This window comes from Equus przewalskii, chromosome 1, assembly GCF_037783145.1.
Source record: "Equus przewalskii isolate Varuska chromosome 1, EquPr2, whole genome shotgun sequence".
Classification (NCBI taxonomy): Eukaryota; Metazoa; Chordata; class Mammalia; order Perissodactyla; family Equidae; genus Equus; species Equus przewalskii.
Window position 1 is genome coordinate 158,576,545 of NC_091831.1, and position 72,089 is coordinate 158,648,633.

The 72,089-nt window shown below is 39.4% G+C and overlaps 1 long non-coding RNA gene and 3 gene segments (V, D, J or C); all 4 read left to right on the top strand.

The window, feature by feature from the left end:
- Positions 1-8,570: 8,570 nt before the first annotated feature.
- On the top strand, positions 8,571-10,817 carry LOC103542138 (T cell receptor alpha variable 8-2-like). The segment is given in 2 exon segments: positions 8,571-8,683; positions 10,478-10,817. Coding segments are annotated over 2 exon segments (453 nt in total).
- A 20,188-nt stretch (positions 10,818-31,005) lies between these two features.
- LOC103542137 (T cell receptor alpha variable 18-like) lies at positions 31,006-33,362 on the top strand. The segment is given in 2 exon segments: positions 31,006-31,260; positions 31,392-33,362. Coding segments are annotated over 2 exon segments (534 nt in total).
- A 4,790-nt stretch (positions 33,363-38,152) lies between these two features.
- LOC103542139 (T cell receptor alpha variable 18-like) lies at positions 38,153-44,505 on the top strand. The segment is given in 2 exon segments: positions 38,153-38,273; positions 44,150-44,505. Coding segments are annotated over 2 exon segments (477 nt in total).
- Positions 44,506-55,936: 11,431 nt separating this feature from the next.
- Positions 55,937-56,700, top strand: LOC103542140 (uncharacterized). Its single transcript, XR_011539320.1, has 2 exons — positions 55,937-56,076; positions 56,493-56,700. It is a non-coding gene; the product is annotated as an uncharacterized lncRNA (long non-coding RNA).
- The last annotated feature ends 15,389 nt before the right edge of the window (positions 56,701-72,089 follow it).

The window sequence follows — 72,089 nt, forward strand, 5'->3', positions numbered from 1 at the left end:
CTTACTTTGTTCTTCTTTTTCTAGTTCCTTGAGGTGTAAAGAAAGGTTCTTTATTTGATATCTTTCTTTCTTCTTAATATAGATGTTTATCACTATAAATTTCTTTCTTAAAATTCCTTTTGCTGCATTCTATAAGTTTTGGTAGGTTACTTTTACATTTTTATTTGTGTCAAAAAATTATTTGATTTCTTCTTTGACTCATATGTTGTTCAGGAGTGTGTCATTTAATTTCCATATATTTGTCATTTTTCCAATTTTCCTCCTGTTATTGATTTCTAGTTTCATATCACTGTGATCAGAAAAGATACTTGCTATGTTTTCAATCTTTTAAAATTTGCTGGCTTATTTTGTGGCCTAACATATGATCTATCCTGGAGATGTTCCATGAGCATTTGAGAAGAATGTGTGTTCTTCTGCTGTTGGATGGACTATTTTATATATGCTAGATCCATTTGGTCTGTAGTGATGTTCAATTCTGCTATTTCCTTATTGTTTTTCTGTCTGGATGATCTGTTGATCATCGAAAGTGGGGTATTGAAGTTTCCTGCTATTATTGTATTGCTGTCTATTTCTCCTTTTAGATCTATTAATTATCTTTTATGTAATGAGGCTTTGATGTTGGTGCATATATATTTATAATTGTTTTGCCCTCTTGATGAATTGACCCCTTTATTATTATATTATAACTTTTTTGGTCTCTTTTGACTTAAAATCTATGTTATCTGATATAAGAATAGCCTATCCTGCCCTTAATGGTTTTCATTTGTGTAGAATATCTTTTTCCAACACTTAACTTTCTGCCTATGCATGTTCTCAAAGCTAAAATGAGTCTCTTGTAGTCAGTTTATAGGTGGATCTTGTTTTTTTAATCCATTCAGTCACTCTATGTTTTTTGGCTGGGAAATTTAGTCTATTTATATTTAAAGTAATGATTGATAGGTTAGGACTTATTGTTGTCATTTGGTTGTTTCCTGATGCTTTGTAGTCCCTTTGTTCCTTCATTCCTCTCTTACTGTCTTCCTTTGTGATTTGATTCTGTTTTGTAGTGATACGATTTCCTTCCTTTCTTTTTATATTTTGTCTATGTCCTACAGGTTTTTTACTTTGGTTTACCATGAGGCTTACATGAAACATCTTGTAGTTATAACAACCTTTTTAAAGCTGATACCAACTTAACTTTGTTTGCATATAACAAGTCTACACTTTTACTTCTCTCCTCTACATACTTTATGTTACTGGTGTCACTTTTACATCTTCTTATGTTGTATATCTATTAACAAAATCTTGCACTTATAGTTATTCATAATACTTTCATCTTTTAACTTTTACACTAGAATTAAAAGTGACTCATGCCTCACTATCACAGTATTCTGAATTCGACTATATACTTACCTTTACCAGCGACTATTATACTTTTTATGTTTTCATCTTGCTAATTAATGTCCTTTTGTTTCAGTTTGAAGAACTCTCTTTATCATTTATTGTAAGGCAGGTCTAGTGGTGATGAACTCTCTTGTCTTTTCTTTGGGAACGTCTTTATCTCTGCTTCGTTTCTGAAGGACAGCTTTGCTGGGTATAGCATTCTTGGTTGGCTGTTTTTCCCTTTCAGTATTTTGAATATATCATCTCACTCTCTCTTGGTCTGCAAGATTTCCGGAGTACTCTACTGATAGCTCTGTGGGTGCTCCCTTGCATGTAATGAGGGAGTAATGAGGGAGTAATCTATGCAATGAATAACTTCTCTTAATGCCTTCAAAATTCTCTCTGTCTTCAACTTTTGACAATTTGAATATAATGCCTCTCAGTGTACATCACTTTAAATTCAACCTACTTGGGATTCTTTGGGTTTCATGTATCTGGATGTCCATTTCCCTCTCCAGATTTGGGATGTTTTTCAGTCATGATTTCTTTAAGTAGGCTTTTGTTCCCTTTCTCTCTTTCTTCTCCTTCTAGGGCTCCCAAGATGCATACATTGGTTCGTAATATGAGGTCGCATAAGTCCTTGAGGCTTTCTTCACTCTTTTCTGTTCTTTTTTCTTTTGTTCCTCTGTCTGGATAATTTCAAATGACTTTTCTTCAAGTTCACTGATTATTCTGCTTAATCAAGTCTGATTTTGAACCTTTCTAGGGAATTTTTCAGTTCAGCATTGTATTCCTCAGCTTCACTATTTCTGTTTGGTCCCTATTTATTTCTTTTATGCCTTTGTTGAACTTCTCACTTTGTTCATGTATTGTTTTTCTGATTTTGTTTAGTTGTCTATCTGTGTTGTTTTGTAACTCATTGAGCTTCTTTAAGATGATCATTTTGAATTCTTTGTGAGTCAGTTCACAGATTTCCATTTCTTTCAGTTGATTCCTGGAGATTTATTTTCTTCCTTTGATCGTACCATATATTTTTTTGATCCTTTATGCTCCTTGCAGGTTTGCTTTGTTGGTTGAGGGTTTGAAGAATCAGGTACCTTTCTCAGTCTTAATGGTCTGGTTTTGAGTGGGAGAGACCTTCAATGGTTAGCAGTGATCAATATGAGACAAGATGGATACCAATCCCTAAGGAAGTACACTGAAAAGCTGGTCAAGATCCCCCTTGCTTCTGACTCTCTCTTTTGGAGGAAATACCTCAGTTCTGTGATTTTTCCTAATCTTGCAGAACAGTGCCAGCTATAATACCTCCTGCCCCTTTTCTTTGTTGCTAGCTGTCCCTGAGGACCAAGTCTATCAATCATTCTGGGCTAACTATGAGATGAAGTAGAAACTGGATCCATGGAGGGTGCTTTGAATTATTGGGGATAAAGCCCTCTTCACCTTCCTCCCTTCCTTACAGAGGTAAGACTTCAGTTCTGCACGTATCCCAAATCTTAAAGAGCAGTGATGGATGTAGAATGATGCTTTCCCTTTTCCTTCATTCTTAGTTGTGCCAAGGGATCAGGCTCTGTGGATTATTCAACACTTGGTCCAAGGCAAGATAGAAATCACTTCCACAAAGTGCACTCCGAAATGCTGGCAATAAGCCCCTCTTTGCTTCCTTCCCTCCCTGTGGAGGAAAAACCTTAGGTCTGCTCTTCTGCTGCTCATTGAGCAGCACTGACTATAAGGCAACACCCTCCCCTTTCCTTTGCTCCTTAATGTACCAAGAGATAGGGCTTTGCCTGTCCTTCAGTGCTCGGTATGAGATGAGATAGAAATCAGCTCCAGAGGGGGTGCCCTGAGAAGTTAGGAGCCCAGGTGCATACTCCAATTTCACTCCCTGAAACCTCCCACCACCTCCCACCCTGTGGGAGTAGTCACAGGCCTAGGTTATTTTCTTACTAGTGAGCTAAACTGATTTTGGAGGGACTGATGCAACTAAAGTGAAATTGCTCTTCTTACCTGTATAAATGTGACTGCTCTCAGTTTGTGTTCCTCTGGGGTTCTTTTACTTAGCTGGATTCTGAATTTCTGTTCAAGGTATTTGGTACCAATATTGTTGTTAAATCAGTGTTTCTATGGAGGAAAGACAGTTAGGACTTTCTACTCTGCCATCTTCCTAACAGTCTGCATCATATCTTTTAACTTTTTAAAAAATTGCCAGGTAAGTGCAACCACACCTATTTCCAAATAAGACAGCTGAGGCTCAACTGTCCTACCTAATATCACATACAGCTGATGAACATCAATGCAAAAATCCTAACAAAATACTAGCAAATCGAATACAACAATACATTAAAGAGATCATACATCATGATCATGTGCGTTTCATTCCAGGGATCCAGGGATGGTTTAACATCTGCAAATCTATCAACGTGATACACCACATTAACAAAATGAAGAATAAAATCACATGATCATTTCAATAGATGCATAGAAAGCATTTGACAAGATACAGCATCCATTTATGATAAAACCTCTGAATAAAATGGGTATAGAAGGAAAATACCTCAACATAATAAAGGCCATATATGACAAACCCACAGCAAATATCATTCTCAATGGAGAAAAACTGAAATCTATCCCTCTAAGAACAGGAATCAGACAACGATGCCCACTTTCACTGCTCTTGTTTAACATCGTATTGGAAGTCCTAGCCAGAGCAAGCAGGCAAGAAAAAGAAATAAAACAGATCCAAATTGGAAAAGAAGTTAAACTGTCACTCTTCGCAGATGGCATAGTTTTATATAGAGAAAAATCTGAAGAATCCACAAAAAAGCTGTTAGAAATAATAAGTGAATCAAGTCAAGTCACAGGATACAAAATCAACATACAAAAATCGGTTGCATTTCTATACACCAGCAATGAAATAGCAGAAAGAGAAATTAAGAATACAATCCCATTTACAATTGCAACAAAAAGAATAAAATACCTAGGAATAAACTTAACCAAAGAGGTGAAAGATCTGTACACTGAAAACTATAAAACATTATTGAAAGAAATAGAGGAAGACACAAAGAAATCGAAAGATATTCCGTGCTCTTGGCTTGGAAGAATTAACATCGTTAAAATGTCCATACTTCCTAGAGAAATCCATAGATTCAATGCAATCCCTATCAAAGTTCCAGCAGTTTTCACAGAAATAGAATAAGAATCCTAAAATTTATATCAAACAACAAAACAGCCAAAGGAATCTTGAGGAAAAAGACCAAAGCTGGAGGTATCATACTCCCTGATTTCAAAATATACTACAAAGCCATAGTAACCAAAACAGCATGGTACTGGCACAAAAAAAGACATGCAGATCAACAGAACAGAATCAAGATCCCAGAAATAAACCCACACATTTATGGACAGGTAATATTCGACAAGGGAGCCAAGGGCATACAATGGAGAAAGGAAAGTCTCTTGAATAAATGATGCTGGGAAAACTGGACAGCCACAAGCAAAAGAATGAAAGTAGACCATTCCCTTACACCATGCACAAAAAGCAACTCAAAATGGATTAAAGACTTGAATGTAAGACCCAAAACCATGAAACTTCTAGAAGAAAACATAGGAAGTACACTTTTTTTTTTTTTGAGGAAGATCAGCCCTGAGCTAACATCTGCTGCCAATCCTCCTCTTTTTGCTGATGAAGACTGGGCCTGAGCTAACATTTTTGTCCATCTTCCTCTACTTTATACATAGGACACCTGCCACAACATGGCTTGGTCGGCAGTGCCATGTCTACACCTGGGATCCAAACCAGCGGACCCCAGGCCACCAAAGCGGAACATGCGAACTAAACTGCTGTGCCACTGGGCCAGCCCCGGCAGTACACTCTGGACATCAGTCTTAGCAGCATATTTTCAGGTACCATGTCTGACCAGGCAAGGGAAACAGAAGAAAAAAATGGACAAATGGGACTACATCAAACTGAAAAGCTTCTGCACAGCAAAGGAAGCCGTCAACAAAACAAAAAGACAACCTAACAACTGGGAGAAGATATTTGCAAACCACATATCAGATAAGGGGTTAATATCCAAAATATACAAAGAACTCATACATCTCAACAACAAAAAACCAACAACCCAATTAAAAAATGGGCAAAAGATCTGAACAGAGATTTCTCCAAAGAAGATATATGGATGGCCAACAGGCACATGAAAAGATATTCGATATCATTAGCTATCAGGGAAGTGCAAATCAAAACTGCAATGAGATATCACCTCACTCTAGTCAGAATGACTATAGTTAACAAAACAGGAAACAACAAATGTTGGAGAGGGTGTGGAGAGAAGGGAACCATTGTACATTGCTGGTGGGCGTGCAAAGTGGTGCAGCCACTATGGAAAGCAGTATGGAGTATCCTCAGAAAATTAAGGATAGATCTACCATATGACCTAGCTATCCCACTACTGGGTATTTATCCAAAGAACTTGAAAACACAAATACACAAAGATACATGCACCCCTATGTTCATTGCAGCATTATTCACAATAGCCAAGGCATGCAAGCAACGTAGGTGCCCATCAAGGGACAAATGGATAAAGAAGATGTGGTATATATACATAATGGAATACTACTCAGCCATAAGAAATGAGGACATCCAGCCATTTGTGACAACATGTATGGTCCTTGAGGGTATTATGCTAAGTGAAATAAGTCAGAGGGAGAAAGTCAAATACCATATGATCTCACTCATAAGTAGAAGATAAAAACAATGACAAACAAACACAGAGCAACAGTGATTGAATTGGTAGTTACCATAGGGGAAGGGGGGAGGGGTATTAGGCACACAAGTGTGGTGATGGACTATAATTAGTTTTTGGGTGGTGAACATGATGTAATCTACACAGAATTTGAAATATATTACGATGTGCATTTGAAAGCCATATAATGTTATAATCCAATGTTACTGCAATAAAAAAAAATTGACTACTGTGGAAAATGAAGACCATTGAAATCACATGGAGAAGCAGACTGTGGTTTTTCTTTTTGACTGATGGCCATAATACTGTCCTTCACTCATCTGAAGGAGTTTCAAATATTCTTGAGACATCATTAAGAACAGGTTTTTTGGGTCGGCCCAGTGGCATAATTGTTAAGTTTGTGCGCTCTGCTTCAGTGGCTCAGTATCACGGATTTGGAGCCTGGGTGCAGACCTGCACACTGCTCATCAAGCTATGCTGTGGTGATGTCCCACTTACAAAATAGAGGAAGATTGGAATAAATATTAGCTCAGCGAAAATCTTCCTCAAGGAAAAACAGAAAGATTGGCAACAGATCTTAGCTCAGGTCCAATCTTCCTCATCAAAAAAAAAAAAAAAGAAGAAGAAGAAGAACAGAAGTTTTTGCAGGCAGGATAACTTTGATGCTATATGAATTCCATCATTTTTCTAGCACTGTTATGGCTTTAGATCTACCACCATATTAGATCTATTAACCCATTTATATTAATTTTCTTATCAATCTTAAAAAGGGGAGTACTTTTTATAAAGACTGTGCTTCATGTCCATATTTTTTTTGTTTTTTATTTTTTTGCTGAGGAAGAGTCGCCCTGAGCTAACATGGGTTGCCAGTCCTCCTCTATTTTGTATGTGGCTCACCTCCACAGCATGGGCACTGAAGAGTGGTGTAGGTTCGCACCCGGGAACTGAACCTGGGCCACCAAAGCAGAGTGTGCCTAACTTAACCATTAGGCAATTGGGCCATCGCCTCCACATTCTATTTTTAAGACTTTATATATGATTTTCATAAATTTTCTAACACTGTGGTGGTGTTATCTTACGTTGCTGTCACATCTCCTTTGGTTTTTACATTTCCTGAGAAATGCGTATGTGATTTCTGTTAAATGCCGTGCACTCCTAGAGACAGGGATTTCAATATTAGCATCTTCTCCTTCATTCTGTTTCCTACATAGTTGGTGGGAATGGGAAGGGCCTGGCTGGTCCATCTTTGATGGGGACTACCTGGTTTTTGTAAAGGGCCTGCTGCCTTGCTGATCTCCAGCCACCAGCTTGTGCAAGGACATGAGGCAGGTTATGGAACAAGGAGGAACAGTAGCTGTCTGTGCTTGTTTCTCTGTAGAGCCAATAGAGCTTCTTGCAGAGATAGCCCTCTGATGCATCTGGTTTGCTGGTTAAGGTAGGATGGAAATGCAGAGAGTGAGGCCAGATCCACAACTTTTGGAGATTAATCCCTAGATACTAGAGCTTTATATAAGAAAAGGGAATAAGGGGAATTAGACAAATGAACCGGTATATTGGATTTTACGTACAGTCTAGGTACTGAAGGCAAGTCCATTTTATTGCAATGATAATAATAATAATAATAATAATAATAATAATAATAAATAGCCTAGGTAAGCACTTTTTCAACGCAGATGTGTTATTGGTGCAAAATGAAGGGGAGAAACCAAATCTTCTCTAGTTGCTTTTTTTGACCTTGTTAAAAAGTATCACCCAGGTGGTGAGCTGTAAACATGTTTTCTCACTCAGATTTTAGGTCATTCTGTCTTGAAAGGATTCTTTTGAGTTAGAACAGATTTCTTTAAAAATTGGAGATGAAGAATGAGATAGGAGGTGTCTGGCCTGATGTGGAGAAGAGCTACATGATATGAAATGCTCCTTGAATCGTGAGACCCTCACACAGATGTCTAGAGTAGAGTACTTTATGACTGCTTTTTCACTGCAGAAAAGTGGTTCTTTGATATAAGTGCTTTTGCTCAGGTAAGAGTTGTCATTTGATGCAAAACACATATGCATCCCCTTCTCCCCACACATCTAGACTTTAACCACGTGCTTCTCAAATTTTTAATTTAACTAAAGTGGCAGATCTTTACTCTCACATATAAAAGAAAATGTATAGGCAGAGCCGAGAAGTAAATCAAAGCCAAGGGAGAACTGACTTCAAGCTGGTACAAGTCAACAGAACACTTAGAAAGGAGTGAATTATTTTGACCTTGTGAAAAGGACCCCGGTTGGCCAGATTCTCATTTCACCCAAGACTTCCCTCCTTAGTTAGCTATTTCAGTTTTAGGTTCCAGTGGTCTCTATGCAAAAATAAGTTGGGTGGGGAAATCCTCTCCCTCCAGAGCTTCATGTTACTATTAGACTATAGAGTGACTTCCCTTGCTGACAGGCCCCATCTCCCACCCACATGGGACTGCTGCTTGCTTAGCGATGTCGAGTGTCAGTCAACCTCCTCCCACGTCTTCTATACCCCTCTCACTTCTGGTTCCTCTCACTTCTGTTCTACCGGTTGCACTCCTTCCACCTTTATGGGGTTCATACAGGTTTACTTTACTTTTTCTCTCCTTCATTCCTTCAGGAATCACTTATTTAGATGTCACATTTTCCTTACCTTCATCATTCTGTTCAGGTTTCTCTGCAGACGCTCCTCCGTCAATGTTCTTAGTGTGAGGTCCCCATGATTTGGCAGACTATATCAGTCTTTTCTGACCATTGTCAACTCGAACAGGACTCTCACTTTCTCCACTTAAACACGTGGTGCCTGAGTTATTTTCTCATAGCCTTAACAAATATCAAACGTTCACCTGAAACCAAGGGATCTTCTTCACACTTTCTGCTTGACAAAAAAAATTATTGCCTTCATTAGTCTGCATTAATTAAATAATTAATGACACATGTTTCAGGCTGATTTTAAGTATGAGTCTCTGGTCTAATTTATTTTTTCCCTTTTAGAACCAAATAAAGGAATAATCTCTTTCCCCTACTCTGATGCTCAAATCCAGCAGCACAAGGCCGTATAAAACTCAGCTCAGCTGATGCAACTGATCTTATTATTTCTGCCTGATGAATGGCTTTAAAAAACAGTAAAGGGGCCGGCCCCGTGGCCGAGTGGTTAAGTTGCACGCTCTGCTTCAGGGGCCCAGGGTTTTGCCGGTTTGGATCCTGGGCACGGACATGGCACCGCTCATCAAGCCATGCTGAGGCAGCGTCCCACATGCCACAACTAGAAGGACCCACAACTAAAAATACACAACTATGTACCTGGGGGCTTTGGGGAGAGAAAGGAAAAATAAAATCTTTAAAAAAGAACAAAACAAAACTGCACAGAGGGTCTGGCTCTGTGGCCAAGTGGTTAAACTTCCGCATGCTCCACTTGGGCTGCCCCAGTTTGTGGGTTTGGATCCCAGGCACGGACCTCCTTCACTCATGAGCCACATTGTGGAGGCATCCCGTATACAACATAGAGGAAGACTGGCACAGATGCTAGCTCAGGGCTAATCTTCCTCAAGCAAAAAAAAAAAAAAAAAAAGAAAAAGAGGAAGATTGGTAATGGATGTTAACTCAGGGTGAATCCTCCTCACCAAAAAACAAAACAAAACAAAAAACAAACAAACATAGTATAGAGTCTCTTACTGGTATCCCAAAGTCTAGAATAGTCTTCTGTGACTAGTTTCTCAGTGAAGTAAATTACTCTTCTATTTCTACATGGCTCTCATCATCTCATATGTTCTAGGATTAATACCACATACTACAGAAGAAGACAGCAGCACAGATTCAGGAGGAAGAAACACATTCTGTTGAAGTTGTGATTATCACACCGTTGAAATGAGAAGGAAACACAGCTCTCTTGCATCTTGGTCCTGCCTCTGGTCTCCAGAGGGTGATGTTGCACAAATGTTTGCTTTTGTTGCAAATTATCACCATCCACTTAGCCCCTCCTCCACGCAGCTGGTTCATGTATCCTCACTGATGCCTGTGTAGATAGGAACCTGTGATGAGACTAAGATCCAAACTCATTAAGGGAAAGAGTCTTTGAGCAGTTTTTAAAACTTATCAAAGCAAAAGAATTGTGCAGCTCAACACCCCCATTCCTCCTAGCTCTGAAGGCTCAGTGACCTCAGCTGCTGTCCTACCTGCTCCTGCTCCGGAGCCTGCAGCGTTTCCACTGCTCAGCCATGCTCCTGCTGCTCATCCCAGTGCTGGAGATGGTTTTTTCCCTGAGTAAGTAACATTCCATTCCCTTTCCTCCTTTCAGGAAAGTAATCATGTTCTAACTGAAATCCAAATAGAGACTTCTTTTCGTCATAGCTATATCTGCCCTGCTTTTACTTATACAGCATTGATGTTTCAGGAGGGACCAGAGCCCAGTCAGTGACGCAGCCTGACGTCCACATCACTGTCTCTGAGGGAGCCCCTCTGGAGCTGAAGTGCAGGTATTCATCTTCTCTTCCATCGTCTCTCTTCTGGTACGTGCAATATCCCAACCAAGGACTCCAGCTTCTCCTGAAATACACGTCTGGAAACAGCCTTGTTTCAGGCATCAAAAGTTTTGAGGCTGAATTTAAGAAGAGTGACACCTCCTTCCACCTGAGGAAACCCTCAGCCCATTGGAGTGACTCAGCTGAGTACTTCTGTGTTCTGGTGACACACAGTGCCTGGGACTGCAGGGGGAGCTGAACACAAACATCCTGAGACACTGGAACTTTCTGTGACTCAAGACTTCAACCTGGGGAGTTTTCAAGAAGATCTCTTTTTCTATGAAGGCCAATAGCGCAGGGTGGGCTGAGCCCTGGGGAGAGCTTGTCTCCCAAATAGTTGCGTCAATATCAGTGCTGTGCCATGTTCAGATAGACTTTGTAGATGGAGGTCTTCTGATGAATTTCTCCAGGAGGGACCAGCCCCCCCAACTCCCCACCCCCACTTCCACACTGATGAAAGGACATCATAAAGTGTCAGAGTTCTGAAGTGAAAAAGGCAAGAGCACCTTTACAAAAAAAAATCATTTCTAGCATTCATTATGATAATTAGCACTGGCTCAGGTGTTGATCAATACATGGAAAACTGAAGTCCTTGGTTATAATGTTAGCTGACAAGCTGTGCTGCATATATTCTCAACTGGGGCAACCTGCACAGCATAGATTCTTAATTAGTGCAGTATGGATTCTCAGCCTAGGTTTAAAGCTTAACTTCTAGCACATATATAGTATCCCGCTGTGTGATACTGACCTATCTTAAAGTAAATTAGACATTATGATCCCTAGATTTCTAATCTTGTGAGAATTACACAAAACTGAAGAACAAATTGAATGTAATTCTTAACGCAGTGTTGAAAATCTAGAAGCCAACAAATTGTAATTGTTTTTTGAAACAGTTATTCCAGTGATTTCCAAATTAAAAATTTGAGGCCACTAACCCATAAAAATACATCAAACACAGTAGATTAAACTGCTGAAAAAACTCTAAGACGCTTTGTTTTTAGAAGTCACACTAATTGATGATATAATAAAATTACATACTCAACAAAATTTCCAGCCTTTCAAGCTTATTAACAAACATCATAGGAAAGCAGAGCAAAGTTTACAATATCAGATATTACGTTAGTTTTAACAGGGATGTCCAAGACCAGGGAGCATTTTTATTTCCTCTCAAACACTTGTACCAAAACGTCAACATATTTAAGATATTTTATATACTATATGTATATATATACTCCAAATTGTCATTTGTGATTTGATTCATATAATAAGATCAAAAAAACTGCCCTCCAAGGTATAAAAAGTTTACACATACAGAAATTAAGCCTTCCTTAATTCAACATTTCATAACTTCTAGAGGCAGAAATTATGAAGTGAATAATTTCCCTTCTTAAAAAAATTTAGAATTACCTAAATCAAATTTTTAAAAATGAGATAAGGTAGGACTCCCACATTATTATAAATGTGTTTCTAGAGCTATTAAAGCATGAATTTAAAAATAGCTTATAAGAATAGTTCTATGAATCAAACAAAAAGAGGATAGACAGTCTATATTCAAAGATAATCAGACTTGGCTCTTTCGTCTCTCATTGCATCAAAAACTCATCTGTTTTCACTTTTATTTCTTCGGCTGCTACTGAGTCCTTAGTTTCTAGATCTTGGAGTGCCATTTCTTTCCATTTTTCTTTTGTTCCCCTTTTCACTTTTGTCTAGAGTTTTTCTGACAGAAGACCAGTCCTTTTCATTATGCCTTTCATGGTCCTTTAATCTGCTTTGGTCACGTTTTCCAGGGACAGGACTCTTACAGTTCTCCTCTTGGGCTCCTCCTTCGCTTGTCCTTCCCCAGGACTCGCCTTCCTCTTGGGCATCTTGTTGAATGCGGTGCTAGCAGTGGTCGTGGTGCTGGCTGAAGGTAGCCGGTTGATGGGAACTCAATCAAACACTTTTAACTTTCTTGTCATTTTACTTTATTGTGTCTCCTAAGCAGCAGAGAACTGGATTTTAAAATCATTCAGACTCTCTATATCTTAATAGGAAAATTTAGCCTTTTTATATTTATATATACATGCGTTTATTGGTACATGTTTATATACTTATTTAACTTATCTTACTTGGAGTAATAGTCATTTTAGGCCAAAGTGCCAAAGACTCTGTGGCTTATAAACAACAGGAATTTTTTTCTCACAGTGCTGGAGGCTGGAATTCTGAGATCAGGGACCCAGCATGGTTGGGTTCTGATGCGAGCTCTCTTCTAGTTTACAGACTGCTCACTTCTAGTTGTATCCTTACATGGCAGAGAGGAGAGAGAGAAGCAAGCTTTCTTGTGTCTTTTATGGGGGCACCAATCCCCTAATACAGACCCCACCCTCATGACTTAATTTCTTCCTTAAGGCTCCACCTCCTAATATCATCAGATTGGGAGATTAGAATTTCAACGTATGATTTTGGGGGGACACATACATTCAGTCAATAGCAAAAAGTGACAACGTTTGACATTAGAGAGCATCCCCTTCTTGAAATACTTTATTTGTGTTTAGAGAACCAACAACACTTTCTTGATTCTCCTCCTATAGTGTCAGCTGCTCCTTCTCAGACTCTTTGCTGGCTTTTTCTTCATCTTTTTGGTCTCCAAACATCAAAATGCCTTGGTCTCCAAACATCAAAATGCTTCAGGAATTTATTCTTGAAACTCTTTACTCTCCACCAATATTTTATCCAAGCTAATTTCATCCAGTCTTTTAGCTTTAAAAAACATTTAAATACCGGGGCTGGCCCGTGGCATACCAGTTAAATTCACATGCTCCACTTTGATGGCCCCAGGGTTTGCTGGTTCAGATCCCGGGCTTGGATCTATGCGCCGCTTATCAAGCCATGCTGTGGCAGGCATCCCACGTATAAAGTAGAGGAAGATGGGCATGGATGTTAGCTCAGGGCCAATCTTTCTCAGCAAAAGGAGGAGGATTGGTGGCAGATGTTAGCCCAGGGCTAATTTCCCTCCCAATGAAAAAAAATTTAAATATCAAAATTTATATCTGAAACCAGATGGCTCCTCTAATTTCTGGACCCATATATTAAATGGTCTATTTGATGTCTCCTTCTTAATCATCTGAAGATGATCTCTTGATTTCGACTCCTTCAGCTTCTGAGCCCTCCTTACTTCACACCTGTTTCATGTGGACTCTTCCTCACTTAGGAAAAAGGCAACTCCATTTACCAGTTTCTCTAATCCCCTTGGCCAGAAACCTTGAAGACACCCTTGTCTTCTCAATTTTTCTCACACTCCTATTTGATCCATTAGGAAATCCAATCAGCTATTTCTTCAAAGTACACCTAGAACTGACCACTTTTCACAGCCTCCACTGACCCCACCCTGATCCAAGCCATCCTCCTCTCTTGCTTGATTGATAGCAATAACGCTCACTGATCTCTTTTCTTTCTTCCCTGCCCCTCTTCAGTCTGTTCTCCACATAGCAGAGTGATCTTTTGAAAACATAATTTGGATCATGTGGTTTCTGTGCTGAGAACTCTCCAGCTTCCCATCTCCCTGAGATAAAAACCAAATTCTTTACTACAACCTACAAGGCTGTACTCCATCTGGGTCCCTGCCACCTCTTTGACGTCTGCTGTTGTCTCCCTTCTTACTAAATCTCTGCAGGCTCATGCACTTGCTGTTGCTCTAACATGGCAATCATTTTCCTGCCCCAGGGTCTTTCCAGCTGCTCATTCCTCTCCCTGGAGTGCTTTGACCCCAGGTAACCACATTGTTTACTCTTTCACTTCGTTCTGGCCTCTGCTAAGGTGATATGCTCAAAACATTTATTGCAGCATTTGGCGGGGAGTTGTAATAGTGGACAAACAAAAGAAACACACAAAGTATTTTTCAGAGAATGGCTAATCAAGCTGTGATAAACCCATTCTAAAGAATATTATGAAGCAGATGTGTTAACGTTGGTAGGTCATTAGGACATATAATTGAGTACTGTAACTCAGTTGCAAACTGCTATGGATTTGGACATTGTAGTCAGGTAAAAATGTATATATATATTTTAAGAATGTATTTATATCTCCTTTAAAAATAACAAATTAATAATAAAGATTAGGCCATTATACTTCATATCCCCCAAGGTCTTTCTACATCTCTGTCCATTTCCTCCTCTTTTATTTTCATCTAAGAAGCATCTCTATTCCACTCCCAAGCTAATACGTCTATTTAATCTCTTGATAACATTTCTTTCTATCTTTTCTAAGAAAAAGACAAAATGATCGTGTTCTTATTAAATCTTTGCCTGACTGTCCTCTCTTATAAGAGATGCCTTCTTATTTCTGGGTTCATTTTGGGATGCCACTTCGTATATGAACGCCCACACACACACATGTTTATCTTTCCTATTATGCTGCAAAGTCTGTGAGTAGAGACCACGTTGTATTCATTTTTTAATTTCTTAAGACCTAGCACAAAATCTAGCTTATAGAAGACCTTCCGTAAATTGCTGTGGACTTATTTTGAAATAGCCTTGAGAAATCACATTCAACACTACAGATGCAATTTGATGAAATATTTTAAGATAAATGCCATTAAATGGCTTTAAGATATATGCCATTAAGTGGCATTTTGAAGAAGAAAGCATTTTACTTAAAAAAAAGAGATCCTGATCCAGACTGAGAGTTCTTTTGCTCCTGATAATCTGTGGACGGTCCTCAGGAGAGAATGGAATGAGGGCTCTGGGGTTCTGGTGAGGCTGATGAGTAGTTGGCCTGATGGTTTTAGACCACTGGGAGGCTCTCCAGGCTTTACTCTAAATGAGGAGCTTTTTTCTCAAGTTCTGAGATACTTGAGTCTTCAGAGAAAATTTGAATGAGGGTTAGCAGTAGTTAGGGGAGCCTCTGAACTGGTCATATGTTATAAGGACAGAGGGGACTCTCCATATGTTCATCTGCGAGAATGGTGTGCTGCTGGGTGTAACAGAGATGGTTCCCCAAGCAGAACTGAGTAGAACCAGGACCGTGGTAAAGCTGGGAGCTCCAGAAGAAAACATCTACATCCCCTATACACAGTTTTGATTTTCATGACTAAAAATTCTGAAATATGAGCCTTCACTCTCACTTCAAAATTATTCCAATGATTTCTACCGTCTATAATACCTCTTCTGAGACAAAAAAAAAAGAAAACAAAACAGGAAAAAAGAGATGAGGAGATGAAATGGGAGAAAAATAATAACATGCATAGAGAAAAAGGAGAAAAGAGAGAAAAGAAAAGAGCGATTAGGAGAAAGAAACTGGCCACAGTTACTTAAATTTTGGCCTGTATTCATAGTCTCAGAGCAGAACCAGCCAGGTGTACCTGCAAGGTGTTGGGGGAAGTGTTGGACAGGAGGAGAAGGGAGATGGAAACGAGGTCGTGTAGTCATTGGATACAAGTCTTATTTCTCTTTCCATCAACAAAAATCTTGTCAGAGACATTGTATTTGTTCATGATGACCGTAAGTCTGAAGTTTACAGAATTCTCCTAATTTGATTAAGTTGTATTTATTCTTTTAAGAGAATTAAATTAATAAACAGTGCTCTCAGTAGGGTATTCTTTCTTCATGAGAACTTTCTTGTAAATGAATTCTGGATCACTTTTCAAGCTATGTGTCCTGATTTTTGGCTAAGGAAATTTGGTCACTGACCCTGATAATTTCTTCAGGCTATACTTGACCTAGATGAAGCCCTTGCTTCTCTCTGAGGTATCCTTTCCTTTCTCTACTCTCCTCCTGACAGTCTGATTACTGGGGAACTTTAAGTGGAGGCAATCCTGTGAGGCCGAAAAGCCTAGACGTTTCTGTGCCTGTGGTCAGCAATGTCGCAGAAAGCAGGGCGCTGATATCAGCAGCAATGTCAGTACTCTGCTGAAAAACTAGAAAAATATCTCTTTGCTCTCTGATCTCTCTTTCCTCCTCTTCATTAAGGACAGATGGGACTCAGCCTGCCTGTGACTTTCTTCTCAGCTATTTGGGGGCTAGAGGAGAGGCTTCTCAACAGAATTAGTTTCCTTCTTACAGGTCCACTGATCTCTGCAGGCCAAGCTCCCTCCATGATCTGTGGTTTTCTGCTCTTCATCCTGGAGCTACCTGTTACCTGACCCCAGATTCATATATGAGCCCTGAATGGGTTCCCTCACTTGAGTTCTCTTGAGATAGCCTGGCTGGTCACCACAGAAACTCCTTGGCTAAGCACAGGGGATCAGGGACATTTTCAACCTACCGTCTTTTTAGAAGTGCCTTCTTCCTAGGCCAAATGATCATTCCTTTATTTATAGCTTGTTTTAAAAAAATACTTGTAAAATGAAAATTCTAAAGGGCCGCTTCCTGGTGTGGTAAAGTTCAGACTCCATGAAAATGGATGGAAAATAATTTGATCTGGTGATATTTAAACATTTCATTGACATGCCTGTAAGGAAGTTTAAATTTCTATAAAGTGTGATCTATTAATATTTTCCCTTATGCTTTCTGACTGCCATGCTTAGAAAATTTATGACTATTCTAAATTTTATAAAAAAAAGTTTGTCTTTTATTTTAAAACATTAAATTTTATTTCATTTGGAATTTATTTTGTAACGGATATTAAGGTAGGCATCCAAATTTATTTGTTAATTTCTAAGTAACTCTCCATTCATGAAGTCACATTTTATCGAATATACCATCTTTTCCTCATTTTTATTGTAATTAAATTTCCGTAAGTAATTTGTTTGTTTGGACTTTGTATTCTGTTCCATTGACCTCTCTAGCTGGACCTCTCTAATAACATACTTTTTCAATTACTAGAGCTTTACGCTGTGTCTCATTAACTGTAGAGGAAATGCCTCTTCATTCTCTTTGAGAGTTTCAAGGCTTTCTGAAGACTGAGGTTATCTGCAATATCAAATTTGGCCTTTAGAGGAAGATGCTACACAAATTGAACTCGGTAGAAAGTTAGAAAGCAACGAGCCCTTTGAGGAAGAGCTTTTGCTTTACCCACTGAGTAAACTCACTCACCGCTCTGTCAGAGTGTCCATGTGGTTGAATTGTTTCCAGAAAAGAGCCTCCTGTCTCCTCACAGCTCAGACATGAAGCCCATCCTCATCTCAGTGCTTGTGATGATGTTCACACTCAGTGAGTAAAGTCTCTTTTTATTCTCTTTCTGTGGTCTTCTGATTTAGAATCAGTTTAAAGAAATATTCTCCTCAGTCTGCAAGACTCACCTGATCCAGACTTGGTGTTACAGGAGGAGCACGAGCCCAGACAGTGACTCAGCCTGAGGACCACATCTCTGTCGTTGAAGGGGCCCCAGTGCAGGTGAAGTGCAGCTACTCATCTTCAGTGAGTCCTTATCTCTTCTGGTATGTCCAGTACCCCAATCAAGGTCCCCAGTTACTCCTGAAACACACCTCAGTAGAGAGCATCAAAGGTTTCACGGCCAACCTTAACAAGGGTGAGAAGTCCTTCTATCTGAAGAAACCATCAGCTCAAAAGGAAGACTCAGCCATGTATTACTGCGCTCTGAGTGACACAGTGACTGGGTTTACAAGGGAAGCAGAGCACAAACCCTTCGGGAGTTACAGAAAATATTTCTTTGTCAGTTCTCTATTTGGCCACAGTGGGGCATTCTTTCTCTAGAGACTGACACTGAGTTTACCTCTTAGATATAATATCATCAGTTATCTGTAAGCTATAGCTTAACCTTAAAAATTTCCAGGAACTTTTTCATAATCTACTCTGCCTAATAAGTTTTCAAAATAGTAAGCGTATTTGCTCTGTCTAGTAGTACCTGGAAAAAGCACTTTTGAAATAAAAACAATATAGCACAGCATAAAAAAATCTTTTTTTTGGCCCAGAAAAGACCCTGGAACTGTCCAGGTTTAAAGCGGTACAGTCCCACCTCTCTGACTCCTCTGCCACCCCATCCACCCCACATGTATTCACCACCACATACTTAAGCACATTTCCTTACAAGTACCACACTGTTTTGTGACATGTGATTGCTGATCTTTCTGCATCTAATGTCTTTCCTCTCATGCACGTCACGGACTCCTACTAACTCAGTCAAGGCACAATCAGAGAAAAAAGCAGTAATTTGAACAAGGAAAGTTTAATGTAAAGAATTATTAATTAATAGCAGAGAATCAATTACTATTTTAAATGAGTTAAAATAACTGTAAAGAACATAGGAATAACATATGTAAGGAGAAGCCCTTATCTCTAGGACTAAGCCAGAGTTCCAAAGTAAGTAGCACAATGTAATACATGCCCCCTTCTCCAGCAGCAGAGATTCTCCTGCTGAATCTATGATTCAGACCTCATGGAGGGGTGTGTGGCTGTAGCCTGCTGGATGGTGGAGAAGTTTGCTGATGTGTCAGAGAAAAAGGCTGCCAAGGGGGAAGACACACACCAGGGTTCCCACAGAATTTACAGGAAACTGGCAAAGGAGTGGGGCTGAACTTGTTTCGGGTGCTCACGAAATTTTCAAGAAACCACCTGTGAGCTGTCACTGAACTTTGCTGGGAGTAAGTGTCACTGGTGTCCCACAGGCTGGCCAAGCACTGCAGGAAAAAGAAGTGAGGAAAACATGCCAGAACCAGGAAGAGAGGCCCCTTCCTTCTGTAGTGTCCTTCCAGTTCCCTCTACTGACAAAGCTTAATATCATGCCAGCCAGCAAAGGAGAAATGTTTACAAGGTCCAGGTCCAGAATCACAAATAGGACAATGAAGGGGGGATTTGGAATTGAAAGGCAATCAATTGATAACTAGCGCCTCTCATCCTTCTGGTTATTGGTCTTTCAAATGGACCCCTCCACACACATTTGAACTTCCAAACAACCAGGAAATGACTCTACGTTTCCATCTAACAAGCTAAATCAGTCCTTTAAACAAGTGAAGAAGTTCTCATCCTTTCCCCCAAATACGGAACCTCCTAAAACATTATTCTTCCAACAGTCACTATGGAGTTCTGACTATATATTAATTACTTCTAAAATTCAGAGGAAATTCCACAGAATCTGCTGTTGTATACAGACTAAGTTGTAAAGTTAGTCTCCAGGAATTTGTATATAAAATAATTACGGTGAGGGAAGAGAAAAAGACAATGGCATATAATAAAGCATATACTCCATCTTGTAAGCCAGAACCCCGTCTTTTCATGGGATTGTCTTCTAACTAATGTCATAACTGAATCAATACTCCTTTCTACATTTCAACAGACGAGTCACTTTTGGGACATGGGTAAATGGTAAGACTAGGTAATTCCATGGTCTTGTGCTCACTGCTGTAATCCTTTGCTGTGAAAATAGTTCCTTCATCATAAGAAATGCTAAGGGGACTATCTTGATGAAGTTAGGCATTCTGTGAGTTCATGAAGATGATGCTGGCAGAAGCAATGAGGAAAAATCCGTAAGTAAGTATTTTTGTCTATTCCAGTGATGAAAAATTTCAGCCATCACCATTACCATGGAAGATGTCTAATGCAATCAACATGTCACCATGTGTTTGGGCAGTCCCTCTGGGGAATGACATCATATTAGGGGCTCAGCATTAGTCTCCGTGGTTAACAGACTAGGCATTTGGTGGTATCATTAGCTAAGTAAAACTTGATAAGGAGAAATCAGTTCTTTTGAGATCATGCATAATTTCTATTCCTGCTAACAAGGCCACTTTGTTTCTGGGATCATTGAGCAAGCATTGGGGTGTCTGGGGAAAGAAGTCGACACATCCATAGAGTATATCATCTTGTTCATCATCAAGATCTTCCACTGAAGTGGTTTTCCCTTTGTCAGTATTCACAAGGAGCGTAATTATCTTGATTGTCTGCGCCCATTCTTAGAGGCCCATCCAGATATATCTTCCCTAGATTTCCTTGTCACTAGTCTTCCAATCCTGTTCCTTCCAAGTCTCTTACCATCCAGCAAAACCATTAGCAACTGACTATGAATCAATGTAGATCAGTACTTGTGGTTGTCTCTCACTCTAGATAAAATGGACAACCAAAATGAACCACCTGATGTTTGGGGGGATTTTCCTTCCCCATTGTCCTTCGATGAGGTTATAACAGTGCTGGTTTTGTGTGGTACAAATCCATTTCAAAAGTAGGCCTGGGTTTTTTCTTCTTCAGTTCACTGATTGCAAGGAACTCGTCGGGAGGCTATAGGCATGTATTAAGGGAGAGTAGAAAATATCAGAAAAGTTGGTGACAAAGGAAGCTGAGGCGTTTACTCATGCCACTTACCTGCACCTTCTAGGTCTGCCTGAGCCCAGTCTCTCATATACCGTTTTCACTTGATGATATATTTCTGCTGGGTGTGACCAACATTGTGGGCAAGTAGGTCAGACAACACTTGGTTCATGATGGTAGTTCAAGCTGCATGGCCATCTGTTCTCTGTTAGATATTCAGACTTCACCAAGGTCAATCAGCAAGTCAGAAGCTGTTTCTCAAAAGGAGAATAGTTACTTGAAGAAAAGGGCATATATTCTCCCTAAACACTAGAGGACTAGGCTGTGATTCTCCTTTTGGTGTTTCCCAAAGTTTCCATCCTGTTTGCCATGGAAACTTCAAATACCTCTGTTGGATCTGCTGGATTATAAGACCAAAGTGGTAAAGTAGATTGCACTGAAGATTGAACCTACTGTACAGTTTCCTCTTCCAAATTTTGTGCCTCTTTTCCTGTGGCAGGTGGTATGTGGTACAGCCATATGTCTTTCACCTTAGAGGGGATTTCTCAACATTTTCTGGACCAGTGGACCCCTAGAAACTTCACTGAGGTGACAAGTCCTTGAATTGTTGTGGTGTTTATCATTCCATCTACTGATTGTTCAATTTCCAGCCCAAGTAGCTTCTTATATTTTAAGCATCTCATGACTTCTGGAGCTACACCTTCACCCTCCCTTTCTAACAACTGTACAATGGGGATTTATTTTCACCCTGGCACCTATCACAATGCATTAAAACTTTATCTTGCCTTCTCTTCCTGTTGTGCCAGAGGCTCCAGAGAAGAGATATGGTGTTCTCTCTGGTTTTTATCCAACCTTCTAACACAATTTTCAGCACACAATATGTACTTAGTAAAGGAATGCTAAATAAATTCATATAAAAATAAATATAAAAAGTAACAATTCTTTTTCTTGAGACAACCATCATGCTCAGTATACCGCAAACATGCTTTATGTTTACTCCCTATTTCATCACACAGAATGTTAAGAAGATAAATACACAAGGGTCAAGATTTAGTAAATTTTTTTTTACTTATTCATCAATGGCATTTTTAAGTAATTTTTTTTTCCTTTGCAAGTATGTGATGGTGATGGATACATACAATAACTACTAGAACATTTTGGTGTCATTGATTTTACTCGTGTCAAGATATTAGCAATTTCATTTGCACCATCAATGTCAACATCAACATAGTGAAAAACCCAAATAATATCTTAGCATTATTATTAAAATAGGTTTTACCTTGCAGACCACCTGAAATACTCTTGCAATCTTCTGGTGATCCACAGACACACATTTTGAGAAGTGCTGTTCTAGCATTTACTGTTTCAGTGGGAACTAACCTGATTCTCTCTCTGGTAGGTAATTTTCCTTTTCTTGGTCTATCTTAAAGCTTATAAGATTTTACCACTTACTTGGGATTAAAAAAATTGGGTGTCAAATTGAGAGAGCTGACTAAATGTCTGGTAGGATTGGAGGCAGGGACTTCACCAATACATAACTACGTCCTATTAACGTTTGTGAATCCAATATATAAAGAGCATAATTCTCAAAAGTTCGGATAGGAAGGAAAAAATACTGCTTCTCCAGATTATATCTTTTCAAAGGCTATATAAATGATAGGATTCTTGAATCTGTTTTAGTTTGAAAATTCTTTCTTTTTCTAGTCAGTATTAAATTTAAAAATCATTTCTCAAGCAGTACAAACCTTATAATTTACATCTTTCTATTACTATTAATTAATTAACACCGATTCCTATTAACATATAAAATATAAATTTATTCTTTGTTTTAGGTTGCTTTTAAAAGATGTTTAGTTTTCTTAATTTGCTTAAGTTTCCTCACAGACATTTAACTCTTGGTATTATGAGTAGAATCTTTCTTTTATATTATACTATTATAAGATTATTGTTAGGATATCATTTAATGGATATTTATGAACAATCTTATCCTTTCCCTTAACTTTAAAACAAATGACATTTATTTTTGACTATTGAGTATAACATTTGCTGATATATTTTGAATAGATATGCTTTATCTTGCAACAGGATTAGATATTTTATTTTTAATTAGTTGAGACTTTCTATCAGGAATATATTTTGAAGTTTACTATTTTTTGTTATCTTCAAGGTTATATGGATATTGTTTTTTTCAACTTGAAGAACTATGTTAATGGATATTCTAATGTTGAACCATCCTTGAATTCCTCTAATGCAGACTATTTGTTATAGGCATATTTTTTCACCCATTTCATTTTTGAATGATAAATGAATTCTCCTGGTTTAAAATTCAAAAGGCACAATGAAAAGTTTCCCTTTCACCCCACTTAGCTAACCTCACAGTTCTCCTCCCCAGGGAACAGTAATGTTTCTGGTTCTTTTTCTTCTTCTGGGTATACATTTTGCATATACAGCCAAATACATATAAATATTGAGAGAACTAGATTCTTGCTTGTAAGACGTGGACAAGTCCCTCAATTTCCCAGAGCCAGGGGACGTCTTTTAACTACTATTCTAAATTTCCTCACAAACCTTTCAGAGCTATCTGGCAAAGAACAGATTAAAACTTTAGCTTCTTAAATAGGTTCTTAAATATTCTTAAGTAACATAAATTCCTTACTCAAAAAGTTTTAATATTTCTTTGTTTCCTACTGACAAATTATCCATATTTATTCTGGCAGTCATCCAACCCAAGCCATTTTCTCGACTCATCTCCTAGCACTCTCTAACACATACATTGCTCCAGCCAACAATCTCTTTCTTTCTTCTTTGACCAAGGAAGAAATAACAGTTTCTTCATTTCTTTCCCTCTTCCCCATCTCTCACTCTATTTTATGCACAGGATATCTTAAAATCAAATTTTGAAAATGTTTATAAAATACCCTAGAGGATGTTTGCCATTCTTTTTGACTGCTCAGCATCAGGATCCATTTTCTTGTAACAACAGTAATTTTTGAGTCATTAGTAAATGTCAGCCCCTGTTCCAAGTAGCATTTTATTTTCTTGTCAATAACTTCAAAAAACTCTAAAAAGATAGTATTATTAATCATCATCCACATTTTACAGTCAAGAGACTATAGGCACAGAGGGCATAAATAACTACTGAATGAGTAGATCTAATCTCAGCTTTGATGGCCTGACTACTGTGGGGACTGGAATTGGCCACCCCAAGATATGTCTCTTCGGCATCAGGATTATTTGAGGCTGATTGCTTTTGATAAACTGGGACAGGGAAGGAGGCTCTGAGGAGTAGAACTTGCTTGCCCTTTGTTAGGAGACATTTACATTGTAAAGGAAATCTCTATCTGTAAAGGTGCCTCCCTCTCTGTACCAGGAAGAAGAAAGGAGATGACCTTGTCTCTAGAAACTCTTAATCAATGGGGAAGGCAAGGACTTAAATCTGCATTTGTTTATTGTGCTTGTCTGGTAACCTCCTGTAACTGACTTCTCTCCCCCTCCCAATGTTGGCATTTCTTTAAGGATTAAGCATCTTTCCTTAGGCTAGGAACTGATTGCTGCGCTCACCTGTGACCACACAGCTCAAGACAATAGACTTGCCTCCTGCTGTGTCCATCAAGCACTGTGCTGACAGGGCAATCTTGTGACTATTGTGGGAGGGACATTTCAATCATATGTGAATCACCCTGTTTGGGGGTATATAACCACTCTGTGCACCCCACTTCTTCGGTGCCCTTTCTTCCTTTGGGAAGAAAGGCCCCGGGCCATGGTCCTCATAAAGCTTTGTTTAATTTTCTCCTGCTATTCTGTCTCATGTGAATTTAATTTGTTCTCTGGCCAGACGAACCTAGGTAATGGAGAGGAAAGGTCTTCCTCCCCTGCACCACAAAGCTTCTTCTCCTGATTGCTACTGCCTCCTGCCAAAGAAACTGAAAATATCACGTACTCACTGTTATGGGATGAATTGTGTCCCCTCGAAGCTCATATATTGAAGCCCCAACCCCCAGTACCACAGAATGTGACAGTATTTTGGAGACAGGTCCTTGAAAGAGGTAATTAAGTTAAAATGGGGTCATTAGGGTGGACCCTAATCCAAGATGACTGGTGTCCTTATAAGAAGAGAAGATTAGGAAACAGACAACATACACACAGAGGGACGACCACGTGAAGACACAGCAAGGAGGTAGTCATCTGAAAACCACAGAGAGAGACCTAAAAAGAAACCAAACTGCTGACACCTTGATCTTGGACTTCTAGCCTCCAGAATTGTGAGAAAATAAATTTTTGTTGTTTAAGCCACTCAGTCTATGGCATTTTGTTTTGGCAGCCCTAGCAAACTAATACACTCATATATCCACTCTACTCTGCAGATAACTCATGTGGGCACATGAACTTTCTCAAACTTGGACTGAAGAGTTACTTATGAAGAAAAGGAAAGAGTGGTGGTAACTGCAACAAGATGCAGATTCTAGTTCCAGGAGAATAGGGGCAGCCGTTTTGCAGCTGTATAGTGTCCTGTACTAGCAACCTTGAAAGCACGACCTGCAGAGGCTGGAGCTTAGAAGAGAAGCCCATGGGACACTCAGAGGAACAGTTCTTCAGACTGATCTTTTATTTTGTTCCTGACTCATCAGCTTTTGAGTCCAGTTCTCGAACCCTATTGGAGATTCTGAGGCAAATCCAATATTAATTAACTTATTCCTTTTCTACTTAATTCAGCCATAGTCAGTATCTTTTGCTCACCAATAAGAACTCTGATTTATAAACAATCTAATTCCAGCATTAGGCAAATTCAACAAAAAAGGGAGCTCACAGATTCATTATCTGAGGTGATTGTAAGAAACCTAACAGTGCCTCTCAGAGGTATTCTAGAAACACTGGGCACAACATTCTTTCTTCCTTGAGTTCTTACCTGAATTAAACTGCATCTGTTTTTGCTTTAGGGTGGAACTGGAGTTCAATGAAAGCAGAGAATAGAGGAGCTTTGTAACATCTGAATCTGCTCTGTACACACTTCACATTTCAGAGCACATGCTATCAGCAGGATAATGCTGCCAGAAGCTGGCAGTGCCTCTCTCTCCTCAGACTCACTGGGTTTGAAATCAACATGTGTATATTGAAAGCAAAGGTTGAGCTCGAGTCTGATTGGCTAAGTAAGAAACCTGAGACTCTCTGGGATCCAGAGGGACTAGATAAATATATCTTGTAAAGAGAGCTAATTTTAGACTCAGGAATCTGGCTCGATTTCAGGCCCCAGAGCTCAGTCTTCTGTGATCCCAATAAGGAAGAAGAATGGAGAAACTCCTGGGAGTGTCTTTGGTGATCCTATGGCTTCAACTGGCCAATGAGTTGAGGCTCTTGGTGATGGGAACAGGGTGACCGAAGTTCAGAGCCCACAAGACTGAGGGACAAAGTCTCCTTGTTAACTTGGAAATGTACCAGAACATTATGGAAGGAAATGTAAACACTAGAGAGTGGAAATGCAATGACTGACACCTCATCTCTGACCTGTGTTTCTGTCTAGGGGTGAACAGCCAACAAGGAGAACAGAATCTTCAGGCCCTGAGCATCTCAGGGTGCTCAGAGGGTGAAAATGCCACCATGAACTGCAGTTATGAAACTAGTATGAACAGTTTACAGTGGTATAGACAAGATGCAGGTAGAGGACTTGCATGACTGATTTTAATACGTTGAAATGAAAGAGAGAAACCTGGTGGAAGACTACGAGTCACGCTTGACACCTCCAGCAAAAGCAGCTCCCTGTCCATCACGGCTTCCCAGGCTGCAGACTCTGATGCTTACTTCTGTGCTGTGGAGGCACAGCATTGACCAGGCACCTGCAGCCCCTACACAAACTCTGCCAGAGCTGCCTCTTAGGAGTCCCCACAGTGGGTAGAGGTGGTGGTTACATCTTCCCATGAAAGAGAGTCTACAAAGAGCTGGCACCATGAAAGGGAGGCCCTCTCAAATCGCGATTTTTTTGGAAGCACCTTGGACTAAGGTAAAAGGCATGAGATTCAGAATGGGAAACTGAAATGCCAGATTCACTTCTGCCAATCCTGGCTACATGACCTTAGGCACATCATCAGCGTAGCAGCTTTCGATTCCCTCACTTAAAATAAAGGAATTGGACCGATGAGCCCTAAAGACCTTCAAGCAAAGAAGAAAAAAGTAAACTCTGGACACTTGTGGAGAATGAAGAAGTACTTCTCAGTATTAGAGGTCTTGTCTGTCATGCGTGCAGTGCCCTCAAGACTTTAGTGGGTCCTCGAGATGCATGAGCTGACCCTTTCCTCTAATTCCTGTATAGGAAACAGTAGATTCATCAGGGCTTAGAGTTAGAAAAGATCTTAGGACTCTTTCAACCAAACTTTTCATTTTAAAGCTGAGGAGTGGATACGTTGTGTGTTGATGGGGACAAGGATCTGAATCTTAGGAGTCGGGGAGACAAATCTGATTCTGCCGTTTACTAGTTGTGTAATTTTCGAGACTCAATTTCTCCGTTAGTAAAGTGGGAACTTATAAGAACGTCATAATTTTTCCCCATCCCAGTAAGACATGTATGTTCTCCACTGCTAGGTCCTGAAGTATTGTTTTGTGAAAGTAGGTAATTTTATTATCAAAGGCATAATAATTTTCCATCCATTTATTCTTGCTCCTAGCAAGAAATATAAAGGCTGAATATAGTTTTTTAATGCAGTTTTGATACTACTGAAAATGTGTGTATGAAGAAAATGAGGGCATTTGTGTTTATCTGCGTGTTTGGTGAAAAAGATGGGGGAGGTAAGGGAGATGTTGTATATGGCCCTGTTTCCCAAATGCCAGACCTTCAACCAGCACCATCACCTGTATCAGAATTACCTAGAGCACCTTTGGAGATCTGATTACCAGGCTCTACCCCAGCTTATTCAATCAGTTTCTGATGAAATGATGAATTTGTGTTTTTAATGAACATCATCTCTATCAGTTAGAGATTGACTCAGCTTAAAGTTATAAAACTCAAGTAGTAGTATTTTTAACAGGGTAGGGTTTATTTTAATGTACATAAAAATGCTCTATCATATGTGACACTGTAATGCTAGCTTCACCATGTTGCATCTTTACAGTTCACTGTTGCTCATGCTTAAGATGTCACCCGTTTTTATACTTTTAAGAAACTGTTAGAGATCCGTCCACTTTATACGCCTTCTTGGCAGAAAGAAAGAGAAAGTCGAAAGGCAAGCAGGTCCATGCTGGCTGAGTCAGCATTTCCAGAAACTCCACCCAACAGCTTCTACTTAAGGTATTTTTTTTTTGATTCATAGTTACTAATTTTTGAAATGCCATATCCAATCTATCTCCCAGTCCTATTGAATTTGCCTCCTAAAAGTCTTCCAGAAGACATCACAACCCTCACAGTGCAATTCACCCCCACAATCGTAGTCAAAAGTCCACCTTAACCCCTTGCTCCCCTGCTCCCAGCACATTCGACACATCCCATCACTCCTCAATGTAGTGAGAGCGGTCTTGTCAGAGTGCAAATTTGAGCATGTCAATCACCTGGATCCCGATTTGTTCTTAGAATAAAGAAAAATTTCCTATTATAACCCAGAAAACCTTGTATAATTTAGGATCTTGCTACCTTTCCAAGTTCATTCTGTAATATGCTCCTAATCTCTTGCTCTCTCTCTTTCTCTTTGTCTTCAATAATTCTCATATTTTTTTTCTACTTCTTCTCCCCAAAGCCCCCCAGTACATAGTTTTGGGTCCTTCTAGTTGTGGTGTGGGGGACTCTGCCTCAGCGTGGCCTGACGAGTGGTGCCATGTCCAAGCCCAGGATCTGAACCAGCGAAACCCTGGGCCGCAGAAGCTGAGTGTGCAAACTTCACCACTCGGCCACGGGGCCTGCCCCATGATATTTGTTTCTTAAAAGCATCTTGTTCCTCCTTCATAGCCATTTTAGGAGATTTTCTTATTCTTTTTCCTTTTCCTAAAATTCTTTTTCCTCCCTTCAAAAGAAAAGAAACTAGTAAATGCCTGCTTATTCTTTTATATCTGCCCAAGTCAGTAGCTGAAGGAAGCTCAACGTGCACTTTTAGAATCATAGAGCTCTGCCTTTTCACACTTGCAGCTTTTCTTTTATTTCTTTGAGCATTTGATGAAAAGCTATTTCTACCACTACTCTGGGCTCCTTAATGACAGGGACCACCCTTGAATCCTCAGCACCAAAGTATCTTAGGCATTAAGATTATCAAATCTCCTTCTTTCTCCTTACTATCCATTAACTTATTTAATATATTTCCTTTGTTTTAAGCCCCTTAAAGAACTATGATAATATTGTAGTGAAAGAACAAACAAGAAAATGTGGCTGAGTTTCTACGATTGCAGTTCATGGACCTTTGGAGGTTTATGGGTAAATTTTGGGGGTAAAGCAGAGGTTGGCAAACTACAGTCCACATGTCAAAGCTGCCTACTACCTGTTTTTGTAAAGAAAGTTTTATTGGAAAACAGCCATGGTCATTTATTTACGCATTAACTATGGCTGCCTTATGTTATAGCAGCAGAGTGGAGTAGTTGCAAGAGAGACTTCAAAGCCTAAAATATTTACTATTTGGCCCATTGCAGAAAAATGTTTGCCAACTCATGGAGTATAGTAATTAAATGAGAATTCTTAGATTTGGAGTTTTCTGTTTGATGGCAACAAAATAAAATAATAAAGACATGTTTCTAATTATCTGCAGACCAACTTAAAATAGTCTGCTTAATTTTGATGCTTTTGTGTTCTTTATGTTATTTTTACCAAATTAAAGACAAATGAAACAATGGTACTCTACAAATAAAGATATCACAGTTGTTTAAATAGAGAAAAGTGTTCAGAAAATTTGGTTATGATATGGTACGTTGTACTACAGACAGGTCAAACCTAAAGAACCTAAATTCCCACAGTTACCGCCATGTTTCCATTGACAGGAGATGTATTACTCACATTCATTGTTTGAATGTATCAACTTGCAATTCAGTAGATGTAAGGGTAGCAGTCAATGCACAATATATATTTTTTTCAGAGTTGATTTTTTGGGTGCTTCATTAAATAATACAGTTGTATAATGGTGACTTAAATGGTATTTTTGGAAAGGAAAACTAAAAATGCTAGAAACTAATCACAATAATTCAGACAATAGTACATTAAGCTCCAAATTATTTCAATCAAGTGAGTTATTGGACTGCACACAGCTATAGCTTTCTTCTAATAAGCTTATACCAACTCTTTAGACTTCAGCAAAAGATAATCTCTCACATTAATATTTTAATTTGAATTTTACTGATTGTATATTTTGTATTTTTTGTTTGATTTGGTAATTATGTAAGACCTGTGAGCCTAAGAAGTTTATCCTTAACTTCATTTTTGTGTCTATTAAGGCACCATAATATTTTTTAAGCAGTCAGTATTAGAGTGTTCCCTTATATTACGATCTGTACCTTACTCAATTTTGAGAAACACTGAATGCGCCTGTTATCCAGGTCCTGGATCTGGCTCTAGAAGAAGCTGGTCACACCAGGGGTCTAGACATGTGCTCTCATAGAGACTACACTTCATAAAAGATAATTGTACCCACCAGACATGTCTACTCATTCATTTATTGACTCATTTTTCAGATTTTTTTGAGCATCTACTATAATCTAAGGGCCTGTATATTTTGAGAAATGGCTTACTGAGACCAATGAGATTAAGTCTCTGATCTCTGGAGCACCAAGTCCAGTTTGGAAAAGACACAACGATTCCAATATGATGCAGTGATGATAATGACAGACATGTGTACAAGGTATGGTGGGAAAAGAGACAGGCACATTCAGCCTGAAGTGATGGGTGAGTGCTTTCACAAGGGGGTGGCATGTAAATTGGTTCTTAAAGAATGACTAGAAGTTACCCAGGCAAAGGTAGGGGAGAGAAGAGAGGACATTCTAAGCAAAGGGGCTCATCCCCTGGTTCTAGAGGACCAGTGAGAGAATATGTCAAGAAGAGAACTCAGATCGTACTTTTTTACACTCTCATTCCACCCTAAAGTGCCAAAACTAGCTTAATACTCAGTGTGAACAGACATTAGATGCTGGAACCAGGAAGACACACGGGAGACACATTGCTCTGCACCTTTAAGAGGGTGACAGAAAAATTCGAAGATATGAAGCAGGCTGCAGGGACAGAGGAAGAACCACAAGAGGGCGCTGCCCCCCAGCGGGTGGTGTTTTCACACAAATTCATCTTCCACCTCCAAGCGCACCTCATTTTTACAGCCTGTGACATGATCTTGCAGAGAAGTTGACTTGCTTCACACAGGAGCCAAGATTTTCTAGAGGATCGACCAAAGGATCAAGAAAATAGAGGAACAGCCCTCTCAGCTTTGGTGTATTCCCAAACAAAACCTGCTGCTGTTTCTCCCCCAGCCATGCTGTCTGCCTCCTGCTCGGGACTTGTGATCTTGTTGATGTTGAGTAAGTAAAATTTACTCAAAATTTCTAAGGTGTTCTATTCCTTGGTTTTAGGATGACTTTTAATCCCTAACAAACTGGAGACTACCCTCTTACATTACCAATATAACAAAGCCTTTACTTTTTTTTTTTAGGAGGGACCAATGGAGACTCGGTGACCCAGACAGAAGGCCCTGTTATCCTGCCCGAGGGGGCACCTCTGACCCTGAACTGCACCTACCAGAGCAGCTATTCTTTTTCCCTTTTCTGGTATGTCCAGTATCAAAACAAAGAGCCTCAGCTCCTCCTGAAAAGCTCATCAGAAAACCAGGGGGCGGACAGCAGAGGTTTTCAGGCCACTCTTAATAGGAGTGACAGCTCCTTCCACCTGCAGAAAGCCTCAGTGCAGATGTCGGACTCGGCCGTGTACTACTGCGCTCTGAGAGACACAGTGAGGGGGATTCAGGGGGAGCTGAGCACAAACCCAGAGGGTGCAGGTGGGCCTGGCTGTGGCAGCCCTGGGAGGGGTGTTCCCTTCTCTCCAGTGTTCTGTTCTGGAGGCTTCCTCACAGTACTTCCAGCTCTGATGCCTCAGAGCCAAGGAGCCTTGGAATTCTTGGATGAGTCTGCAGAGAGGAATTAGGGGAGGGACAGTGTAAAGAGGAACCTAAACCCTGTTCTCCAGAAACGCCTCTGTTTTCAGTGCAGCCTCTTTCCCCAAGATGGTGTACAATTCCTGGGAAGTGACGTTAACTCTGCTCCATGACAGTTCAGTTGGTATGTACTAAAATATTTCACAACCTATTCATGAAAATTCTCAGGGCTTGTAGTTCATGGACTAATGTGTGACCTTGAAGCTCGTCCATTGCTTTTACAGTTCAGGCCAGGATCCTGTGTCTTGCTGAGTTTCACCTGCAGAAACTCCATCTCCAGTGACTGAAACCCTTATCCTCTCTTCCCTTGAATTTTCCTTCCCTAGAGGTCTCTCTAGAAACACTGCTGCCTGAGTAAGTTCTATGAGGAGAGCTTCCTGAGATTTTCCTTATGTCGAGGGCACTGGTTTCAGAACAGCCCAGTCAGTAACAGCTGCGTTCATTGCGTGTCTTGCTCGCACTGTGCTGACACACCTCCATGCTTCTTCCTGTCATCACAGCAGCTCTTTACTGTGACACTAAATAATGATCTGGATTCTGGACTTGAGGATCTGTGCTATGAGGAATTCTGGATTCTGGACATGAGAAGACTATGTAACTTAATATATTATTTTATCATTACATTTATGCCTGTGATCCTTCTGAAGTGTGTCAAATTCAGTGGCCAAGAAAACACTCAGGTGTCTGTTTATAAGACAGAAGGATATTCATGGACTCTTGTTCACTGGGACCCCAAATGGCTAAAATAATCTCAAGTTTCTCCACACCAGAGAAACACAAAGTAGAGAAATGTTCACCTTTCACTAACCCCTGAGGGGATGTAGCTCACTAAGAGAAACTTTTCTGGACATTCTGGAATTCTGTGAGCCTCGTTTGTCCTTTTTCCATCTTTCATGATGCTGTGGGATTGACAGGTGCAAACATGGGTTTTGCAGGGTCTGGTGCTTCTTCGATTTCTGAGGCTCTCTTTAAGAAAAAGAAAAGAAAATTACAAATACAAGTTTCTGGGACCCAGGATGATAAGAGGGCCTAAAATATAAGCCTGATTTGCTTTAAGGTAAATCTGACTCTGGGATCCCACAGAGATCATCGTCCTCCGTAAGACTGAAATACTAGGATAGTCTGCGTTTGTCCCGACCTCTCCACCCACCAGTCCTCCTTTATACTCTAGCACTAGATCTATTATTGCGTAGTTTGAGCTCTATTTTTTTTAAAAAGCAGCTTTATTGAGATTTGCATATCATAAACTTAATCCGCTTAAGTGTAAAATGCAGTGATTTTTAGTATGTTCAGAGTTGTGCAATCATCGCCAATATCTAATTCCAGATCACCACCCACAAAAACCCTGCACCCGTTAGGGTCACTCCCCTTCCCCTTTTCCCCCAGCTGCTGGCAACCACTAATCTACTTTCTGTCTCTATGGATTTGTCTATTCTGCACATTTCATATAAATAGAATCATGTAGTAAATGGCCTTCTGTGTCTGGTTTATTTCATATAGCATAATCTTTTCAGGGTATATCCATGTATCAGTACTTCACTGCTTTTCATGACCACATAATAGTGCATTGGATGAAAATCCCTTATTTTCTTTATCCATTCATCAGTTGATGGGCATTTTGGTTGTTTCCGCTTTGGGGCAATCATGAATAAAGCTGCTATGAGTGTTCATGTACAGGACATCTGTTATTTTAAACTCTAACATATTTTGAGTTAGAAGTTTCTGTTAGTTTTGTTTTGCTTTGTTTGGTACCAACATTTCTTTATGGATATAAAATGAGCTAATATATGAGAAAATACCCTTTAAAAATAATGATTTGTGTCAAAGTGAGATACTATTCCTCAAGCAAAAAGAGGAAGATTGGCAACAGATGTTAGCTAGGGGCAATCTTCCTCACCAATAAATAAATAAATAAATAAAACAAAAAAGGGCAACAAGAAAACCTATTAATCTTGTGTTGGTTTTATTGAGGTGGGAAAATTATCTAGCTATCTTCAAACCGAATAGGTGATTATATTGATGAATTATTAAGTCTTCAGAATCATTCATACATTTCTACACTCATTATCATGTAGAATGCTTTAACTTACTGTAATAAGAATGACATTGATTTTTCTCAAAAATAGTATCATTACTCAATGAAGTAGAATGAACTGTTTACCTTAGATTTCTTTCCATAATCATACTAATGACCACTTGCACAACAGAATAGATGTGAAACGTTCCTCAAACTATCTCTCTCTGGCTTCTCTCTTTTTGTGACGTCATTGTGGTTTTTTGCAAAGCATCTAAATGTGTTACTCTTACTTACAAGCTACCTACAGAGGGAGACGTTTAAAGGGGGAATTACCCTGACTTATCAAGTCTCTTGCCTTCCCTTTCCCCTCCAGCATCCAGGGCCAGGATAACAGCTGCCACAGCAACCAGTATCCATCTGGCCTTGAACAGCATCCATTTCCTGTCCAAACGTTTATGCTTTTTACAGATATTACAACAGTTGTTCAAGAACAAAGATTTTTATTTTTCGCTCCACACACATTTTTAAAACCTCTGAGTTAGTTGTCAACATTTAAAAATCAGACATCCCGTTGAAAACTGGATTTCTAGTTTCTCTATAAAAATTGGAAGATCTCAGAACACAAGATCCTCTGGGATAGAGGTCAAAAGTTTTGTGTGAATACATAATGACTTTGATGCAGCCTCATTTTATTTTTAAAATCTATGCAAATTTGCTGTTCACAATATAAATTAATCTAAAAGTAAAATTTTAAGTTAGTTATAATATGTAAGCTAATCCACAAGACAAACAAATCTGAATGAACAGCTCATTTAACTATGCCTATTTTCTCCCTGTGATATCATATACCAGGGGGAGTATCCTGGTCTGACAAACTCCAGTCTAGTTTATTCATTAATTCAAAAGATATGTAGTTTCTATGGTAAGCGTTGGGGAAACATTAGTTATCAAGACAGACGTGATCTCTGCCTTTATGGAGGTCATATTCCAGTGGGCTTTAGTGGTATCCAGTATAGAACAGCAGGCAGAAAGAGCATTACACTGCAACTTTAGAGTTTATTACACAAACAACCTGTATGACCTAAAGCTAGGTGTCACCTCCTCTGAATCTCTGTTTCTTCATCTGTAAAATGTACAGGTTTAATTAGGAAGTTGCTGTTGAATAGATCTTTCCAAAATTGTACTAGCTTCACAGAAGCACTCAGTCCACTGTCCTTTCTGAGTTTCTAACACTTACTAGGTACTCCCCTTTATTCAGGAAGGCACTTTTAGTTGTTATAGAAATTACCATGGTTCTCATACATTGCATGATAATGTCATGGTGATGACAAAGAGCCAGAGGGAGCAGCAGAGAGGTGAGTGACTTGGGAAGTCACCTACTTTCAACACACAGGAGCTACTGTTCTATGCAGCTGGGCAGGAGAGGGAAAGGGCGGGAGGAAAGGAAGAGAGAGGAGAGAACAGGTGCCAACTCATAAGTAAAATAGCTTTTATTTGAATTTGATGTTATAGTTTCTTTCACAAGATATTAGGCACACTTCCTCTCCTCAGCTTGGCAGAATCAGGAAATGTAGAAGATGTCCGTTTGGCAAGTGTGAGGTCTCACTGAACTTTGACCAGCTGGCTGGACCTCCAGAGGACGCAGCTGCTCCTGCGAAGTCCTAAGGCAGGTTGAGAGACAGATTTTCTAGTCACAGGGTCTCCAAACATCTCCGTAAAACGAAGACCATTCACCTGGCCCTAGAGAAACTAAGAACATTGTAACTGAGTGAGGTTCTTTCAAAGTCAGAGAGTTCCATCTACAGCGGGGTTGCAAATGCAAAGACTCATAGGTGCCAAGAACAGAATGAGAATGAGTGTGGTTGTCCAAGTGTTTAAAAAAGGGTAGAAGCCCTAATTAGCACTGGGCCTCAGGATCAGAGGGATGAAAGAAAGCGATGTAAAATACAGGCATCTCCCAAGACGAGTGGGAGTCCTGAAAGTTTATTCAAAGACTGAAGTTTGTCCCTGAGTCCCACCCGAGTCAGGCTGCAAGCTTATTAAATATGGACAGGCTGATGCACAGAAGCTGTAATACAGGGAGCCTCTGCCTGGGGGGCTGTGGAGGTTAAGCTGTCACAGCTGACAGGACAGCTGAGGACTATCCCAGCCCCGGAATAAGGTGATGATTGCAGCCATCAGGCTCCAGCCCCTGCAGTGTCTCAATCCTTCTCCCTCTTCAGGTTTCTCTGAAATTCGTCACCCTCATACCCCGCACTGCAGAGCCTCTGATCTCACACAAGATATCTCTGCTGCAAAGTTGTTCCAGTATCCCCCGGGCTAGAATTTGACTTAAAACAAACAAAGCGAAGTAGTAAAAATTTAAAAATAAAAAAAGCATAAACAAAAAGCTACTGCTCACTCAATGAGCTGTCCAGTTTCCTGAATCACTTAGATTACACGACTTCTATTTTGGACTCAATCCCGTGTTTTTTTAAAGGAGGAATGATAATAGATATTAGGTCCCTGTTACATGTGATACAGATAAGCTCTGAATTCACCCCTTTTCCTGCTTCACTTGACTAGATGTAGCTGTTGCCTTCTGCCTGGCTCCTGGTGCCACCTGTCCACTACCTACATCCTCTGCTGTGTTTGCCCTCACGCCTGTCTCCTTCTGGACGATGGGACACACGCTCAACAGCTTAGTGCCCCTCACAATGTCATCTCTAAAAACCCTTCCACTGGATTTCATAACTAAAGTTTCCTTTTCTTTGAAAAGAATAAAACTGCCCATCAGAGTCAGATGTCCTTGGGAGGGAACAGTATGATGCGAAATATGTACTCTCCTCGGAAGTAGGTGGAATTCCTATGCTTCACACCATCACTGATCCGTAATTTCTGGTCTTCTTCAGCATTTCCAGAGAGAACCAGGATTAGCTGGGCCTGAAATAGTAAATCAATGAATTGAGCTCCCTACAGAAGTGAAAATTGTCTTTGTTTCTTATTTACTAGATTTAAAAAGATACCGCCCTCTACAACCAATCATCAATTTACAGAAAGTACAAACGACAGAGGAACACATTAAACTGATCCAAAGTATACAATGCGCAAAATCCATAGCATGGGAAAGCTCTACAGGAAAAACTTGGTTTTTTCAAAATAAACTACAAAGAATAAGATGGAGTAAACTAAAAGAGGCCTAAAAACATATCACCCAATTACAATGTTTGGTCCTTAGGTGGATTCTGAATGAAACAAACTAAACTAATTGGCATTTGAACACAGGTTGGCTACTTGATTGTATTAAAGAATTATTGTTAATTTTAAGTGCCATTATGACACTGTGGCTGTGTTTTAAAAAATCAGAATTTAGAGATATATGCTAAAATAGTCAAGGGCAAAATAACATGATGTCTGGGATTCTTTTTTAAAACATAGAGTGAGGAAATGCAAGTGGTGGTATAAATGAAAGAAGATTGGCCATGAACTGATAATTGATGAAACTGAGTGAGGAGTACGTGAGGCTTCATTGTTACATAGAGTTTTCATTTTGTATTTTTTTTTTGAGTAAATTTAGTGCTGAGCTCACATCCGTGTCCATCTTCCTCTATTTTATATGTGGGATGCCTGCCACAGCATGGCTTGACAAGTGGTGCACAGGTCCGCACCTGGGAACCGAACCAGCGAACCCCAGGCTACTGAAGTGGAACATGCGAGCTTAACCACTGTGCCACCAGGCCGGCCCCCATAGTGTATACTTTTCTATACATTTGAAGTTATCCTTAACAAGACTAAAAGTTGAAATTGACTAGATTCAAATCCTGTCATCTCTGTTGCAGCATGACTTTTGATGTATGCTTTAACATATCTGTGCTTCAGTTTCTTCATGTTTAAAATGGTGATAATAGAGCTTACCTCATGGATTTGAGTTGGGAATTGAACGAAACCATGTGTATATATTTATCACATTAAATTGGGGCCAGCCTGGTGGCACAGTGGTTGAGTTCGCGTGCTCTGCTTCAGCAGCCCAGGGTTCGTGGGTTCGGATCTGGGACATGGACCTACCTACCACTCATCAAGCCATGCTGTGGTGGTGTCCCACATACAAAGTGGAGGAGGATTAGCACAGATGTTAGCTCAAGCCAATCTGCCTCATAAAAGGAAAAACAAATTATATATAAACACACACACACGTATGTATATATATGTAATAAAATTTTAGTACGGGTACATAGCATGGAATCTTGACGTAGTAAGTACATTCACGATGACGGTTATTAATATAAAGGGCAGGGCTGCTTCTAGAGCCTACATCAAGTTTTCAATCATGTGCTCTTTTTATAACACCAAGCTGCTCCTTGACATGTTTTTCAAGAAGAGAACCAAAGGTCTGAAAAGGCAGGGATTTCTTGACATTGCTTGAAAAGTCACCCCAAAAAGGAGTCTGGATGCTCTCTGATAAATACCCACCTCACAGCTGCTCTTCCACCACACCCACCCTCCTGACAAGCCCACATCCTGACAGAGAAGCAGCAGACGACTGATGTTTAATGGAAAAATGCTGTTCTCAGGGGCAGGCAGGGCCACTTTAATTCCCCTGGCTAGATCATTTAAGGTTTATTTCCTCATGTTTGCTGACAGGCGAAAGAAGAAATGCTCTAGGACATGGCCAGTATTCACACCAGGCTTCAAAGTGATTTGGTTTCAGCCTTGCACACTGTTGAAATAAATATCCATCAAAGTTCCACATGTCAAGATAAAAGCTAACAAACAAATGGCATTTCCAACCCCACCCCCCCAACCCCGGAGCAAATACACAACTAATAGATAAGTTGGGAGACACTAAATTTCAATGTGTTATGGAGGGTTTTCTCCCTCTTATTTTAAGAGTATATAAACACTGTTTAGATGTATCTGAAATATGACTGATTGATGAATTAATTTTACCTGAGTTTAGGCAATTATTGGCAGAGAGGATGTTCTTATACTGTATCCAGTTTAAATGCAAGCTGTCTTGGGAGTGGAGTGAGCTTTCTAACCTGCTCCAAGAAACTAGGAGGAAGTATCATCTACTCCCACAGCAGGAGACATCCCCTCACTCCTCTGCTTATTAACAGGAATATGGGCGCCATGTGTCTGGTCACTGATCTGCATCTCTGCTAAAATCATTCCCATTGCAGAATATCCTCTCTCCATCTCTGCAGGCTAAAATCCTGTCTACACCTCTTGCAGCTATACTTTCTGGAAGGAAAATGGGAGCACAGCTGGTAAGAAAAGATACCTGTTTTGCTGATGGGTAGACTGGGACATGTGGCCTAGACACTGAATCACTGTCATTTCATAATTTATATGCACAATTATTAAAATGTAGAGTGGTCCTGGAGAATATATAGCCACCATCCTTATCTTACAGGGCCTAGCCATTCTGACCCAAATATACAATGGATGTAATCTCTCCTCCTCTAAACTGCCCAGTCACTCCTTAACCCTTCTTGGCACTTATCACTTGAAACTTTGTATTGTGGTTCTGAAAAGTCATATCTACAACTACACCATGAACAGAATGGCTAAAACAAAGAAGACAGATAACACCAAGTGTTTATAAGAACATGGAGCAACAGGAACTCTTGTATACTGCTGGAGGCAATGTGAACTGGCACAACTTTGGAAATCATTTGGAAATAGCCACTCAAGCTGAGCATAAGCATATCCTGTGATCCAGCAGTTATGCCTCTAGATATATATTCAACAAAAAATGTGACATATGTTCATACATGAAACATGTACATGAATAAGAACATATTTTCTGTCAGTAATTGAATACCATAAAGCTGGAAAACAGCCCAGATGTTCATCAGCAATTTCAAAGATAAATAAATGATGAAAGCCGAAAACTACACAGCAATGAAAAATGGATAAACTTGCTATATGCTTCATGTGGAATGAATACCACAAATATTACTGAGTGAGAGATGTCAGACACAAAGGAAGTTAAACAGCGGGCAAAACTAATCTGTGAAGTTATAAGTCAGGAGAGAAGAGATGGTGGTTGTCTTTATGGGGAGATAGTGACTGGGAGATAGCACAGGGAGGCTTCTGGGATGTTAGTAATGCTCTGTTTCTCAATCTGGGTGCCAATAGCATGGGTGATTCACTTTGTGAGAATTCACCCAGCTCTATACTTAAGTTTTGTGCACTTTTCTGATTGTATATTACACTTAAATAAAGTTTAAGAAATTATACTTTATCTACCCCATTAACTAAATATTCAGTCGTTTTCATATCCCCACTGCTCCTCATGCTGTGCCTTTGTTTAACAGATGCTTAATAAATGTTTGCTCAATAAAGTACTTGGCTATTTTTGATACGTATTTGCAAAGATGCTGTGCTCCGAGTTCCAAGAACCCGACATGTTACTAGGTAGGCTTGACCTTCCCTCTGTTGCTTGCTGGTGACTGCCCTAAGTTCCGACCCTCAGTGTCTCACATCTGGATTTCTGTAACAGTATTTTAACCGGCCTCCATCCTACCAGGGTCTCCTCCCCATAATCTATCTTATATCCCGCAGAATGATTTATTCTCTTAAAAAACACAGCATCAATCACATCAGTCCACTGTTTAACAAGCTTCAGTGACCGTCCTTTGCCTGTAATAATAACGTTAAAGTTCTTGGTGTGGCTCTCAGTGGCTCTATAATTTTGTGTTGACCTTTCTGCTTCACCAGATTGAGTCTGACTCTAGAATGAGGCTGGGAAACACTCGCTGTCCTCCACAAACAGCCCTGCCGACGGCCCTTTGCTCCCATCATAGCCTCTATCTCAATGCTTGACCTCATTCATCCTCCCAATCCTAGAGACTGTCTCAGATCATTCCTGCCTCAAGAAGGATTTCCTGATCACTACAGCCACAGCCAGCTCTCCCTTCTTATGAAAACCTCTGCCACCAATTTACTGTCTCTGATGAATTACCTCATATTTTTTAATATTTCAGTCGTACCATCTAATTTTGCAATGCACTTTTATAAGCATTATCTCATTTGCTCCTCATAGTAATGTTGTGAGCAAGAAAAGGTACAGAGAATTAATCTCTCTTTATAGATTAAAAAAACTAAGTTTCAGAGAGGTGAAGTGACCTGAACCAGTGTACTCAGCCAAGGGTGGAGCCCATTCTCATCCAGGCTCTCCATATCCAATTACCTGCCTGTGAGCTCATGCCTTATCACTCCAAAAAGATTATACGTGTTTTGAAATGTGCTTACACTTTCGCGTCCCTCATAGCACCGGACTTATGCGATTCTGCAGAGTTGAGTCATTTTATTTCACCATCGTCCCTACTCAGCTCACGGACTGACAAAGGCACGCTGCTGCTGGATGGGACCTCTGTAGCAAAGCTGAGTGGTTGGAAGAAGCACATCACTGCAGCTCCAGAATATTTAGCTTTGGGGAGAAGGAAAGAGGGTAGAGCCCTTCCAAGGCCACGGCAGCTTTCATTTTACCCCCATGTCCTAGGCTCTAAATTGAAAAAAAGGTCAAAGGAGGCCAGCAGAGGTAGTGGCAATGGACTTCAAGAATCACAATTTAATCAAGTTTCAAATCAATCAATTCCAGAGACTACTCCTCAAATAATTCAACTTTTAGGCAAAGTGGAGAACTTTTTGATTTTGAAACTCAGCTTTATAAAATTTAAGATATTTTAATATGAAACAATTTTATTTATTCCAAAAGCTAGACGATACTAGATCTTTCTGGAAGCTAGACAGAAAACTATTGTGATGAAGTGAGGCGAAGACAGAAGCACCAGGTGTGTGTTGGGGCATCCAAACCTGAAGGTCGATGCTGCCTTCTTCCCTGGCCTTCTGGACTCCTGCACACCGAGTGTCAGAACCTGGGCATTGGAGCTTAAACATCTTGACAGACAGGCCTGAGATAGGGTGAAGGAGATGGAAGAACAAAAATACATCTAAACACTGGAAATAAGATATTCAAATAGGTTTTATTCACTTTGTAGTAAATGCATCAGCTGTCTGTTTCCAGTCTGGCCCCTCATCCGCATGCCTGGGGCTGGACTAGCAGGAGTGTGGGAAGCAATAGGATTTGTCTTACTGATCTGCTCCTCACTCGGCTGAAAGAAATTTGAGATAGGAATCACGTCTGGATTTGGTTTATGTGTTTTTTACAGAGCTTTACACATTGTAGACAACTCTTCAAGTTTCCAGAATGAATGCTTGAGCTTAGGGATTCCTGAGCATGCACGATGGTTTAGGAGCAGCTAGGCGATCTTCTTAGCCAGAGAATCTTGCCAGCGTGACAATCTACTCAACACCCTAATTTTAGTCAGAGTTAAAATAATTTTAATTGGTGAGAAAATCTATTTAGGTGCATATTTATTATTTGTAGAAGATGATTCTTCTTTTCAACTGACATGGTCACAGCCATTGTTATTATGTTGACAGCACAGCCCCTGAGAGTCTGTGTAAGAAAATATCACAGCTGTCTGCACTCACAAAGTCCCAATGCTTTGAAATGGTTTGTGAAAGTAGGGAACAATGTTTCGACTGCTTACTATTATACAATCAAATCTTATATAAAGTAAACTCAATCCTAGAGAAATAACAAGCTATGAAAATGACTCTTTAATATCTTCTGAGGGGTTTACTTCAGTAGCACAAATAATTACAAAGGAAACTGGACAAACAACTCAACAGACCCTGAGCAAACAGTACTTTTAAATGAGATTCCTGAATTCCCTAATAAAACAAATAAACAGGAGACAGATTAATGCCATGTTCATGCCTCTGGAATGAAGAGAGCCTGACTGATAACATTAAACATCTAAACTTGACTTTCTAAAAAAAAATACTTAGTTGGATTAAAAAAGGATATGACAAGAAGTAAAAAGATAGTGTTTCAAGAATCAAGTTACCTAAGTAAGGTTACCTCATAAGGCTAAAGGTATAAGGCTGCTGTCATCCAAGTGTGGTCCAGGGACACTGGGGGACCCTTTCTGGGCACCTGGGACACCAAACTCAGTGAGTTTCATCTCGTGAGTTAAGCCAAGATTCAAAGTGACACCGCTGTAGTTTTCTCTCTCTCTCACTGTACACATCCCTCCTCTCTGGTGCACTGGTCCACAAACTCTAGATGCTTCACAATCCCCAATGTCCTCCTCTGTCTCATCAACACAGTGAGACAGCTGGGCTATTTTTGGCAAATCCTCCCTGCACTGGTGCCTAGAAACTACCTCCAGGAAGCGAGCTGGGGCAATGTTAGGGCTCAACCACTTACTTTCCTTGGCTCTGTGCTATCCGTAGCCCAGTGTCCAAAAATTGTTGTTTCATTTTGTCCAGTTTTCTACTTGGAAGGTCAGCTCTGCCTTAGTCAGTGAAACAGAAGTCATAGTAATTTATTTTTATTGTGTTTTACAAATGTGTCAGTTCATGACGGTTGGAAAAAACCCTGCTCATTCAACTGCAGATGATTTGAGGAGAACTACATTAGATAATGATTCCTCTCTGAGATGGCATGTTGATTGAGTGAATGAACAGAACAGATTCAGGTAAGGAACTGGAGGAGAGTGGGGAGGACTTTCTGGGCAGAGGGATCCTTCTCTGACCCATGGGAACCATGGGGACACATGGAAGAATGAGACCTAGATTATTTATTTCACTTAAAAGCTGGGGTTATTTGGGAAGCTATAGATCTCTGTACCATGCAGAGAATGATGGAAGTAATAATTGAATAGTTTCCCAAGCATAGTTGTGAAACTATAAAGCAATTGTTTAGTGCTTTCTTGCCAGAGTCCCACCCCATTCTTCTGTATCTATCTATCAAGGAATTGTAGAAGGAATAGGGTCAGAAATGGTTGAGGTGCAATTTTCATTATGACCAGCAGAGGGCGGTGCTTCCTTCAGATGTCATTACATATTTTTTCAGGTGGTGGTTTGACTCCCCTACCTATGTAGTCACAAGACAGACTACTGCTGTGCAGAAAGGGGCTCTTAGTTTATGAGTGAGGAGTTTCTACAAGATCTCACTGGAGACTAGTTAGATTTGGTGAACTCCAGGGAGCAAGGATCATTTTCTTCTGACAACATGGTTTCTGCCACCTGCTTAGTTCTTGTGATTTTAATATTCAGTAAGTAACATTTTATCCTAAATATTAATGATTTTTCATTTTCCTATAATCACCAATAACTTTTAGTTTTCTTCTCTAGCTGAAAACGCTCCTCAAGTGCATTTCTAACGTAATAAACTAATTATTTTTAGGAGGCACCAAGGGAGACTCAGTGAACCAGACAGAAGGCCCAGTCACTCTCTCAGAGGGGGCACCTGTGATCCTGAACTGCACCTACCAGACTACTTATTCAGCTTCTTTCCTTTTCTGGTATGTCCAGTACCTCAATAAATCTCCTCAACTCCTCCTGAAGAGCTCAACAGGAAACCAGAGGACAGAGCCTCAAGGCTTTCAGGCCAATCATGTTAAGAGTGACAGCTCCTTCCACCTGCGGAAACCCTCAGTGCAGATGTCAGACTCGGCCGTGTACTACTGCGCTGTGAGAGACACAGTGAGGGGGACTGCAGGGGGAGCTGAACACAAACCCAGAGGGCGCAGGTGGGGCTGAAGGTAAGCTTCCCTAGGAGAGAGGGTTATATCATCTCCCTAGGCAGTGTAGAGTTTATTTAGAGTTTCCTTGGAAAAATGAACCAAACTCAGGTCTAAATCCTAGAAACCTAGGTGGGTGGGAATTGCTCTGCAGATAGGATACGGTGGATGTCAGTGTTAAAGGGAACCCCAGCTTTGATCCCCAGAAGTGCCCATGCTCAGCCAGAAAGCCTCCTTTCTTCCCCAGACTACAAAACCTCTCATAGGAAACATTTCCAGGAAAACCTTGCCATGGAATTAATATCTACCAATGTATGTTAAATATTTAAAAGCCCCAGTAATCTTGTACTTTTCATGCAAATGTTCATGAACCAAATAAGGGACATAGAATCTGGTCTTTAGCATCCTGCAAAAGTCTCTGCAACTAAGCTGGGCTTTGCCTCTCTCTGGCTCAGTCCCTGCAGCAGAAAGTTCAACCCAACTCCCCATGGAAACGTCACTCCATAGAGCTGCCCAGGAAACACTGCTATGGTGGGACACTTGGGACAAGGCACTGAGGGACGTCCCCTCCTCCCGTCTACATTACACATTTGGTGAGAGGTAGCCCAGGCAGGAAAGGCTGTGTCCAGGGAATCCTCACTCTGCATATTCAGTCTCCTTTGCTGTCATCCAGATCTTTAAATCCCAAGGATGTGTTGCAGTCAGTCCCTTGAGTTTGGGCTTTAGGTTCTCTGATAATTCATCTGAAAGGAGGCCAGGAATTTGACCCATCTCAGCCCTTTAAACTAAAAGATTTCAATATTCTTACATATTTCTCTGTAAAACTGTAAAAAAAAAAAAGAAAGATCTGTATGCAAAGACCATGGATGCCTCTCACAGGAATGACCCAGGTCAGTTTATAGAGTAGGAGATATAAAGACTATAAAGAATAGGAAGGTATCTTAGTCAGCTTGGCCTGCCATTGAAAGATACCACAGACTGGGCGGCTTAAACAACAGAAATTTGTCTTCTCAATTCTGGAGCCCAGAAGTCCAAGGTCTAAGTACCAGCAAAGCTGATTTCTGGTGAGTCTCTCTCCACGACTGGAAGATGGCTGCCTGCTTGCAATGTCCCCACATGGCCTTTCCTCTGTATGCAAGTGCAGAGAGAGAGAGAGATCTCTAGTATCTCTTTCTCTTCTTATAAGGACACCAGTCCTATTGGATGAGGGCCCCTCCCTTATGTTCTCACTTAACTTTACTACCTCCTTAAAGGCTCTATCTCCATAGTAACATTGGAGGTTAGGGCTTCAGCATATGAATTTTAGGGAGATACAATTCAATCCCTAAGAGGAAGATACACGCTGTCTATTATTAACTAGGGAGCCAAGTGGATAATGTAATCTCATTTTTCTGGATTCCAAATTGGAGCTATAATAGTACTACACAGGAAAACAAGGATGTCTCATCTGAACATTGGTCAAACTTCAAACCCTAGAATAATTTCAAATCCTAGAATAAACTCTCAATTCTAGTAAGAAACAATGGAGAGTTCTCTTGAATTCTTTTTACTGACCTTATGACTTCAGCTGAGCTGTAATTTGAGGAGCTCATGGAGACAGGAGCAAGGATACCCAGGGTTTATTCCCCACTTGCCTCCTCCTCCTCTGTTAGTTATTCTTGGTTTGCCTTTCTGCCCAAAGCTGTGCTTCCTCCCGTCTGTCTTGTTCTATGCCCTGGTAGTCCTATCCCTGTGAACCGCATCATCCGGGCTTTCTTGATATTTGGCATCCTACTTTGTTGAGCCACTGCATAAGAATTGGTAAAAGATCTGTGGGTGGGAAGAGAGAAAGATCAAGTATTTTTCTTTTGCCCCTTGCTTGCTTGGATGTAGTGGTTCTGACACTAGCTGCCTCTCTCCCTGGTATGGACTAAATATTGGCGTCCCTCAAAATTAATATGTTGGAGTGTTAACTGCCAGTGTAATGGTGTTGGAGGTAGGATCTTTGGGAGGTAATTAGGTTTAGATGAGGTCATGACGGAGGGGCCCCATGATGGGATTACTGTGCTTATTTTTTTAAAGAGTTTATTTAGAGCAGTGTGATCCCAAGTGTGATAAATACAAAGACCCCACCCAGGACATCACAATAAAAATTCTGAAAAAAATTGAATAAAGATCAGACCTTAAAAGTTGTCAGAAGAAAAAGACAGACACATTACATGCATGTAGGAACAATAATACAAATGATAACCAACATTTTACCAAAAACAATGGAAATCAGAAGACAGTGAGATGACATTTAGAGAGCTGAAAGAAAAAAAAATTGACCATCTAGAATTCTATGGCCAGGAAAAATATCCTTTACAAATAAATGCAAAATAAATGTTTTTTCAGAGAGACGAAAGCAAAGATCGCTTCTCTCCAGCTGACTTGAGTATAAGAAATGCTGAAAGAAGGTTGTTATATTATGAGGAAGCACTATTACATGGAAATTCAAATTCACAAGAAGAAGCAAATATCAGAAAGGGTAGATATCTGGGTAAATTTAAAAAAATTTATTGGTAATTTTTATATCTTCATTTACTTTAAAAAGCTATTGTCTCTTTGAATCAAAATAAAAACAATCTGTTGTTGGTGTTTATAGCATATTCAGATATAACAAGAATGTATTTCCTCCATCAGGGGAAATAATGTTATTTGAAAATAGACTAGGATAAATTAAAGATGCATATTTAAATCTCAAAAGCTACTACTCTGCTAAAAATAGCACAAAACAGACAGACAATATCTTTGGGACCTCAGAGCAGGCAGAGATGTCTTTGGCATCGTACAAAATACACTAACTGTAAAAGAAAGATGATGAGTAGGACACGAGCAAAAGTAAAAATTTCTGCTTAACAAAAGACAATATGAATAAAATCAGTAAACAATCTAAAGCTTGGAAAAAAATATTCCAGAAAGATGTATCTGGAGAAGGATTATTTCCAGAGTATATAAAGAATTCTCATAAATCAACAAAAAAAGATAACTGAAAAATAAAACACTTCAATAGGATGACTAATAAGTACATACAGTGCGCTCAACATCATTAGTCACTAGGGAGATGCAGATTAAATCCACATTCAGATGCTATTCACTACCATGAGAAGGACTATAATCAAACCATCAGATAACCTCAAATATTGGGAGATATGTGAAGCAACTGAACGTTTCATGAACCGCTGGTGGGAATGTAAAATGATACGGTCACTTTGGAGAGTTTCTATGGCCCAGCAAGGCCACTGATAAGTATTTACTGAAGAGAAGTGAAAACAGACCACAAATGGCCCAAACAAAAATGCATGTAGCAGCCTTATTCATATTTGCCACAAAGTGGAAACAACTCAAATGTCTATCAACAGGAGAATGTGCACACAATTCTGGTGTGTGAGGAACATTTCTCAGTGATACAGAGGAGTGAACCACTGACTGATACACACAACAGCAGGATGGGGCTCTAAAAACTTATGTTGAGCAACAGAAGCCAGACCCTCCTGCCAAACACTAATGATTCCATTTATATGCAATTCAAGAAAGGAAAAAAACTAAACTATGGTTCAAAGTAAAAAAGGTGGTTTCCTCTGTGAAGGAGAGTTTGACTGGAGAGGGCACAAGGGGACTTTCTGGGGTGAAGGAAATGTCCTCTATTTTGTTGGAGTGGTGATTACACAGGTATATACAGTTCTCAAACACATTGAAATGAACATATAGGAAGTGTGCATTTTATTATAAGTGAAATATATGTCAATAAAAAAGGAACCAAAATAAAATAAAATAACCTACACATGGAGAAACGTGCACCTGCATAATTGGAGAGCTAGATGAATTGTCACAAAGTGGAAGAACCCAGGTAACCAGCATCCATATTGAGAAACAAGACATGACCCACGTGCCGGGCCACTCCTGTCTTGACTACCCTAAGTAACCACTATCCTGACATCAACTGCACAGATTAGTTTCCTCTGTTTTTGTACTTTATGCAAATAGAATCATTTAGCGTGTTCTCCTGTATCTGGCTTCTTTTACACAATCTTACCTTTGTGAGATTATTCATATTATTATGTGTAGCTGTAGATCCTTATTCTGAGAGCTGTATGGTATTCCATTTTCTTTGATAATTTCATTTGTATGTATTCAGCCTCTCAGAGCATATTAATGTCTATCCAATCTTTGTTGATTCTGAGTCTCCGGCAGTTGTCAGAGGGGTTGGGAGTCGACTGTAATCACAGCAGACACAGCTGTTCTGTAACAATTAGAAAAGCACAAACAAATTTCTGCAACAACTACAGAAAGCTGGACAAATTAATTTTCTCTGTGTGTATTTTATCTGATTTTGGTTCACTTTTTTATTGAGGTATAATCTTTTTTCTACCGTGAAATGCACAGATCTTACAAGTTCAGTTCAGTGTGCCTTGAGAATTATGTACTTCCACATAAAACAATATATACAACATTTCCTTCACCCCAGAGTTCTTCTTGTGCTTCTTTTCAATCAAATCCTTCCTCCTGGAGACAAACACTTTCTGATGTTTTTATCACTAGTGGAATCATCTTGAACTTTTAAAAAATTCTGTTTTCTCATAATGTAACATGGGTGTTAGATGTCACTAAATATGTTTGTTTATGGAAGAGAAAATAAACAGATGATTGAAAGCAGCAGTCAATTTAGTCACAATGATAAATCAGCACATTGATGCTGTGCAAATCAGACATCAGCTTCCCTGCTGCTGAGACATAAGGCTATTGAGGTCCTGCTCCCAGTGAAAGCCTTTGAGCCACAGCTGCTGCAGCAGTGTGATGAAGAGGCACTTGCAATTTTTGAACGGCCACGTTTTTGATATAAGAAAAGAATGCGTGATCTCGCTAGTTTGTACTCATCTTGACTATAGGGTGCAATATTGGGAAGCAAGATTTTTTCTAGCGTAGACTTACTATTGATTGCTGTTAGTCATGTGCAGCTGGACAAATTTTGTCAATCAGGAGCCTTGCTGTGATAACATTAAGCAGACGAAGAACTTTATCCAATGTAAATTTCCCCAGAAACCAATGCCTTGGAGTGTAGGAAGAAAAATTAGGATGATCAAGAGTGAACAGTTTTGTCTTCCCGTCTGGAAGAAAAATCTGTGAGCATACTTCACTTCAGATTTTGGCTGGAGACAAAAAACCATACACCATCCAAAAACGTGGATGACTATTTGTTCTCAGAAGTCACCACAATCATAATAAATTGTGTGTCTTATGAAACTTACAAGTCCTTCCTCGATGCATTGGCTGAACATGACAAATGGTTGCATTGTTAATGCCCTGCAATTCAATTTAGCTCGTACACAGGTCCAGATGTAATTACTGTTAATTAAAGTACAAAATGACTAAATAGGCAGGTTAGAATCTCCAACCATGTCAACAACGGTATGACACAGCCAAACTAATGTAGCAAATTACATTTCCTGTGTTGGCGAAGAACCATCAGTAATTGTGCACGTGCCCTGTCAGTGACAAGCCAGGCATCTAGACCTGAATTTGAAACAGAAGTCAGCACATTTCACTCAGAGGAGACCTTCTGAAATGCTGCTCCCTGGTCTGCTGAGAGTAGTCATAGCCTCAATCTGCCTTGGTAAGGCTGGTGAGGATGGCCACAAACATGACTCAGAGAGGGTAGAGGAAGGTTATCATAAGGAAAATGTTCTCTCTCCTGAGAACAGACAGAGAACATGTCTAAAAGTGTCATTCATGAAAAGATCTTTATCTTCAATTCTTTATCTTGAAGTAGATCATTTGAAAAAGATTAAAAACAAACATTTTATTGTTTATTACATTAAAGTGGAAGACCCAAAACTGAAATGGCTTCCCCATTCCAACTTGTACTCCCAAAGTTGATGCTGGTCATATTGCACCCCAAATCTGGCCTGATGTTGAAAACGGGGCTTTAGGAAGCTTCACTGGAAGGATTAGGACCTCCCAGAGACTGAAGCTGGGTCTGTGCTCTTTCTTGTTTGTATTTTTGGTTTCCAGAAGCCCTCCTTATGTCCCCTTCTGGTCACTACCTGCCGTTTGAAGGAAACCACAATCCCATAGATTAGTTTTGCCTGCTTTTGGACTTTATATAAACAGAATAATGTAGTTTGGAGTTTTTCTACCTGGATTTTTCTCTTAATATTCTATTTCTAAGATTCATCCATGTTGTATACAGTTCACTTTGTTTATTCTCACCAGTGAATGAATATACCACAGTTTACTTAGCCATCTACTTAAATAATATTTGGATTTTTCTAGTCTTTGGCTTCTGTTTCTACAGATTTTCCTCATATGGCATTATTTCCAGGTTTGGTAATAAGAGTCCTATAAAGCTAAGAGTGGTAGTGAGTAGGGGGGTGGTCCAGGCTGAAAGAAAATCATAGTTAATTCAGCTCTGAGTTCCCGTATTTTTCCTTTCCATCATCCTAGTTTCTGGGCACAAATGACATGACCTTTGTCCAGGAGGTGTTCTCCAGACACTAGATACTGCCCTTGTGGACAAGAAACTATCTGTTGCCATTTGTCATTACCATTGCCATGACTTGCTCTGCTTCTTTGTACATATATTTTTTTCAAGTCTCATGACCTAGTTGGTTTACTTAGCTTTGGGGTAGACATTCTTACCATTGGGAGTCCTAGCCTAAGACTTAGGGAAAATGAGCCTGTTTTTCTAATTTCCTGACTCTGGTTCCAAGGGAGGAAATATTTCAATTGAGAATCCTTTAAAGCTCCCAGATTCTTAACCCTTAAGAAAACTTAAGAAAATATTACCCTCAATATTTGTAATATTGGTCTTTTCAAAATCCCCCCCATGATAGCGACGTCAGGGCTCTGCCCCTGGGACAGTAGGAAGAAGCATCACTACATTCTGGGGAGAACTGGGCTTTTGGGCCTTAGAACTGTGGCTGTAACTGTGAAAAGAGGTAAATAGCATGCAATTTTAGCATAAAGCAATAACAAAAAGAGGGATTTTTCATTATTGGGACAATTTGTAGAGAATATTCTTTTCTTGAGGAAACACATGTTCAATTATCAGGAAAGAAGTTATAGACAAGGAAGAAAAATATCACATTCAGTTCAGTTTGATGACTGAAAGATGAATGGGCATTTTTCTCAGAGAATTTTAAAGTTCAAAGGAATGTGACTGTGAGGAAAGATTACAGTTATCCTTGATCATAAGATAGATGTAACCACTTTCCATATCTATTCTAGAAAACATTGCCCTGTAATACATGATAGGGGATTTCAGAGGCTGATGAGTTGAGAAGGGTTTAGTTTGGGTCCTATATTTTTAAATTTGTGTTTTAAGTGCAGAAATAATAGTAAGTATAAAACAGGAAAATTTGCAGGGTGAAAGCGTACAATTTTTCACTCCTCTATGAGAACTCCTCAATCTACATTTTGTTAATCCTGCTTTGAGCTGGCTACTTGATCACAGCAAATAAGTAAAGCTTAAGACAAAGATAAGGACACATTCTTCTTAAAATTTTTTTAAAAATAGAAACATTATAAAAAACTAATTCAAAGTGAATCATGGACTTAAAAGTAGAGCATAAAACTATGAAACTTTTAGAAAGAAAAGTAGGAGAAATTCTTCGGGACCTGGGGCTAGGTGAAGAGTTCTTAGATTTGATGCCAAAAGATCTCTCACGCACATGCACACGCACACACACACACACTGGACTTCATAAAAATGGAAATTTTTCCTCTGCAAAAGACCCCGTTAAGAAAATGAAAAGAAAAGCTATAGACTTGGAGTAAATACTTGCAAACCATGTATCTGACACAAGACTTGTATCTAGAATATATAAAGAACTCTCAAAACCCAATGGTAAAAACAGCAAAAATCTAGAAACAACCCATATGTCCTTCAGTGGATGACTGGTTAAGCAAACTATGATACATGCATACCATGGAATGCTGCTCAGAGATAAAAAGAACAAACAGGTTGGATACACACAATAACTTGGATAGATCTGATGCTTTTATTACTCATGCTGAGTGAAAAAAAAATCTCAAAAGGCTACTACAATATAATTCCACTTATGTGACATCATTGATATAACAAAATTGTAAGAATGAGAACAGATTAGTGATTGTTGGGTGTTGATGGAGGAGGGAATGGGTGTGGCTACAAGGGGGTAGCATGAGGAAGCCTTGTGGTCATGAAACAGTTGTGCATCTTGATTGTGGCAGTGAATTTATACATAAGATATGTATGAACACATGAGTCTGTACATATGTAAAATTGCACAGAACTACACACACACAGTGCTTGTAAAACTGTGGAAATCTAAATAGACTTTGTGGGTTGTACCAATGTCAGTTTCCTGCTTTAGATACCACTAGAGGAGTCCGGGCGAAGAGACATTGGGACCTCCCTGTACATTTTTTTTAAACTTCCATGATTCTATAGTTATTTCAAATTAAAAATATTTTTAAAAATTAAACAAAATTCTTGTAAAACTCCCAACTGTGAGGCATCTCCTTTGGCTTTGTTACACATCACATAAAGCCCCTTGGTTCTTTCAGTTCCTTCCTTGCAAAGACTCCATGCACTACTCTTGTAGTTAACATTTTCACCTTCTTTCTGAGATGTACATATTCAGAAGGAGAGAAAAAGTGCCTTTTAAATATGACTTGTAAGAGTCAGAATGTGCTAAGTGTAGCTAGAATAAATCAAATCAGTGAATGATGCCTTTTATACAAGTTAGTGTAATACATTTCAGGTCACTGAGAAATTATCCAATTCTCAAAGAAAAAGCCAAAGAAAACGATGGTTGTTTCTGTTCTTAGAACAATAAACTCTGTGTGGCTTCTCTTCTCTTGTTATCGAGTGGGGAGGGGATGGAGTGACGTCAAAGCAGTGCCTCTGAGAGCCGATGCTCTTTTTCTGGGCTGCAGCTAATGGGTAGCAGAACGTGATATTTGGAAAAGTCCAAAGAGAATTTATATAAATGGTGGTTAATTTAACAAGATAAACACATGTTCAATGACAAAATCCAATGGTGTGTCATAGAATCAGAAAAATTAAGCAATGCTAGTTTGCCATAGATATCTTGTCCTAGTGTTGCTAATTCCAATATTCTTAGAAAAACGGCTTGAGATTTAAGTCAGGATATTATTAATCTTAATTTTCATGAAATAACTACTCCCTAAATGCAATAGCTCTTATTTTTGTAGTAAAGTGATAATATCTAAAATTTTTGAAATTTTTACATATTTATTTGAAACTAGACATGCTGATTCTAAAATTCAAGTGAAGACTAAATATGCAGAAAATCACAGTTTTGAGACAAAAATAATAGGGGTGGGGTGGAGACAAGCTCTATCATACATTAAATAGTATTATAAAACTGGAATAATTAAAAATAGCTACTACTAGCAAATGTATAACTAGATAGACTGATGAAGAGAGAAGAAAGAAAGGGAAACTAACTACATACAGAAAATTATTATACTACAAAATTGACACAAATCAGGGAAAACAATAGATTATTCGTCAGACCATGTGGGGGCAATTGACTAGCCACTTAAAAACATCGACCCCTTACCTTACTTCTTAGATCAAAATAATTCCAAATGGTAGGCTTAAAATATTAAATTTTAAACATAATAGATACTTTCAGGATTTTTAAAAAATAATCTTGTTGCGAGTCAGGGCTTTCTAAGCAAGGAGCAAACTTCAGAAGGCAGAATAAAAGTTAATATATTTGAATAAACAATAAATAAGAATATGTAAAAGCAAACATTTCTACATTGCAAAAACTCCATCAAAAAGCCAAAATCAAATGCCAAAATGGAATACAAAGATGTAAAAATAGGAAAAATGTAACTTTAATATATAAAGAATTTTTTAAACCAATGAGATTAATTCTCCAAAAGAAAATTGCATTAATAACCTAATAGCTAATACTAATTGAGTGTTTGCTATATTCTAGACATTATTCTACATTTTATCTATCTGTCTATCTAGCAATCTATGTCAATACATATTTCCAATGATCCTCACAGCAATTCTGTAAGATGTGTACTATTCTTTCTCCATTATTTAGTTCAGGAAACCAAGTCCCAGAGAGAGTCACTGAGCAGCTTGTTCAGAATCTCATCGCAAATAAACTTTGGAGCTGCAGTTTCGTCCCAGTCATTTTGCCTCCAAAGCTAACACTTAAACAGAATTTTGAAGAGACTTTTCAAAGAAAGACATGCAGTAGATTTAAAACATTTTTTAAATCTCAACTTTACTAAGAGAAATAAAAAGTAGTTCTCCGAATTAACATTTTTCACTTATTAAGTTAAGAAAGATGAAAAAGTTTGACTATGTAATATGTTGGCAAGGTAGTGGAGAAACACACTGACACATTGTAAATGTGTAAATTGCTTGTTTAGAGGCATTTGGCCATACTTATTAAAGGAAAAATGCATGGATCCTATGTTGCAGTTTTGTACTTTCAATAATTTTTATGTCCATGTTGACAAACATGTTTGCATGAAGATATTCATTTCAGCATAATCTGTGCTGATAAAAGATTGGAAATAACCTAAAATTGCAAAAATACAAAACTGCTCATGTAAAATATGGTATATCCGTACAACGGTATGCTCTGTGGCCATTTTGTGTGGAAAAAAAAGCAAAGCACAGAATGGAGTTTATAGATTTGTCTGAAACTGTGGTAGTGAAGAATAAATGAGGAAGACTTATTTTTACTGTATGTTATTTATATTATGTAAAATGCTTATGATTTGCATGGATAATAGTTCCCCACACCCTCCAGTGACTTTCTGATTTCTCCGGTCTAGAAATGGAGAGCTCTTTTTTTCCCTCTGCCATGCTCTTCCTTCCTTCCCTCCTAAGATCTATCAAGTTTGTGACCCTGACTTATGATCACAGTTGGTCCCTGTAGTCAGGCATAAAATTATTAGAAGAAATGGATTTCTTAACTTATGTTCCCAATCTCTGTCAAAGAGTTTTCCGGGCATTTCCACAATCTAGTTAATTCCCCTCTCTTTAGCACTCTAGTCCTTTTAAGCTTTACCTGCTGAGATTTTTGTGTATTATAATCAATTACACCTACCCTAGGGTTCAACCCTTTTATAACTTCTGGCGGCAGTTTAACTTTAAGGTCACTCAAGGAACAATGAAACAATTAAAAGCGCAGGTAAGAGAAGGCTTTTCTGATCACTGCTTTAACCTCATATACACTATTCCCACCAGCTATCAAAAATGTTCTTCCCTCAGTCTTTTTCTTTGTAGGTGGTGGTAAGTGCGTACTGTGAGGTTGTGTTTGTGACCATAAGGTGGCAGTGGTTCTATTCCTCTCAATTCATGAATGCCTTAAACATCAAAGCATGAAAATTACTAGAGGATTTGGTTTTGATTGGTTAAGCTGCCAACAGAAAGGCTCTCTCATGCATTAGAGAACAAGAACTAAGACACAGAAACAGCTTCTCAGAGAAAAGAAGGTTTGGAATCATTACAAATTATATCAAGACTGAGATATCAAGATGGAGAACATGCTGGAATGTGTCTTCATAGTCTTGTGGCTTCAGTTTGGCTGTAAGTTGGAGGCAAAGAGATGAGAGCCATAAGGGCACATTTATCCAAAGCTAGGGAGAAGAAAGAGGGGTTTAGCCTCAGCTCATGCCGGGTTTCTTGTTGGAATTTTTCAAAACTGCTGAACTAAAAGCTTTGTATCATTTCTTTTTTTTTTTTTTTTTTTAAGATTTTATTTTTCCTTTTTCTCCCCAAAGCCCCCCGGTACATAGTTGTATATTCTTCGTTGTGGGTCCTTCCAGTTGTGGCATGTGGGACGCCGCCTCAGCGTGGTCCGACGAGCAGTGCCATGTCCGTGCCCAGGATTCGAACCAACGAAACACTGGGCCGCCTGCAGCGGAACGCGCGAACTTAACCACTCGGCCACGGGGCCAGCCCCAAAAGCTTTGTATCATTTCTGATTTTGTTTTCCTGAACAGGGTTGAGTGGAGACGAGGTGGAGCAGAGTCCTCAGACCCTGAGACGCCAGGAGGGAGACAGTCTCAGCCTCAACTGCAGTTATACAGTCAGCTATTTTAGAGGGCTGCAGTGGTACAGGCAGGATCCTGGGAAAGGCCCTGAACTCCTCTTCCTCCTGTCTTCAGCTGAGCGTGAAAAGGAAAAAGAAAGACTAAGAGCCACACTGTCGAAGAACGGAAGTTCTCTGCACATCACAGCCCCTAAACCTGAAGACTCAGCCACTTACCTCTGCGCTGTGGAGACACAGTGCTCCCCGGGCACCTGCATGCCTGTACCAAAACCCTGCAGCTGGGGCCCTGGATTAAGGGCATCTCTGTTGTTTATCCTCCTCAAAGACGTATTTGCTTAGTACCCGGAACCTCTTCCCAAGTGGTCCTATAGAGAAAGTCTTCTGACACGGCCAGATGCCAGAGATTACTGTTCATTCCGTCCGGGGATCCTAGACAGTGCCCTTTGCCTGTACATGGGTCAGTCTGCTCTTCATAACAGCCCAGAGCTTCCCTCTCATCGATTCAGAGGGACAGCTGTGATCTGGAAATTCTTGGTTTCTAGTCATGGCCACTTGAAAAGACACCGCACAGGAACAAACACTATTCCCTGAATTAATTTTTCTTTTGCATTCTCTGATAATAATCTGGTCCCATGTCTCTAAGTGAATTTTTCCCATTTTAATATAGTCTTCTTGAAGTTCATATTTCCACCAGCCACATTTGTACATTTCTCTTCACATTAATAATCAAATTAGTTGAAGTAATTGTCTATGCTTACTGTCTCCATTTCCTCAACTCCTATTCTCCACCCTAGGTAACAACTATGCTTACTTTTAGCACTTATTCTTGAACTTCATGTGACTGGAATCGTCCAGGATGGTACGGTACATATTCTCAGATCTGGCTTCCTGCACTCAACATAATGTCTTTGTAGTTCATTAATGCTGCTTTGTGTAACAATTGTTTTTTCTTTTTCATTGATGGATAGAGTTCCTCTGTATGAATACACAACAATTTATTTATCCATTCTCCTTGAAATACACATTTGGGTTGTTTGGGTTGTTTACAGTTTGGTGTCATTGTAAAAAAGGCTTTGTGTCTAAAAAACCAAGATTTTTCCCTTCCTGTGTAGAAAAACCCAATTCTTCCCTACATGGCTTTCTTTCCTATGAGTCTCCTTTACTACTCATACAAAAGATGCTTCTGACACTTCTGGTCACCAAATTTGTGGAGGGTTTTCCCCACACCAAGCAATTCTCTGTGACACTAGCTGGGTATCCTACCCCTCAACTCAATTCTGACTCTCTCTACCAGGAGATAGCATCAGATTCCACAGGTTAAGGGTTCAGTCTTACAGGACTGCCCCTACAACCATAATTCAGAGACCAATTGCAAGCCCAGGTTGTCACCCGTGCTTCTGACCAATCGGCTACAGATTGGAGGTTCCAATGAACTCCCTGTGTTTGATTAATTTGCTAGAGTAGCTCAGAGAACTCAGAGAAATATTTTACTTAACATTTACTGTTTTATTATAAAAAGATATTATAAACGGTACAGATGAACATCAAGATGGAAGAGATGAATAGGGCAAGGTATGTGAGAAGGGATGCGGCATTTCCATGCCCTCTCTGGGTGTGCTACTCTCCCAGCACCTTCTTGTGTTCACCAACCTAGAAGCTCTCCAGTGCCCCTCAGCAGTCCCCCATAGGTCTGGGCAACTGGCCTGTGGGAAGGGGAAATTGACTTCCCCTCCCAACTTGGGACCTTGAATTTTCATTTTGCTTTGGGCTCCACAAATTATGTAGCAAGTCCTACTTAAGTGGCTAGGATTGCCTATAAAATGTTGAACAGAATTTTTCTAATTCTCAAACTCAAAGGTAAAGCATTCAATATTTCACCATGACTGTTAACTATAGTGGGTTTGTTTGGTAAATATCCTTTATCTAATCTAATTATTGAGGAAGTGCCATTCGACTCCTAATTCATTAAGAGTTGCTATCATGAATATAGAATGAATTTTATCAAATTATCAAAAGACTTTTCTTCATATGTTGGGATGATTATGTATTAATATTGCAAATTAAATTGATTTTCAAATGTTAAACCAACTTTCACTTCTAGAATAAAATATACTTAGTAATGTTGCATTATCCTTTTAATATGTTGTAACATTGATTTGCTATTATTTTGTTGAGGATTTTTGTTTCCATGTTCCTGAGTGATAGTGGTATTCAACTTTTTCTTTTCAATGTCTATGTCACATTTTGGTATCAAGATTACAATGGTTCATTAGATGTGCTGCAATTTATTGCTTCTTTTCTATCCATAGAAGAATTCATGTAGAATTTTTATAAATTTTTAAAATTTTTTTCGGAAAATTCATTAGTAAAGCCATCTAAGCATAGAGTTTCACTTATGGGAGAGTTTTAAATTATGGATTCAGATAATTTAATAGTTAAGGAGTTTTTCATATACTTGATTTTCTCTTGTGAAAGTAGATAAATTGTGTCATTTTTTCTGCTCATATTTTACTGTTTACTTCTTTTATTTTCTTTGACTTTACCTAGCTGCTTTTTCTAAATCTTTGAGTTACAAGTTTGACCACTAATTTTCAACTTTTCTTCTTTCCTAACGAATGCATTTAAATCTATAAATTTGCCTCTAATTACTGCTTTAGCTGTATCCCATATATTTTGATATGTCATATATTCTTTATTACTTGACTAAAATACTTTTTAATTTCCATTTGAAATGGTGATTTTATGTCATGTGATGATATTGTCAGGGACCTAAGAATCGCCAAATCCTGCCCCGCTCACCATTAGGAAGATTCCCTAGGATGCTGTATATATTAGCTGAATACAAATGGAAAGTGAAGGACTTTTAGCTGAACCCAGCACCTGATTATCTCCAAAGCAGGAAAGGTGAGCTAAGGTTAAAGGCCTAAGTAGAGTTTCCTACTTCCTTCTGAATCCAGAAAAGCAAGCTCAGAAATCCTAAAAGGAGAAGTGGGAGAGACAGGCCAAGCCTCAAAGTGGGCCATGAGTTGACTTACTTTTCAGGCACCTGGGGTGAAATAGAAGGAGGAAGAGGTGGCCAATCACAGGGGACTAAATGAGCTCTATTTAGATCTGCTTCTTATCACAGGCAGGCAAAGACTTAAAAATGCAAGAACTATAAACAGAGTGAGTGGAATCTGGAATCCTGCCTTTTAAGTTGGACTAATGACTAATCTCCCACTCATGAATGAACTCTGAATCACAGAGTCAGCTAACCCCACCTGTCCCTTGTGAGGAGAGAATGAGGGAAGGCTTAGAAATAAGGGAAGCAGAGGTGGAAGCTTCCTGATTTAGGGAGAGAGACAGAGGTATTCTTTTATCCATATCACCTGGTTTTGTCTAATTTTAACACTTTAGGTTTGTAGTCTTACAGTCTGCCCAATGGATTCAGGGAGAGAGATCAGAAAATTATCATGGGATTCTTGTTACCACCTGCTCCCATTTTGTCACTCTCATCGTCACCATCAACGTCTTTATTAGCATTTATTGAACGCTTACTGTATGCCAAGTCCATTGCTAAGCACCTTACATACTCATTTGATAACCCCAAACTATGGAGCAATATTAACCTACCCTCAAATGAAGAAATTAAGGCTTAGGTATGTTTAAAGATGAGGGAATTTATCCATTATTTGAAGAGCAGCAGAGAGGAGTAGGCGATAGAGAAGGCTTTTAGTTGTAGACTTCTCAAACAGAAAACAGGCCAGAACAACTTATGCCATTGTTCAGTATGGATAAAAGCTTTTTCATTCTTTATTTTTAATTAAAAAATAAAACCTCTCTATATTTTAAAGGTCATAATTCAATTATCCCTTCATATTTCCTCCTCTGTTCTAAAATTTAAACATATTTTACTTAATTATTTTAATTAATCTTTTTATGTCTCTGGATTCTTTACAACATTTTAACTTTACGTTGAAGAAAGCTGATCACAACACTGATAAATTTCTGTTTATTGCAGAATATAGCACAACAGTTCTCTAACCTCTGCCCTTATTGTTCTCCTAATAATTTCCAGCACAGACCACACTGATGACTCATAATTGTTTCATGACCTTGTTCTACCTTATCCTCATAACCAGGTTTTCCCTTTCCCGTATCTATTGTGAATTTCGGTTGGTGTGAGGCCTATTATTGAATTTTGTCCCCAAACTCCCCTAATTAATTAATATTAATTAGGGGCCGGCCCTGTGGCCGAGTTGGTAAGCTCGCGCGCTCCACTTGGGCAGCCCAGGGTTTCACCAGTTCGAATCCTGGGTGTGGACATGGCACCACTCATCCGGCCATGTTGAAGCAGCATCCCACATAACACAGCTAGAAGGACCCACAACTAAAAAATATACAACTGTGTACTGAGGGGATTTGGGGAGAAAAAGCAATTTAAAAAAAAAGAAGATTGGCAACAGTTGTTAGCTCAGCTGCCTATCTTTAAAAAAAAATTAATTGATATTTCTAATTGATGTTAGAATATATATAGTTGTGATATATATAATACATATTTATTTATATATTTTAATTTATATATTATATAATATATAATTATTGGAATATATAAGTATATATTTTATTTTGCCTTTTGAAGAATTGGAAACTTTTATTTAGTATCATTTATCTAATCAAACACAAATTTTTTTCCATATTAGAAGAACAGGATGTACTATGGGGCATTTTCCGTTGTCACAAATTTGACAACTAGGACCCAAAGCTAGGGACCAAGAGGCATTAAGCACCCACCATTCCCCCTTCAGAACAGCTCACACCCAGACACTCCAGGATAAATGAAGAAGCAGCTGAACAGGCTCTGCCATCCCCGATCTTCACCTGCTTAGCTAATGTGAGGGATGGGAGGAGTGAAGAGGGGAATATCATCAGACTGTTCCACTTTCCCCACAGGCCACTTGAGGAGTCAATACTCCAAAATAATTTCTTTTAAAGACAGAGGTCACCTGAATAAAAAGGAAAATTGCATGGCATTCCGTCTTTGGATATCTGCTTCTAAAGCAGATTGAGGTCTATTTTTGTATCGACGTAAGCAGAAGACAAGGAAACTGGGGAGAGATGGTGGAGTGGGGAGGGGCAGCAATGGGGCTGCCTGGGTTTCTCCATTAGGCTTGGTGAGGTGGAGCGAGTGCTCTGTTGGACAAGAGCCCCCTCTGAAGGTGGCAGGGCCTGAACTAACCTGCCAGTGCTCCTCCAAGGAGAAGAGAGGGTAAGAAGCTGTTGGAGTGCTCCCTTAGTGGGAACTGACAGGAAGGGGAGCACTGTACCTGGAGGAGGTCTCTGTGGTCCCCTAGGTGCTCCCACACAGGGATGCTCACCCCACAGAGGCCATCAGTGGTTGTTCTGGAAGGCATTAACACCCAAAGGTGTACACCAGTTAGGTAAGAAAGTTCTTGCTGTTTTTCTTTTCCATCTTAACTTTTCCCTTCTGCCCTAACCATAAGGGAATTAGAACCAAAGGAAAAAGGCAGAGGAAGAGAACAGTGCAGGCCATGCTGACCTCACTGCAGCCAGGAGTCCAAGCTCAAGTTCAGAGAGCAAGGAGAGAAATGAAGATGTACGTTTTAAACAGGGCTGCCCTGAGATTTATTTAATAACTGAAAGTGGCCCAGAGGTTTTGTGGTTTTTCTTTCCAAGTTGGCTGTAAGGGGATAAAGACCATCATCCCTCTAAAGGACCAATTAGTACTTAAGCCTGTTTGCTTTTCCTTGATACTCTTTCCTCTTGCTCTTGCTCCATTTAGAAATATTTATTTTATCTCAGGTAGGCAAACTTGTGTTATTTCACTGTATCATCTCCTAAATCTATAGTTTATGCTGGATCCTTTCATTTGCCTATGGGGCTGAAACTTTGAAATAAAACGGAAAGAAAGATATATTTATTTTATTTTTCTGACTGTACAGCTTTTCCTTGAAGGGATAAGCAAAGAATTACCCAACAGCCTGAACAGAGGAAAGATCATGTGGTTTAAAAAAGGGGAAAAAAGCAAAAACTCTGTTAATTTTGTAAAAATTAGGCTGTCCCACATGGAGACGATTCTAAAACCACAAATGACCAAAATTGGCAAAGTCCTTTCTGTAACATCACAAGCACGTCTAAGCTGTTCTCCTCCATATGTGTAAAGCAACTTTACAGAAGCAGGTTGGTGGACTTGCCCAGGATCTGCATGATGGTGTTCACATGTATAGTCACAAGGGGGAGGGGTGCTGTATCTGTCAATAACATCCCTGATCAGTTGGGTAAAGAGTGGTTGGCTCACATTCAGTATTGAAGTTGTGCAGAAACTGTGACAAGTGACATGTTTTATTTTCTTTGTTAGTAGCAGACCAGTCTGTGCACAGTTTCCAATGTTCAATGATTCCCAGCCTTATCCCAATCCATCGTGAAAGTTTTCTTTCCACTCAGAATAGGATGACACAGAAAGTGGAAGGCAGGAAGTGACTATGCATCTTGCAAGCTTAATTGATCTATTTTTGTCAATTTTTTGTAGAGATAGAGAAAAGTCGAATTTTCTTTTGATGGGAAGGGAGTTGTTTTCTCAATCTATTTCAGTTTTCTTAGATTTGAGAAGATAACAAGAAAAAGTGTCAAGGCTACTCCCTCCTTATTCTTACACTGCCTTTCCTTCTGCCCTCCTTGCTCTCCTCTGTCAGTCAACTGTGTGTGTGCGACTACTAGGCAAACAAACGGAATGGGGAAAGGTGGGTTATGAACAGGGTTTGTGGAGTGTAAGGACAAGTGCCATCCCAGGCCTCTTGTTTCCTTTATCCCAGGACATGCAGTGTATACATGCCCTCCCAGAGACACATGATCCCTAGAGGCATTTTAGGAAACCAGAGAATGAGGAACCTTGGTTTCCAGGTCAGACTCTGACAATATACCTTCTCAGTCACTTTGAGCACATCACCCTCTGCGTCTGAGTCTCATTTACTCTTTCTTGTCATTTGGCTGGACTTTCTCCATCCTCTCATGATGGTGTAAGAATTGGGGGTTTTCCTAAATGTAAAGAAAAATCCTTTGAGCTTCTCGGAGATGACCAATAAGATATATTCTTTCTCTTGAGTTGTGAAAAAGGAATAAGAAAAGGGTTCTGGGTGGGTGCTGTCCTTGCTTTCATTTTTCAGACTCAGCTTGTTAGAGTTTAAAACTCATAAATACTCTCAAGGGAACTCCTGGGTTAAGAAGAGACACTTATTTCCTATTTTTTTCCCAAGTCCAAGGACATGACTAAACATTGGAAGCCATCTCAACCAAGGAGGTACTACCTCACTGACTGACTAGGTCTGGGGATTCCCCAGGGGGACAGTCACCAAGTGAGGGGCTGCGCTGGGAGTGACTCAGTTGATGTGTTTGTGTTCTGCCACCTCCTCAAGCCCAGATGTAGAAACAGAGGCTGAATTAGAGGCCCTGGATTCTGGTGTCTTCTTGAAGTATGAGGCTGGTAATGGAGGCATCTGTGGTTCTGACCCTGGGTGAGTGTTTTGAGCCTAATAAAGGATGGATGGTGTTTGAAAGCAAGGAATCAGAAGAGGGACCTGCTGCCTCCACTTGTCTCACTGTCCTTCATTCAAGATGCTTAGAGCAAAAGTTCAGATCACACCTGTATACTTTGTGAGGAAGTCATGCACTCAGTCTGAGAAGCTACATCATATCCAGTACATTAGTCTGCTAGGCCTGTCATAACAAGCACCTCAGACTAGGTGACTTGAACAACAGAAATTTATTGCCTCAAAGTTCTGGAGGCTGGGAGTCTGAAATCAAGGTGCTGGCATGGTTGGTTCCTTCTGAGGGCTGTGAAGGAAGGATCTATTCCAGGGTCCTCTCCTTGGCTTGTAAATGACCACTTCTTCCTGTGTCTCTTCACATCATCTTCCCTCTATGCATGTCTCAGTGTCCAAATTTCCCCTTTCATAACAACGCCAGACATATGAGATTAGGGTTTATCACAATGACCTCATTTTAACTTGATTACCTCTGTAAAGACTAGGGGTTGGGATTTCAACATGAATTTGAAGGGGACACAATTTGACCCGTAACCCTCAGTGATCACAGCAGAGCTTTCCCTGCTATAAAGAATTTCTTATATTCATTGAGCCCAAGGGAAAATGGGTGAGAGCAATGAAGTCCTGCCTTTGGACCAGTGATTGTAGATAATTCTACCAACACTTTGCTCTTTCTGTAGGATGGAATGAGACAAATTGAAGTGGGGGATGGGAGTCAGAGAGGAAAGTTGTATAGGTACTATACTTCAAACTTAAAAATCTGCCTTGAGGGTGTGGAGACAATCTTAAAGTTTCCCTGCTTAGAGATTATATGAATGTTAAGACCACAGGGCCTGACTCCTTGGACAGCGCTGAAGGGCAAGAAGTGAGCATACCCTGTTCCCACTCCACCATTAGAGGAAATGAGTACATCATGTGGTATTGACAATTTTATAACCAAGGCCCACAGTGTCTGATTTGAGGTTTAAAGAACAACGTGACCAATAAAATGGCTTCACTGCCCATCCCTGTGGACAGAAAGTCCAGTACCCTGATCCTGCACCAGCTTACCCTGGAAGACACCTTGGTCTATTATTGCATTGTGAGAGACACACAGTGGGGCAGAAGGGGCCTTGCCTGTCTCCCTGGTAGGGGAGGGGAGACAGTATTTATTTAAAGAGACTGTTACACAGAAAATGTAAGCTTCATGGAAGAAGGTGGAAAAAAAATAAGAAGAAAGAAAGGGAAAAAATAAGAGAAATGTATCCAAAATCAAGAACTGGGACAGGAAGGAAAAAGAAGAAAGAAGGAGGAGCCTGGATATGAGTTCCTTTCTCTAGTCTAACATTCTCTTTCTTGCTAAAGACCAATGTGAAGTTCATAAAGTGAACATTATTCCTGTGAGAAATGTCTGGGTTCTCTCTGTTTTTTCAACTATAGCACATGCATTTGAGAAATAACTGAATCTTGAAAGTTTGCTAGGAAGGGACAATTATTTTAATATTTCTTATTTCAAATTTTTCCTTAGCTTTCTTTACTTTTCATTAAGTTCTCCTATTTTTATGATTAAACCAGTTAAAAATTAATATTTACATATTTAAGATACTAAAGCAATTTTAAACATATAGAATAAGAATTCATACTTCCTTGATTCATCCCTCACACATTCTCAATTACTGTTAAAGTTTTTGTGAGCACTTCAACTGTGTTGATTCATTTATATACATATTCATAATAAGGATGCTGTTTAAAACAAAAATGAGGTCACATTTACGTGTGAAGTACTGAGATTTGATTGAATGTCAGAGAAATCCTTGCAAGTCAGAAAATACATCTGCTTATTCTTTTTCATAACTTGTATAGTATATCATAATAAAGTTCTAAGACCAAGAACCAAGTGGTTAAAAAATCTTCTCTAGAGCAAAAAATTTTGAGAGAAACTTTTCTAACCGTGGCTGTGCATATTCAGCATAATGACTGTTGTTTAAAACTAACCAGGTCTTTCTGTCCCTCCTTAGTATATAACGAACTGTCTTTCCCAGAAATTCAAGGTCCAGACTTCAAGATTCAATTTTCAAGCCCAAACACAGGCTGGTGGGAAGGCTCCACCCAGTGAGGCCACGTGTTCCCTCACCCCTGCCTGAAACCCCAGCACATTCTCTCCGTCTTCTACCCAAAACCCCAAAGAAAAATCCCTTCCTTTTTCCTCTCAAGGAGGTGGATCTGAGTTGTAACTCTCATCTCTTCGTCTGACTGCTGTTCAGTAACAAAAAACCTCTGTGCCACAATCCTGACGTTTCAGTTATTGGCCCTACTGTGTGGACCAAACAAACCTGTGTTTATGTTCGGTAGCAATTCTACCATGATGTATTGAAAGATGTTTAAAATTTTCCTGCTGCATGCAATGTACAATTTTATACATATTTTTATAAAGGTACTTCTTTTTTTTTTTAAAGATTTTATTTTTTTTTCCTTTTTCTCCCCAAAGCCCCCTGGTACATAGTTGTATATTCTTCATTGTGGGTCCTTCTAGTTGTGGCATGTGGGACGCTGCCTCAGTGTGGTTTGATGAGCAGTGCCATGTCTGTGCCCAGGACTCGAACCAACGAAACACTGGGCCGCCTGCAGCAGAGCGAGCGAACTCAACCACTCGGCCACGAGGCCAGCCCCTATAAAGGTATTTCTTAAGGAAAAATTTCCAGCCAAGTGGAATTTCTGGCATCCAAAGATATGCAAATAATCTGTAAATCTTTATTAGTTTTTACTTCAGGTATCAGAGATGAGTTCCCATTTCTTGACATTATTACACACGCTGAATATTAACTTTATCATTCTTAAGTCTGCAATCTGATAAGTGAGAAGAGATATAAAGGTACTTTCCAAGAAAGTGTGAGTTAAAGGAAACCAGTCCTTAAGGGCTGAAGTGGCAAGAGAAGGTAGTAAATATAGGAATCTGGAGGAAGCAGCTGTAACCGTATAGTAAAAATTTAGATTTCCTCTTTTCTAACATAAGCATTTATTCTACACATTTCTTTTTATGCACTGATTTAGTGACATTCTGCAAATCTTATATTTAAAAGATTGTTTGCATTCAAGAGGAGAAGGAGGGAGAAGCATTTCTCTGTCAATGCTGGGCTTGGTCTGGAGATGGCAGTGTTTCCATTTCCACCTACCACTCTTTGCAGATGGGTGTGTGTGTGTGTGTGTGTGTGTGTGTGTGTGTGTGTTTGTGTAACTTGTCTCTGATTGGCCTGGCTGACTCTGTGTTTCCTGTAGAAATGTTTGAACATATAAGACAGCAAACCAGATCCTTTATCTTGTGAGCCCTCATCAATATCACAGACAGAAGATCAGTTCTCAGTGAGTCTGAGGGACAGAAGAATGGACAAACCCCTGAGTCTGCTCATCCTTTGGTTACAGCTAGACTGTGAGTTAGAGGGATCTGGAAAGGGGCAAAGATCAGACAGACTCTGGGACACTTCTCCTCAGGGAAGAGAGAGAAAGATAAGGAGTTGTACCAGTGTGGTTTGCTGGGAGTTTCTGTAAAGATCGAAAAAGTAAATTTAAAATTAATTTCCAGAGAATAATTAGCCACTAACCAGTCCCTCTCTCTGTGTTCTCCTGAACAGGGGTGAGCAGTAAACAGCAGGTGGAGCAGAGTCCTGAAGCTCTGAGTGTCCGAGAGGGAGACAGCTTGGCTCTCAACTGCAGCTACACCGATAGTGCTATTTTGTTCCTTCAGTGGTTTAGGCAGGACCCTGGGAAAGGGCTCACTTCTCTGTTGTTGATCCAGTCAAATCGGAGAGAACAAATAAGTGGAAGAATGAAAGTCTCGTTGGATAAATCATCAAGACATAGTGCTTTGTACATTGCAGCTTCCCAGCCTGGCAACTCTGCCACCTACCTCTGTGCCGTGAGGCACAGTGCTCAACGCGCACCTGTCACCAACACCCAAACTCTGAGCCTGGGGCTCCAACCACATGTCCTATTTTAAAGTTGAGGAACCTTTCTCCGTTAAGGGGTTTTCTAAATTGACTCTCTCTCCAGATAGAAGCAAGTAAATATTAAAAACCTTGATATAATGATCTGAAGTTAAATTGTGATTTCTTTGCTCTTTACATTTTTATCAACTTGGGTATAAATAATAGCTTTATTGAGATGAATTTGCATGCCATACAGTTCACTCTTTTAAACTGGACAATTAAGTGGCATCTAGTACATTCACAATGTTGTGCAACCACCACCCCTACCAAGTTTCAAACCTTGTCATCACCCTTAAAGGAAACCACATACCCATTAAGCAGTTACTCACCATTCTTCCCTCCCCCCAGCCCCTGGCAACAACCAATCTGCTTTCTATCCCTATGGATTTACCTATTCTGCACATTTCCTATAAATAGAATCACACAATATGTGGCCTTTTGTGTTTGGCCTCTTTCACTTAGCATAATGTTTAAGAGGTTCACCCAACTCAGGAGCAAATGGAGAAAGGCAAATATTCACCATTAACCAATCGCTTGGGTTCCCCACTTCTAGTTAGCCTGCTTACCTCTTCCCCATTTTTTTCTTTGTCTGTTTTGCTAGAAGTTTGCCAGTTTTACTGGTCTTTTTAAAGATCCAGCTCTTTGTTTCATTGATTTTCTCTATTTTTCTAAGTTTAATTTCATTGATTTCTGCTTTTATCTTTATTTCCTTCCTTATGCTTGTCTTAGATTATTTTTTTCTCTTCTTTTTCTAGGTTCTTGAGGTGTGAGCTTAAATGATTGAATAGAGACTTTTATTCTTTTCTAATATTTGCATTTAGTGCTATGACTTTCCCTCTCAGCACTGCTTTGGCTGTATCCCACAAATTTTGATACATTTTAATTTCATTTCCATTCAGTTCCATGTACATTTGATTTCCCTTGAGGCATTTTCTGTGACCTTTAGATTATTAAGAAATGTGTTGTTTAGTTTCCAAGATTTGGAGATTTTCCTGCTATCTTTCTGTTATTTATTTGTAGTTTTAGTCCATTGTGGCCAAAGAACATACTCTTTATGATTTTAATTCTTTTATATTATATGCTGTTTTGATGCATTACATAATTCTGTGTTTAAACGTGGTTTTGAAAGAAACCACAGTACTACAATAGTTTTAGAGAGAAATAAACATAATTTGATGCTTAGTTATGCTCAGACTTCTGATCTATAGAAACTGTAAGATGATAAATGGGTGTTGTTCTAAGTCACAAAGTTCATGGTAATTTCTTGCACAGCAATAAGGAACTAAAACAGACTTTATAAACTGGTTAATGAGTATTATCGTTAATAATATTTAGGATTCATTACAATGTGAGAAAACCTGAAATGTAATGAAATCTTACAGCATATAGTAACTTAATAGACATTTTCCAAAATTGGACTATAACCCTAAAAATTTACATGGCATTTTCATAGTGCCTGGTGAATTTTTAAAAAATAAATAAATTTTGATAGACCATACTAGGAGTAAAGACGGAGTTCTCTTTCTTTGTCCTGTATAGGAAATATTACAAATTTATTGTCACATGAAAAGACAATTAAAAAGTATGGAGCCAAAAAAACATAGAAACAAAAAAGTTTCATAGAAATGTGTCAGGGAAATAAATAATAAAATATGATATAATTTTCCAGATTTTATGATGTTTGCAGTATTAGGTTTTTAAAATTTGTAATTTGTTAATATTTTATTTCTCATTCTAAAAAATTATTTTTATCCAATTTGTTATTCATAATTTTATGTTCTTTTAAAAAGCCCTCACTTTATAAGTTTCAGTGCCTACAAAACATAAATCCTCCTCTGTACATAATCCTAATGCTTTGAAAATGATCTATAGAAGGGCAGGAAAGAGGCGGGAAGATTCACAAAAATTATGAACTTCTCCTTAGCTCTCTATTTGGCCGCTGGAGGGCGTTGTTGCCTAAATTGGAAATTCTAAAAGATCAGAATAAACTTACAAAAACCTTCCTTTCCTACAGTTAAAAAGCTATTCTGACCACATTCTTTAGACAATGACTCATAAAGAATCTCGGACACCAGAGGCAGGCAGTTTTGTCACAAAAGCCTCTCTTCCTAACAGTCCCTACATCATCTCTAAGAAGAAGAGATCTAAGCCCCTGTCGTTCCTCCTCAACCTCAGAACAACTGGGGTCAAGTGCCCCGTCACCAGATTTTTGTTTGTTTGAGGGGAATCTCCCATAACGGAGCTCCGTGCTTCTTTACTGCTCAGCCATGACCTTGGTGTTCACCTTGATGCTTGGGGTGCTCCTGTTCCTGAGTGAGTACAGTTCCATTTACTCCCTTGTCCACGAATGGAACATTGTTCCGGTTTGACTCTGAATGGAGACTTTTTGTTTTAGCTGAGTTCATTGAAACAGCATTGATGTTTCAGGGGGAACTGGAGACCAGTCAGTGACCCATCCTGACGTCCACATCACTGTCTCTGAAGGAGCCCCTCTGGAGGTGAGGTGCAACTGCTCATCTTTTGTTCTACCGGATCTCTTCTGGTATGTGCAATATCCCAACCAAGGACTCCACCTTCTTCTGAAGTACACATCTAGAAACAGCGTTGTTTCAGAAATCCAAAATTTTGAGGCTGAATTTAAGAAGAGTGACACCTCCTTCCACCTGAGGAAATCTTCAACCCATTGGAGTGATTCCACCAAGTACTTCTGTGCACCTAGTGACACAGTGCCTGGGACTGCAGGGAGAGCTGAACACAAGCTTCCTGAGACACTGTAGCTCAAAAGACTCAGGGTCTCAGCCTAAATTACATTCAGGAAGTTGGCATATTCTGTGGAAGCTAACACTACAGAGAATACAGAATCCTGAGAAGTATTTAGTTCCTATGGAAATCTTAGACTGTTTTCTTTTCTGTTTTGCAAAGGAAAGTCTTGTTTTCTGAAGTGCAACATTTTTATCCTCTAGAGTCAGGATTCTAAAGGGAATGAGGCTATAGGATTTTCAACAAGCTGAAGGACGTTACTTGCCCGCTGGTCTTTTGAAATAGTGATGGGCTAAGATGGCTTGAGGTTGGCCATGTGAGTTGGTATCAGGCAAATCAGAGAACTGCTTTACAGTATTAATCTCATCTCTCAAGCAATCAGAAAACGAAGGACAACTGGTTATTTCAAACTGCAATATTTCCAGATTATTTTACTAGTATCCTGAGAGGCTTCTTTCCTCAAAGGACTTCAGCTCTTTGACTGAAATATTTGAGATTGGTGGACTTAAAGCTGGCATTTAAGGATGTACACAAGGTGATCTTTCCAAAGACAATATGGAATGAAGGAAAGAAGATCTTCTTTATCCAGTGACACTCCCCTGCCCCCCACTCCCAGTACCAGGCATTCTAAATTAAACACGACACTATGCCAAAGTTCCATGTGGAATATTGGAGTTGGTTGTTCTATGAGTGACCCACTCTTTCTTTATCAGACCCACCTAGGCTACCTCTCTCCTTTTTTTCTCCCGTGTAAATAGATTTCTCTAATACCTGCTGAGTGCTCAATAATAGTTAGAGATTCCTTAATCATCATTATTTATTTTTCTACACTATCTATCACAGTGCCATTAGTAAACATTTGCAACATACTTGAACAGTTCATCTGATCTGCAGTGTCTACAGATCATTTCACTTTCTAATTCAGTGAAAGTACAGAGGTCTCAGTCTGTACCCCTTTTACCTCCAAATCTGTTTTCAGTTGATTATTATTATTAATAGAGTCTGAGACAAGAGCACAAACTAAAATTATTTTCATATGTTTTCAAAAACAGGTATTTTTCTCTTAAAATAATCTACTAAAGCTATGAAGCAAAATACAAATAATAATTAATAATGAACAGTTTTAATAAGATGTATTTAAAACTGAAATTTTACTTAAAATTTACTTTAAAACTTGATAGATATTTTTATACAAATAAAACTATTCACCAAATTATTCACAGTTTCAATGCCAATCTCATTGCTAAAGTAAATAATCACTATCACTCTGTATGCAGGATTGGT